The following is a 72,089-nucleotide window of genomic DNA, read 5'->3' on the forward strand; positions in this document are numbered from 1 at the left end:
GAAGTGGATTAAAACCCAAACAGCAACAATTGTATTTTACTCTAAAACAGGATTCCCAGGAGTAGTAATTAGTATCAATGGGACTCATTTTCGCATTATTTCACCTATATTGGCTGCATCCGATCTGCGACCAGCCTCGTCCAACTACGGAATGTCGCTCCATTGAGTAAAAAAATTATTCAATGTAATCCTTCGTTTAAACGATGTTTTTTCCATACAAAATTGTTGTTTATTGTTTGATTAAAAAGGTTTTACTATCGGCTTTCAATTTTGATATGACAGAAATAAAACTGTTAATTTTTGTTTTCTGATTCTTAAATCGGAGGTCGAAACGTGTCTTTTGATACCAACTTTGAAAATTTTTGTTAAAAATTAGGTGGTGAACCGTCTTCTAAAACTTAACATTTTTTCAAAACATCTGCAAAATTGTATGAGACAACTGCTAGTAATCAGTTGTAAGATTTTGACGTCTTTGACAACTACACCAACACAAGGTTGTAAACGGTAATGCCACAAAAAGTTGTTAGACTAGACAACTCAACCGACATTTTTTTGACAGGTTGAGTTGTAATCCGTAATACCAAATTGCGAAATTTCAACCCAATCAGAGTTGAGTTGTAAACGGTAATAGGGGCATAAGTTTCTGTGTGAAAACAGTATAACACATGCTTATGCATTATGAGAAGATTGCACGTATTTTTATGGAGAATGGCAGAGTGAGCGACACTGGCGCCATCTGATATTGAAAAGTAGCCAACTCCCCAATTTTGTTCCAAGCAAATCATAAGAAGAATTTGACATTTGCTTTGGCTAAGGGTGTTGGCACACTTTGCAAGTGAAATTATTTTTCCCACTGGTTGGTAAATTTTCTAACATTATTCACAATTAAAAACTGCAATATATCAATCGAATACGACACAAAATATGTTAGCAAGTATTTGTGTTGTATAGGGAGAATTGTTTACAACAGTGCTTCGCGAAATTTTGTATGTGAATGGGCAAGGCGAACTAAACTTCAATTGCCAAGTCTGAAGTTCCTTCATATTTACAGACGCAACATCTTGGTTGATTGTGGCGATGTTATTGGAATGCATAAGCTTGTGTTAAACGCATCTATATGAAAAATGTAATTGTGCCGCGGTCTTTAATGAGAAAATACTTGCCCTTCAAAAAACGCGAGTACTCCATAAATAGTGTAAGGAGTACTCCTTTAGGAGTATAGGAGTATTCCAAAACTAATCTGTATTCATACAAAAAATGTGCTCCTATTAACATTGCGATGTCCTAGGAGAGGAGTAGGTGATCCCACTCTCGCTTTGTTTGTGAGTATCCATAGAGTACATACGTGAGAGTACTTTCCAAAGTACTTTCACTGTAGTACTCCATGGAGCACCCACAGAGGATCATATGCCAAAGTACTAATTGTGTCGGAAAGAATTATCGAAGTGAATTTAATTTAAATGAAAGTAAATGAAGAGGTCCAATACAACTTTTATATTTTATAATACGAATATTCTTATGTTATTTAGCATTTGCGTGAATAAAGAAACTAATATTCATTGTGAATGATAACTAAGTGTGATATCTTATCTGTCAAATGCCTGACAGGATGTTCAATATGGCTACTTTTTAGCGTTTTGACCGGGTGTTCAATATGGTGGCGCCTATCTTCAGCGGGTGATAGAAAGAGATACAGAATGAGACAGCGATAGTCAAATACAAATCAGGTGATCCAATCACTTTGGAATTTTGACGTCTATGCAGAAGATATCACACTTAGTTATCATTCACAATGCTAATATTTCTCTATAATATAGTCACCCCTATTACGGTTGTCAATATCAAGTCAATAGCCGTGTTTTTTAACACGCGTATATCCGTTTACGCTTAAACTTTATATTGACTGCTAAGAGACAAACTATAAATACACCTCTGAAATTGCTGCGCATAAATTTTGTCCTACTAAATTTCAATACGCATTATACTCAGATGTAACTGAAATATGTGTCTTTGTTTCACCCTGTACACTAATTCTATGTATTATATGTGTGTCCACAATTCATCGCAACTGATTCAGCTATATGTTATACCCTATGGCCATCAGAGCGTTGCGTCTCCGCTTTTCGGTACACCCTGTTGCTGTAGCTAGTTGTTTTCCCACAGCCGCTAGATGGGTCTCCTAAGCATTATCTAAGCGAAGATAGGCGTTTTTTAACACGCGCAAACGAAACGTATACCCGCGTGTTAAAAAACACGGCTAATATTGTCAAAAATAGTGTCGACGCTCATGAAATGGTATCGGCGTTGTCAATGTCGATAACTATTGACAGCTGTTGATGCTTTTTTGGTATTGACTACAACAATATTGATATTCTATTGACGCGTGTCACATTCATAGTGTACAAGTGCAAGTGTGTTGACTTATCTGTCAAGCATTCTGACAGGCACTCGCTGGATTCGGAATGACAGCGAATTCAAAATGGATACCATTACCGAATGCTCCGAATGATTGAAAAATTGAAAAAGTCCATACGATTGGTAGTCAAAAATGTTGTCGTTGAGACCAAAAATGCGACTCTAGACCTGAGATTTCCATCAGGTGAGCGAGGCTGTTTGTAGTTTTGACGTTTATCGCTTAGTGAACACACTTGGTATAGGTACACTATGGTCACATTAAATCTGTCAACACAGTTTTTGGTGACGACAAGCGCTCAATTAAATATTCTGCTGTAAAAATTTGGTAAAATAATTCTGAATTATACCTTTTTACACACTTTATTTGTTTAGCTTTTATTTAATTTAGGAAAATGGATAAAAAAAATGAAAATAACAAACAGCAATCAATTTGCGCAGCTTGTTTTAGAATTAGAAAAAAATTCTGCGCTTGCTAAAGGATTTTCCAAAGGGACAGTTCCCAATAATTTTAAGGCGCAATTGCAGGATATTGCAAGTGTAATCAATGCTCTCGGTCCACCACTCAGGGATGGTGAGGGTTGGCAAAAGGTAAAAAACAACTTATTTTTAAAGTTATGTGGTTTAACATTTTGTAAATTTAAAGGTTTGGAGGGATCTGAAATGCAAGGTCAAAAGAAAACTCGTGCAAAACAAGCAGGAGTGCCGCGCCACAGGAGGAGGAAGATACAGGCAATTGGTGCTGAGCCCAAAAAACATCTTTAAATCTTTAAACAAAACTTAAACACTTTTTATGCACAACAAATTGTAAATAAACAATTGTCAAAAGTATAAGGATCGTAGTTTTGCTTTGAAATTATCGATAACACGTCAACGTCAATACATTGACGAAGTAAATACCAGAATTGTATTGACGCGACGTTGATATTGATACGACGTGATGTTGATATTGATACGAAGAGACAGTGGACGTTGACAACCATAATAGGGGTGAGTATGTATACATAAAACCAGTCGCGGTTGCATTTTATCAAAGTTGCCACAGTAAAATTTTATTATCAGTTATTTGTATGCAATATTTTACTTTTGGCAACTCGTTCGGTCGTCATCGTGTCGTTATCACGGTCGTTAAAAAACGAGCAATGATCGGCTGTTGGTGGTCCGCAAACGCATTGCAAAGGAGTATTATTAGAGTACTCCAACATGAAGAAAATGGAACACGTAATCCAACAATTTTTGCAGGGTAAAATCGATTGCAAGATTTGTACTGAATATACAGATAAACATTCAGCCGACTTAATATAAAGGAAATAGAATGAAACGAGCATTTTTTTTTTTATTTTTAAGCACTATCGACTATGCGCCATTGTATTAAAGAAATAAAAATTATAAAAATGTAGACCTTATTTTCTCTGGCGTTGTGCGAACACTTTAGGAAGATGTCCACAACCATAAAGCATAAGCTGGCGCATCAGGTAGTGATGTGATACATACATGTTTTTTGTTTCCATTATCCAAGTCAGACAAATTTTCACCAGTCTTTAAAAAACAGAAAAAAATCTCAATAATTCGAAAATTCAAAAAAGCGGAAGCTTGTCCCAAGTATCAGCCAAGTAGGATAATTGTGCAAGATTTCATTGGAAAAACACATCGTCGACGTCGCGGTAAAAGCTGCTAACTCAATCCAAAAAAAATTTACAGTTCACCGAAAAAACCTAATTGAATGAAAACGTTACACAACATTTTGAACTTCAAAATGTATCATGGCTCAATTATATGGTTGGCTCATCTCATCAGCTGATTTTATTTATTTTATTGCATGGTCGATGGGATTGTAAAGAGGAGATGGCGAACTCAAAATGAAACCAACACATTGGCAACATTTTCTAGCACATACAAAAACTGCCAAGTTTTATGTATCCATTCCATACCATTCGCACCAACCCCAATACACAGATTTTAACAATTTGAACAGACATATTTTGTTATTGTACAGATGAGCCAACCATGAAATGTATTGAACATTTATGGAGTTATCAACGTTTTATAATATCTTTGGAGTTAGAACTTTTTTATTTTTAGGAATTTTTAGCGATTCTGGACAAAAACACGCACTTTTATTTTTATTCTTCACAATCGATTTTTAGGATAATCGTCTAATTATTATTATTTATTATTACGGCGTTTTAAGCCTAAAATTTAGATTATTACAATTTTTAAGTACATTTTAATAGTAATAGGATTTCAAAAATTTGGGCTGTCGGAATGCATGCGATTCCGATCAGCACGGGAACTGGCGATCCCTACGGGCGAATCCTGGAGTAATCTCATTGGGAGGTTGGAAAGAACATGTTCGCAATCCTGCCCAACTGCAAGACTTATGAATACATAGTTTAATCATTTATGTTGTCGGATTGCAATAGATTCCGATCAACACATATGAATCCGATCTCAGAGTTATAAAGCACTTTTATTGGGAGGTTGGAATGAACGTATGTATTTCCAATCCTGTCCTGTTCCAAAACTTAAGATTACACAGTTTTGTTATTTATGCTCTGGGAATGCATTTGATTCCGATCAACATAAAAGCTAGCAGCTCAGCAGAATGAGCCACTTTTATCGGATGGTTGGAAAGGACGTGTTTCCAATCCTCCCTTCACCAGCTTTTATATAAACATAGCTAATCATGATATATTATTGTTTTATTATTTTTGTTGGAATTGACGTGACTCTCGTGAACCCTCCAACTGTTTGTCTAACACAATGTTTTCGAGAACTCTTCCCCAATTTGATTTCGAGCGATATATTTGACCTGCTGCATAAGGTTCTTCTGTTTCTGTTTGGATTGCTCATGTACGCTCGAGGATCAGTAACATGAAATACATATACTATATATTTTATCTTATTGGAAGGGTTTTGCAATATTCTAATAAAGTTTTTTTGAAAGTGGTTTACGTTTTCACAATTTTTAACATGATTGGGAAGTTCATTAAAACATTTCAGGCCTTTGTAAAATATATTTTGCTTGTCCATTTCTGTTTTGAAAAGAGGTAATCTAAAATTTGTATTTTCCCTGATTATGTAAGAGTGGGTTTCATTCACATACACAAGTTTTTCACTTAGGTAGTCTGGTAATTTACCATGCTTGAAAACAAATACAAATTTCATATTATGGTAATATATCAGCTGTTTCACACTCAACGAATTTAGTGCATTGTGAATGATAACTAAGTGTGATATCTTCTGCATAGACGTCAAAATTCCAAAGTGATTGGCTCACCTGATTTGTAATTGCCTATCGCTGTCTCATTCTGTATCTTTTTCTATCACCCGCTGAAGATAGGCGCCGCCATATCGAACACGCTGTCAAAACGATAAAAAGTAGCAATATTGAACATCCTGTCAGGCGGTTGTCAGATAAGATATCACACTTAGTCATCATTCACAATGGTTTAGTGCATCGATCATACCATTGTTTACTATAAAAAAAAAAAAAATTACTATGGATCATACTCTTTATGGAAGTGTCGTACCTCATTTTCAATATAAATCTCATAGCTCTGTTTGCGTAACTTGTAACCTGTCAACTTGTGTTTCATTGGCAATAAAGAATATTGTAGGGCAATATAAAAATTGCGGTTCTATAATGGATCTATAAACTGTCAACTTATATTTCTTACTAATAAGTTTACATGATCTATTCCAAAATCCAATTTTTTTGCCCATTTTGGCAACAATATAATCAATATGATCCGTAAACCTCAGTTTGTTGTCAATCAGGAAAAAACTTAGTTTTCAGTCGGGAGCCATATACCATACCATATTCTGCGCTTTACTTACTTCTAGCTCTGCAGGAAATCTATGGAAAAAGTCGTAAATTTTATTTATAACGACCACCTTATTGTACAGATGCAAGTAGAGTAGGTATATGAAATCCAAACTTTATGTGTATAAATATTGCATATATTTTTATCGCTTTACAAATATAAGGCAACTAATTTACGGTATTTTTAGAATGGTTAATGAGTATTTTAGGGCTACTGGGAATCTTAGGAATTCAGGTGTAAAAAATACGCTATGTAATGATAAGTAAGAAGGTACATTTTCAAAAACAAAAACTAAATCAAAAGGGTGGTAATGCCCATAAAGTCGATGTTTTATCAGCCGATGTTGATAAAAAGGAAAAATCAGTCGGATGCCAACGTGCTGATATTGCTTTGTCGCTGTGTTGAGCGACTAACACAGATGGGAGGGGTAAAGTCAGATCGCCTTGCAAATCGGTCAGTACAATGTTGTTATCATATCCACATGTAAGTAAATAATAGGCTGATGGAGAAAAACGTATTGATCTGCAATGAATGTAAACAATGAAAGATTATAATGACTAGTCTGTCTAGAATGCCAGATTTAGCAAATTAGAGCAAAGCAACTAACTGCGCAAATGCCTCGCAAACCTTAACTAGTCCCGTAACCTTATATGGAAATCGGGGTTACCTACAAGAGCTACGTCGGTGAAAGGCATTTACGCTTTTAGATGAATACACTCATTATTTCATAATCAGCTCATACCGTATATCAGCTGTGTGTGGTTGGAAGCATTGTATTGGTCTATTTCCGCGTATATCGAATAATACGCAGGCGCTATCCTCATGACCAGATACTAATAAACGACCTGAGGGATCCACGCAAACTGATGCGACGGGTGAACCAAATGTGGATCCTTGCAATGTTATTGGTGCAACTATGTTGACACACTCATTAGTTCGCAAATCCCAAAACCGAACTGTTTTGTCCTAGAAAAATATGACAATTTTGATGTAAAATTAAAATTTAGAATCTGTAAAAATTTATTATTTCTAAAATTTTTATTTTACAGCCCCACACCGCCCAGGGGCTTAAGGAGTCATCTCCGTAATCATTATGAGGAAATACGGCACCTGAGAACACAGCCGTATGAAGCTAAAAAACACAAGCAGGTCCTCAGTGAAATCCACAAGCAGGTGGACCTCTATGCCAGGAATTGCCCGGTGAATCCTGTACTTAAAGAACAATACCCAAAACTAGCAGAGGAGGAACGCTCTCTCCCTAGGGAAACCCGCGTCACTCTAGCTCAACTTCGATTTGGGTACTATAACAGGTTAAACCTAACCAGAATCAACTCCGACATACACAACATATGCCCTGCTTGTAATGTGTCCCTACATGACAGCAACCATCTCTTTAACTGTATTGTGGAACCAACGCCTCTAACACCCCTCTCATTATGGTCCAACCCTGTTCAAACAGCAAGTTTCCTTGAACTCCCGTTAGAGGGCATTGATGACAATTTGTGATCGGTCGCACCTATTGGATGGGGCGAAGCACTGCTACAACAATAACAGGGTGCCCGGCCTTGTGGAGTGTTATCGATGTTAATGGTCCTTTGCCGGATGCAGATCCGGCACGTTCCGGTACCAAGCCCGACCATCTTGGGAACGATTTGTTTTGACCACATGCGACCTTCTAGGCCATCCCGTCCTCCCAGCCCCTAGATCCATGAGGAGTTCGGGGTCGCCAGAGCCTCGGCTGTTAATGAAACAGGATTCGCCACGGATAGGTGAGGTGGACAATTGGGTTTGGAGAAGCTATATATTGCGCTGGCAACCTGAAACGGTTGCGCTACACAACCCCTTGAATCTGGTATTTGAGTCGCCTCTTACTACAGGCATACCTACCGCGGGTATATTCTAACCCCCTAACCAGTGACTGCATGTTCCATTGCTATGTCTCGCAGAGTCCGCTAGTGCAGCAGCTGCAGGAGGAGATTTCAGTTCTGGTGCACGTATTCGTAACAGACTTCTTTTTATAAATGTTTAAATCATTTCTCGAAAACGGCTAGATCGGATCAACATATCAACAGAAAACCTAAGTAGAACTCTTTATTTTATTTTCGAATTGCCGATCATTTAAAAAACAGAGCCCGTCTCGTGTTATACGATCCGTGATGGAAATCAATTTTTTAAATCGCAGTACCTTAGAAATGGTTAGTTGAATAAGGGAAATATCTGAAATGGTGGTAAGGCGAATCCATACAAGGTGATGGCAAAGCGATTTCAACCAATTCACCGTGCAGAAGAATGTCAAGTCAAAGGAAAATGTTCACTGATTTCGATTAACTGACATACGAGCCGGACCCCTGCGTATCTTGCGCAACCAATATAAAAGTCTCTTATCAAATATCAACAGAAATCAGCAGTTCTATCAATCAATTAAAACTTACAGTTGCGCTGCCATCTGGCGGGTGGTAGGAACTGTCGGTAATGCAGTGTAAATATTCACAATAGTGCCATAGTACAAATAGACTTCTTGTGTGCTCACAATCGTTTATTTTTAACAAATTATTTTAATAAAATATGGCTAAACAAAAGCATTACGACAAAAATTGCCCAAAGCTCCCTAATAGCCCGAATCTCCATCTTTACAACCAAAACTTTGTTTATAGATTTGGATTCCAAATAAGAGTGAAAAGGGACCCGTACATAAAAACAGCAATTAGAAATAATATATATAATTCTTGTACAAGGCGTTGTACGGAAAATAATCAAGAAGAAGCAATTAGCTGTTGGTATAACAACACCTGGTACTGAATTCGCCTTAAATGGTAGCTACCAGTACTCATTAGGTCCATAACTTAATACAATTTTTACGAGTCTTTTGACAGATTCATATATATCGTTTGGGTGAAATGCTTTTCGATACGTGATCGTACAACACGTTACGGACCCAGCATTTATAGATATGTATAAATTATAGTTTATTAAATATTTTGGGAAAAATTTATGCAAGGCGATATGAATCCGCACTCCTGGGAGAAAAGGCTTTGAAGAGATTTACAAGGCCTTGTCTGTCCTGATGTTGGGTTGAATCAAAAAATTTAGTAAATTTAAAATTAAAAGTTGCTTTAAAAACGTTTTCATTTATTAAGCAATAGGGCGAACGGACTAGATGGTCCCGTGCCTGAACTTCGAAAAAGATCGTGGGGCTACATTAGAGCCGGAGGGTTTGCACAAGGATGCGGAAAAACTACGCAAGTATATACCGATGGTTACAAATTAATGGAATGGCTGGAGTGTACTGTGTCGATTCAGAAATAAGTAGAATCTACAGGTTGCCAAATCACTGCAGTGTCTTTCAGGCAGAAACAGTAGCCGCGAAGAAAGCAGCAGACATTCTGGAAGATGTCGGGTGAACATATCGTCGGTCCCATGGAAGACTAGCACGTTTAAAATTCCCATGGAAGACTATCTCGGTTCATGTTAGCGTGGAAAACTAGTACGTTTCACTAACAACTGGAACATCCTCAACGTGTTCCCGGTCATAAGGGGAGAGAAAGTAACGAAAAGGTCATTGAGTTGGCAAATGAGGGTGCACCACTCCATGAATGGACGGTAGACATCCCTTTCCGTGGACAGAAGCATAGGGCTGCAAAATTTCTAAGATCATGTGCAAATTCTACGACGTTAGACTCACAAGATGCTCATATCTATAAAGGAAGCAGAAGACTTAAGGCTCACGGTGGGCATACTAACTGGAACGGCCTTCTGGCGTCACATGCTTATTGGTTAGGACTCGTCAGTAGCAGGAGGTGTAGGAAGTGCGAGATGCAGGAAGAAATGGTGGAAAGAGTTCTGTTTTCGTGTCCTGTGCTCGCGAGGTCAAGCTGCTAGAAAACTTCTAATATTTGCCAAGAGGACGGAGTTGTTCTATAACAAAAGTCCCATGCCTAATTGAGCTTTTTCAGTTTGGTCGTCAAACAAATTCTGGCAACACTATGGACACGATTTATTTAATGTGGAGTCTTTATTGATTAGCCAGTTCAACCTAACTATTGCGCTCCCCGCTTGATAAAACCTATATAAATTATAGATGGATTATGTTCGTGAACGATCAGCTTTTCTTGGGGATCAATCATTTGGGCGACAAATGTTGCAGGGTCCGCTTCTCATTCAAATCATTGGATGGTCTAAATAAGCACATACATACCTGTGATCCTGAAACGAACATAACACCGCCCCAGTTATATAAAGATAGTATATGTCCACTGTGGCCGCTTAGCGCTTGATAGGGTGTTGCAGATGCGCAATCAGTAACATAAATTTTACAATTGCCAGCACCACCACTTATAAGCAAGCGAGATTTATTTATCGAATCTTCCAAAAAGCATAAATCTCTAATTGTGCCATCGTGCATTGTTAGATCTATTTCACGTCCTTCCAATTGTGTTTCATCGTTATTAAAATGCATTAACTTCACGGTCTTATCATTGGAACCAGTTGCTATTAGTGCGCCATCTGCCGACCATGAAGTACAATAAATTGAGCCTTTATGATGTTTTGTGCGTTTGAATAAAACAGTCGGCTGCTGGACTTCCTGGAACTTTCTATAAAAAAAAAATGGCATTTTGGTTAAAATAGGTATTAAATGCATACATATGGGGTATTCCATCCCATTTCGACAAATTTTGAACCCGACCCCTTTAGAATTGGCTGAAAGTTTTTCTTCTTTTTCTAGCTTACGAAACACGTTTTTCAGATTTTTTTCGAATTTTTTCATCCAACTCAAAAAAAGTTATGAATTTAAAAAAAAAACACCGTTTTTGTTTTCAAAATGCTATAAACTTTTTCAAAAATTTACCGTTTGGGATCTTTTTTTTTTAATTTGTTTTTAAATTTACTTTTCGGAAAAAATACAAAAAAAATTTTTAAAGTTTTTTTTTTTTTTTAATTTTTCAGTTTTTTGAGATTTTTCGAATTTCGCCATTTTTTTTTCCTCATAAAAAACTTCAATCAATTCTGCAATCATCCCCAGTAATCCCGGAGTGGGCCGATTTTTTTTTATATTTTTTTTTATTTAATTGAAATAAAAATTTTCAAAAATAAAATTTTTTTTTTTTTTATCAATTTTATTTATATAACAAAAAAAATGTAAGAAAATGATTTTTAAGTATTCTTTTCTTTATATATTATGGTAATCTACGATTAAAATGACTCGCTTTCGCTGTCCAGCAACTGCAACTGGTTATTTTAATCGTAGATTACCATAATATATAAAGAAAATAATACTTAAAAATCATTTTCTTACATTTTTTTGTTATATAAATAAAATTGATAAAAAAAAATTTTTATTTTTGAAAATTTTTTTTTTAAAAAAACTTTAAAAATTTTTTTGTATTTTTTCCGAAAAGTACATTTAAAAACAAATATTAAAGAAAAAAAGATCCCAAACGGTCAATTTTTGAAAAAGTTATAGCATTTTGAAAACAAAAACGGTGTTTTTTTAAAAATTCATAACCTTTTTGAGTTGGATGAAAAAATTTAAAAAAATTCTGAAAAATGTCTTTCGTAAGCTATAAAAAGAAGAAAAACTTTCAGCCAATTCTAAAGGGGTCGGGTTCAAAATTGGTCGAAATGGGATGGAATACCCCATATATAGAAGTAGTAAAAAATGCACTTCAAAGAAATTCATTAACGTTATTTCAAAATATTGCTTCTTTTGATAAAAAAGACAGGTATTGTTAAGTAAAAACAATAAAGCGTTTTTAGAGAGTATTGGTACTGACTGGAATTCGCGTTTTTTGATATATGTATGCCGGGGGGTTGATAAAGAACCTGATGTAATTTTTTCAAAATTCATAATAGCGCTTCATTTTTTAAAACTATTTGGGTTCTTGTGAAACTCGGTATCCGCGATCTTATTTTATTTTGCTTATTTAATTTAATTGAATTTAATTATATTATTTTTTATAATAGCCGATGGCCCTGGTCAATTTAAAACTTATTTGAACCATAGGTCTAAAATCCTAAAATTTTTTTAAGCCAAAACCAAAAACTATCAAAACTCTATAAAATAGAAACTTGTATATACGTCTGGTTTTAAAACAAACTCCAAAAGTATTGTGAATTCCTACAAGTAAGAATCTTGAGATACACTACCTGTCAAATAAGGCTGACAGGAAGAATGGCTGTCACGAATAGCCAGATAATGGAAGAAAAGTTTGTTTGCTCTAGGTAATTAAACGGCATTGTGGAAAAACTATTGAGCAAATGATTTAAGTAATCGAACAGCTATTCAACAGACTATCGCCCCCCAATTCCAACCTTCGCTAACGCTAAAACTCCTTTGCCAAAAATATCTATAAAAGTATCAAGTCAGCTGTTTACTACACTGAAAGAAAAAGACTGGTAAAGTCATCCGAAATACGGGTCAATTCAACCTAAATTTCTGTAAATTTTTATCCATCGCAACAAAGTGTTGAATCAACTGCGCACAATTCGTTGATTCGTAATTGACCGTTTTAGTAGTCAAATGAACCAAAAAAGTTGTTGTGACAGCTTTGTACGAAAGTACCTATGTTGCGGCATTTGCAAGGCAGATGAGCTTTCATTGAGATCTTTTCATGGCAGAAATACACTCGGAGTGCTTGCCGAACAGTGCCGAGGGGCGAAAAACATTATTTCTAAAATTTTTATGTTGCTTTGCCCGGGGTGTAAACCCAGGGTCTTCGGTGTGGTAGGCGGAGCACGCTACCATCACACCACGGCGGCCGCCATATGCATACGTAAATATGTGCATACATATAGTACACAGCATACATAAGTACAAAGTGGAGAGCGCAGTGTGCGTAAAATTCTCTTTGATATTTGCTCATGTTGATCGCTGTTGAAATGACCAGTGAGATCAGTTGTGTTAACAAAAAAATCAGTTAGATTGATTAGGAATCTGTCAATTTTACAGAATTTTGTTAACTTAAGAGCGACAATTTCTCTTCTGTTGAAATGACTAAACAAATTTGTTCGCTTGACAAAGAACTCGGTCGAATAAACCATAATTCGATCAATTTCACCGAATCTCCGTTGACAAGAACAACAGAACCGATTTGTTGATTTTACTAGCACCATTTCTTTCAGTGTATTGTGAAAATTTTTTCAAACATTCGCCACTTGTATGAATTCACAATGGCCAAGAGTTTAAGCTTGTTGCTGAATATAACAAAATTTTTATTTTACTTCTGAAAAGTGCTGCAAGTCATACATAGATTCTTTATGGAAACATTTTTATGCATATAATGTATCATAATATGGTTAGTTCAGTAGGTAGAGCAAGCTACTATAATCCGTGGCTCATCGATTCGAAACCAGGCCACCGCCCGTTAGATTTTTTTATAGCTCTGTATATATGTACATATATAACCTACACTGTGCGCGTATTTTCAGAAAGGCCTGTTTAATCTATATTTGAACCCAAATTTGGTTTTGTCATATTTGTAGTACAGAAAAGTTTCATGTTTAGGTTCAAACTTTAAGCCGTGACCCATATGTTGTGATATTTTAATTATTCCTAAGGCCCACTTCCATAACGGCAAGTTATCTTTTCAACTCAGAGTTAACCGACATAAGAGGTTGATATTGTAAGCGCAATATGTCTGTAAAAATTTTATTATGCATTAATTTGTGAAATTTACAATTGTTTTTAATTTATCGGCCTATTGATAAATGATGACGGTTAGAGCTCAAGGCCAGAACAATAATTTTTTTTCTAATGATAATTATTATTTTTATTTTTTATTTTTCTATAATTGAAAAAGTGTATTTTGTTTTTGGAATAGTAAGTAGAAAATTTTTCATACAACCTGCCATGGCTTCGCAGATAGATCCATTTCGAAGGGTGCTAAGTCTTCATCATCATTCCGCTTTAGGCACGCTGCGCTAACCATTTAGTTATACAGCGGTGGTTTGTTTGACTGGCAAATTTGCTACTTCTATTCCTCCTTACCAACTATATTTAATCAGCGTTGCGCCATCTGTTCCAAATCACTGATAATGGTGGATTTGTTTATTGTCAATTACTTTGTTTGACAGGTTTTCTAAAAATTGTCTACTTACTATTCCAAAAACAAAATACAGTTTTTCAATTATAGAAAAATTAAAAAAAAACAATAATTATCATTAGAAAAAAATTATTGTTCTGGCCTTGAGCCGAATCGAACCTTGAATCATTTGTGAAATTTAATTTAAATTGACGTTTAACCGTTTAACGGTTATGGCCGTCAAACAAGACGCGCCAGTCGCTTCTTCGCTATGCTAACTGGCGACAACTGATCACACCAAGGGAATCTAAATATTTTTCCATCTGGTCCTTCAGCGGAGTAGGGGCTGCCCTCTTCCTCTGCTTCCTTAAACAGGTTCCGATAAAAATACTTTCTTAGCCGTAGCGTCATCTTTTATTCACATAACATGGCCTAGCCAGAGTAGCCGCTGCATTCGCTGGACTATGTTGATGTCTGCGTAGAGCTCGTACAGCTCATCATTAAATCTTCTTCAGTACTCGCCATCGACAACGCGTAGAGGTCCGTAAATTTTTCGCAGAACTTTTCTCTTGAATACTCTCTGAGCAACTTCATCTGATGTTGTCATGGTCCATGCTTATTTCCCATATAGCAGGACGGGTACTATAAGTGACTTGTAGAGCATGATTTTTGTTTGCCAAGAGAGAACTTTACTTTTAAATTTTTTTTAAGATCGTTATAACTTTACAACTTCTCCCAATGATAATGAAGCTCAAAACGTCATCTAGCCGCTGGCATCATTAGATGAGGCGGCTTTGTAAGAATTCGAAAGAAAAGTAAGCGTTGTCGACAACGTGTACTAAAGGAGATTTATTTGGGATCCGTAAGATATGTCGAAAAAAATTGTCGAAACACAAAAGGTCGAATCCTTAAAAACCTCCATACAGAAATTTTATTTTATCGAATAAAAAAACGTCGAAAAAAGAAAAATGATCGAAAATAGCCGAAAAAGGTCGAAGTTGGTATACTTAAAGCAAAACTTTAAAAACAAAATTTTAAGACAATGTTTTATTAACGTGGTTGTAAATTATGACAGCATCAAAAAAAAACTATACTTGTACCAGGGATGCACCTTAACGTTAAGCTAATCGTTTATCAAAAAATTTCCACCGTTTCCGTTGAAACACTTCGAAATATTATCGATAAAGAAATTATCAAGATAAATTGTATCTCGTTTTTAACCGAAACGAAAAGCTTTCGTTAACGTTAAAAACGTTAACGAAAACGTGATACTTTATGTTTGAATTATGCTGGCAATGCTAATAGCCATGGTGAAGCCGTAAGGTGGCAACAACGAGCGCACATACACACACAAGCTCTATGTAATTTGTTTGTGTAATTCGTTGGTGGTAATGTCAAAAATACTCTGAGAAATGTTCGTACTGTCAAAATTCATGAGAAAAGTTGCAATCAGCTTGGATAATGCTTTCACCTTTAATGACTCCGCCATCAATCAGCTTTGCCAGCATAGTTTGAAATTAATAATCAACATAAACGATTTGATTTCGTTTTGATATGGCAGAAAACGAAACGAAATCATTTCGTTAATTTGACGATCTTAACGTTAATAAACGAAACGAAATGACTTCGTTTCGTTTATTAACGTTGATTATCGTAACGAAATGATATCGTTTCGTTGGTTAAGCATGCCTGACTTGTACAATGAATCGTGGGAGTGCAGACGGCACCAATATAAGAAATTTAACGTAATTTTTGGAAATAGTATTCATATGAACTATATTAGAGGTTTTTCTATTTAAAAAAATAATATTTAGGAAAGGTTTTGTTTGTATGTATTTAAGGAAATCAACGTGTTGGCCATTTCTGAAATATCCGGGATTTTTGCCTCAAGATCTCGCAGACCATTAAAAAATTTTCAGGAGTAGCTCCTTGCTGAGGGATTGTCCCTCTTTCGCTTACTCCAGAGAGGCTTCGAACCTAACCCCGATTTTTGGAATTGGTACTGCTGCGTCGGCTGAAAAGAAATAGAGATACATAAAATAGTCACACTTTTGTCTGTATATCTCGTGCAATGCGTAGTTTCACCTAGGGTTAACTCCTAATAATCGTCGCGAACACAATTCCTTTAAATCATTTGTGACTCCTTGGCGGCCACGCACAAAGGCGACTTACGGTTGCTATTAATGGTCTTTTAATACTCATGACTCTCGTGATACAGGGCGCCTTCAGTTGTTTCGGCTCTTTTTAAGAGCTATTCCCGATGTGCGAACAGTAGCAATCCCGACCACCAGTCTCTACCACGCCTCCTAACCCTCACACCATATACCAGCACAGAAGCATAGGACTGCGACTTCGAACTCATACCTTCGTCGACGTCACTTTCCTAGAAGCTCTAGGTGTAGCTCCAAAGACTTTCCAACGATGCTTTTGTTGCGCTATGCTGCCGAGCTACACCAGAGAAACACATTGAAACGTTAGGGAGTGACTATTCGGCCAAAGATGCCGCCCTAGAAATCATAAGCAGTCTAAATGGATGGCATTGCGTAATGGGTTGTTGTTGTTGTTGTTGTTGTAGCAATGCTTCGCCCCACCTAACAGCCGCGACCGATCACAAATTGTCATCAATATCCTCTAACGGGAGTCCAAGGAGACTTGCCGTTTCAACAGGGGTGGACCATAAGGAAAGGGGTGTTAGAGGCGTTGGTTCCACATTACAATTAAAGAGATGGTTGGTGTCATGTGGGGACACATTGCAAGCGGGGCATACATTTTGTATGTCGGGGTTGATTCTGGATAGGTAAGAGTTTAACCTGTTACAGTATCGAGAACGAATTTGAGCAAGAGTGACAGGCGTTTCCCTGGGGAGTATGCGTTCCTCTTCCGCGAGTTTTGGATACTTTTCTTTAAGTACTGGATTCACCAGGTAATTCCGGCATAAAGGTCCGACGCCTGTTTATGGAGTTCACCAAGGACCTGCTTGTGTTTTTTCGCTTCATACGGCTGGGTTCTCAGGTGCCGTATTTCCTCAAAATGCTTACGGAGATGACTCCTTAAGCCCCTAGGCGGTGCTGGTTCATCAATCAGATGTCTGTTGGGATGCTCAGGTTTCTGGGTATTCAACAGGAACTGTTTGGTCAGGATCTCATTTCTCTCCCTGATGGGGAGTATTCTCGCCTCATTATGCAGATGGTGTTCTGGAGACAGATGGCGCTTCCCAAGGCAGTCGGTTCTATGTACCGGAGCGACTCGGGATTTTTCCCGACCAAGGAATGTCATTTCAGTGTGACCCCATTTAATTTGTTGCGTCCCTCCCACAAATTGCGTAATGGGTGAAAATCGTATAATCTTCGGCGCATATACATAATTAAAATTTTACAAGGACCCTGGATAAAATTTTTAAAATGTAGACCAAAGTTTGCAGACGTTTGTGTTCCCAACATTGATTTCAATAGTCTTCGTTAAATCAAAACGATATTTTTGAATGAAAGTCGACCGATTTTAAGTTGAAAGATGTTAACTTCTGTTTTCCGGCCTTATGATATAAGAGCTCATTATGGATGACCGCGTAGCTTCAGTTTTCAGACTAGATCGACTGTCCACTACGTTAGGGTAGTAGAACACATGGTCCTTAGTTCGACTGTCTTGGGAAAGCTTTTCCTTCACCACTTTGAGGATTTTTAGGGATGGAAACACATTTAAAAGTATTACGATCACTTCCAAGTGGGACTGTAAAACTTTTCATCAAACCCGAAGCCCATTTGAGTGCGCAAAGTTACGATAGTTCAACTAAATAATGGATAAAAACTCTCCATTTTATGACCGGTTTTTCGATGAAAGTTTCAACTGCAGTTGAATTTGAGGTCAGTTTACTTTAGACGCAATACTAAGATTTACTGCTCATCACAGTTTTACTTTTTTATTTTAATTCGATGCCAAAAGTAATATAAACGCGCACTGGTCCTGTGAAAAAACAGTTTCTGTAATGGCTTTCGTAACAAGGTATCTACTTTTCTACTCCTATTTTTTCGAAGCGGGTACAAATTTTACCCTCTTCTGGCCTTTGAAAATACATCCCTACCATTTCAGATAGCGTGCATCTTCTGTCTTTTTATTTACTTCACCTGGTGATTCCACCATTGGAAGGGACATTGTGGAGACTTATGGGACTTATGGGACTTAAAGGACTTATGGCCCCGTATTAAAGGTTCTGAAATTTGTCTAAATTTATGAGTTTAACCCATGTTACCAGAATACAAGGTGACATATGTGAAATAAACGGTGGTGCAGAAATAAAATTTGTCGAATGCTGAAAAAGCACTGCCACCTCAGCAAAATTATTATTTTTGGACACTATTTCAACTAACGGTATTAGAAGGATAGGTATTTGCTTTTACCTCTTTACAAGAGAATCCAAATTAAACAGCTCTGCTAAGTGCTAAATGCAGCTAACTATAGTGCGATGTTGCTGTTGTTGTTGTAGCGATAAGGTTGCTCCCCGAAGGCTTTGGGGAGTGTTATCGATATGATGGTCCTTTGCCGGATACAGATCCGGTACGCTCCGGTACCATAGCACCATTAAGGTGCTAGTCCGACCATCTTGGGAACGATTTATGTGGCCACATTAAACCTTCAGGCCATTCCCTCCCTCCCCACCCCCATGTTCCATGAGGAGCTTGGGGTCGCCAGAGCCTCATCTGTTAGTGAAACAGGATTCGCCGCGGATAGGTGAGGTTGACAATTGGGTTTGGAGAAGTTATATATTGCGCTGGCAACCTGAAGGGTTGCGCTACACAGCTGCTTGAATCTGGTATTTTAGTCGCCTCTTACGACAGGCATACCTACCGCGGGTATATTCTGATCCCCTAACCCGCTGGGTGGGGGGGGGGGGGTGCGATCGAGGGTGGTCTTGGACTGCTTGACCTCGCTTACGATTGCATCGAACTATTTTATGATTAAGATTATCTGGTATAACCCGGGCAGCTGTCAAGCAGATGCCTTAGCCCGGATCGCTATGACTGAACCGGATGAAGATGGCTTCAGAGTTTTCGGGACTCCGCTGTCCACCTGTGGTCTGCTCCTGCATAGATGGACTTCAATATGCTGGAAAGACCATCCTGCTGCAGCTGTGTGGAGGATAATGAGGTGGAATCATCGAGTCACCGCGAAAGTATTTCGGCCTCGACTGACTTGGATCTCCGGAGGATTTATTCAAAGTTGAGAACGGTCTCATTCCAAACTATACCGTTGCTACGCAATGACACTATAACTAGCTATAACTTACGCCACCGTTATTTTATGTGGTATCACCCCGGGCAACTACTACCTAAGGTTCAGGTAAGAGCCACGTCTGTTGTATTAGAACCACACCGATCCCCCCTTAAAAGTAAAGAACGACGCCACTTCACTGTGGTGGAGCTTGGCCTGTAAGACTCGTCGCAACATTGATTTGCTTGTCCTCGGCCAACATTTCTTCTTTTTTCGCTGAGTATAACATATATTCGGCGTCCTTAATTTTAAGGACTCGAATATGTGGAGCACGTTTCAATCCTTATGTTGTTTTGTTGATTTTCCGACAGGGTGGATAAATGATGTATATTGGAACGATTTTCTGTCATCCCTTGTCAAATTTGGTTTCGAGACAAACCGGTTTCGGCGTTGGGCCATCATCAGTGTCTCTGACGGAAAATCGTTCCAATATACATCATCTTTCAATCCCGTGGCGGTATACTACAGTTATAATGCTAAAACAGATTCAGATAATCGAATTCTGAAAATCGAATATTAGACTATTAGAAAAATTATATTAAACGAATATCACGAGCTCTAGTAACCAACATAGCACTTATTTGTATGTTGAGCTCGTGCCGCGAAGACCGCAGCTGTGTATATCCTCCAAGATGTAGAAGGGTCTATGGGTGCAAACAGCAAGCACCAACATATGTGCATAGTGATCTTTCATGGCATATCGCACAATTTACATATATTTAAAGGAATAAACAGTTAATAAAGCTATATTTATGAACATTTCGTCCATTAGAATGTGCATTTATCAACTTATCTCCATTGTTCGTTCCGCAACATTATGATCCTTCTTCAGCTCTCCAAGTTTCGATGGATATCTTCCCGAAATACCTGTAGTCTATTAGCGCCACTGCCAGGAACTGAGGCACTGTTTCATGACTTCGGTACTAGAACCTTCTGGTACTTGCCCGAGTGCAGCGGGCCAACTTTGTTTGGCCCCTGGGACCTTTGAGATGATAGAGCTGACTTCTCATCCGTTATCCTCTGAACCCAAATTGTAATAAAATTACATTCGAATCGAGTTGTGCTATGAAACCGTTTGTCGCATTCAAAGGGCTATAAGCGTTTCGAACAACTGGCCCTCGATTATTCCAAAATACCATCGAATATGGATTTAACTTCATTCCTAATCAGCTCCTTACAACTCTTGCTGAAATTACTTATTCGCCCTGCAAACTCTGGTTCACAACCAGAAAAAGACTAAAAAACATATGTTAATACCTTTTGCGGATTCAACAAATGAGTTTTGTGCGACCCATAATTTATTATCAGCCCACAAAGGGTTAAAGCGCTTTTGTAAAAATTTTTAATGAAAGAACTTTTACAACAAAATATATAAGTTGTCACTTCTACCTTGTTTGATTTGTCTTGGGTAAGACGCTATATTCAAACCTTTTTCAGTTAAGTGCTGAAAATAAGGTTATTGCAAGGTTGCAATACTTAACTAATTGAGTTGACACATATCAAAACTGCCTAAGTCCCCATATGAGGTTTTTCGAGATTTTTATTGCGGTATATACTGACGGGACAAATCTATATATTGTAACGAATTTAGTGAAATTCCGCTTATTCCAAACCTTCTGCTAATACGGCCCATATATGACACAAAAGCCATGTGCAAATTTAAAACGACGAAATTTGTGCAAATGAGAATCGTATCTAAATGGTTTTGATTTTAGCGCAGTTCTCGGCGCATATAGCGCAACCAGTGAACACACCGGGCGAATCCTTGTGCAAAGGAGACTTGAGCCGTGTATTTGGCGTATAACGTTCGAATCGCTAAACTGTTGAATAAATAACTCCAATATTCAATAATGCAAAATGGTCTTTATTAGACCATTTTGAAAGTACTTCACAATAACACTTTGCAACTAAAAGCGTGTTTAAATAAAACTGATTCTTACTACTCAGCTTTCGCTGTTTTTATACTCTTTGTTGTCTCGTCCACCCATTTCTCCTAAGGTCTAGTAACTTCTCGAAATTCATGCTTGGTTACCAGCCATATATGTACATGTATATTTGTAGTTTATAGTCTCTCGCATAGCCATATGCGTGTGTATATGTGATTACTACTTCGGCGGATAATTACATCTGTGTGTGAGTTATCTCTTCGTTGCCTTGTATGTATTTGGTAAATTATGATTAATTTGTTTATGCAGCTTGCTTTAATGTTTTTGTTATTGTGCATTTATTTAGGGATGTGAAAATTCGCCACAATATTGAAATAAACAAATATGACCAAGTCATATTGATTAGACTAAAAAATGCATTCTAATTTAGCCATTTTTTTTTTTTTCAAAGCTGACTAAGTCCTATCGTACATGTAAATCAAAATTAGTTAAGTCCATTCAGGCAATCGTAGTGCGCTCTCCTAGTGCATTTTGTGACATAATTTACGAATTTTTTAGAGCTGAACCGTTAAAAAGTGAGAGTGTTTAAAGAGAAATGGATGAAAATAGCGAGTTTATTCAAATTTTGCCATCGAATAAAGCAAAAAGGAAGAGAATTAATACGCTAACTTTTAATTAATAATACGCTTTTCAAAATTGCTGAAGTCCAGATCAAATTTCTTTCAAAACCAACTAAGTCCATACGGTTTATTTCAAACACGGTTTAATTTTTCATTGTTTTCTCTTCGCTAAATTATATTTCGCTGAAAGAAAAAACCGTCCGTTTTCCAAAAGTGGCTAACGGTGGACTTAGGCAGGTTTGATATGTATCGACTCAATTAATGGCGTTTTCGTTCCTGAGAAAATTGTTAGCCTCATGTTGCACTTATAGTTTCTAGCTTTTGAAGTAGGTAACTTGGTGTTGTGCAAAATGGCTTTATTTGTAGGCACCTGTGTGAGAACCCTTTTCTTAATGAATGAAACACATTTTGTGAAAGCAACACACAAACTCACGGGAAAACAAGGAACAAACAACAGGGCGATACTATTTTCAGAAAAGAAAACGCCATAAGTGATGTACGCCAAATTGGGTATCAAATGAAAGATATTTCGAATACAAAAATAGTTTCCAACTTATTTTAATCATATATTTATATAGTTGTATTTCAAGAAGCTGTAGCATTTTTGAGGCAAAGGTACTAGAGGTGAAACACATAATTTATACACATGAATGTACTTACTTTAAATCTGATAACTGTGGATATTTACAAATTCGAAAAGTTTTCGAATTTGAGCCGACAACATATAATTTTCCATTTGGATGAAATTCCGCACAACGAACAGCCTGCACATCTGTTAATGTGGTGACAGGTAAAAATCTTGGTCGCTTTGGCTCGATCTAAGTGTAGAAAACAAAAACAAACAAAAACGCACACAATACCATTTAGTTTTTATTAATAAGTGATCATTTAACTTTTCATTGTTAGTAAAACTTTCTCATTATAGCAGTAAACTTGTGTATATAAACAATAGTTTTTTTTGTATTCTAAGTCGTATGTACATTGTGTATAAGTATTCAACATACACACACATATGCATTTATAGTAAGAACACACGTGTATTCAAATTACAAAGCACAAACGTAGCTACGTACATAATACATGACTATATGAATTTAGTATAGTGCATATAACATACATATGAACATAAAAACATATGTATATATGTATGCTCGTGTTATATATGTATGTCTGTATTTACTTACAAGTGCATATTCCCGTATATGCCATACAAGACATTTACAGCGAAAACTATTTATACAGGAGAAATATTTACAAAGCAATCGCAAAAACTTTGAATTTATACGAATAAAAACTTACATCGTTAGTTGATTTAGTTTTCCCAGAAATCATTTGCAATAAATATATGAAACTACTTCAGTTTATTTATTAAAAATAATCTATTTAAACACTGGCACAATTTGTTTTCACTCCCAAAGCTCGATTATGACGTGCTAAACTAAAAGGTAACATATTACCCGTATTAAATCCAGTTTGGAGAAACTTTGTGGTAGTTGAACCATGCTCTCCTATTGTTGTGTGGGAAAGTATTCACTTGGCAGTAGTTTGAGTTTCCGCACACTCTGTATAATACGAGCGACTGTGCAGTAACTTTAATAACCAAAATGACTGCTACGAAAAGTGGCAACAATATGTTGAAATCAAAATGGAACTAGGATTTTGAATAACATCATCACCTATAAGGAAAATAATTTAAAACAAAGTAAAGGTGTCTAAGTTCGGGTGTAAGCGAACATTATATACTCAGCGTGAGCTTCAATTGTACATTTCATTTGAGATAAATTACTTTTCTACAAAACACGTGGCACCGCCTGTTAAAAAAAAAAAATGTCCCCATTTCCTCGTGCAATAAAACTTGATAAGTGATAAGTATTGTAGTCTACGACCCTTTTAAACTTGTTATACTCAGTTGAGCAGAAATCACAGAGTATATTAACTTTGATTGGATAACGCTTGGTTGTACAGGTATAAAGGAATCGAGATAGATATAGACTTCCATATATCAAAATCATCAGTATGAAAAAAAATTTGATTAAGCCATGTCCGTCCGTCCGTCTGTCCGTTAACACGATAAATTGAGTAAATTTTGAGCTATCTTGATGAAATTTGGTATGTAGGTTCCTGGGCACTCATCTCACATCGCTATTTAAAATGAACGATATCGGACACGCCCACTTTTTCGATATCAAAAATTTCTAAAAACCGAAAAAGCGCGATAATTCATTACCAAAGTCGGATAAAGCGATAAAACTTGGTAGGCGGGTTGAACTTATGACGCATAATCGAAAATTAGTAAGTAATTTTGGACAATGGGCGTGGCACCGCCCACTTTTAAAAGAAGGTAATTTCAAAGTTTTGCAAGCTGTAATTTGGCAGTCGTTGAAGATATCATGATGAAATTTGGCAGGAACATTACTCCTATAACCATATGTGTGCTTAATAAAAATTAGCAAAATGTGATGAAGAACACGCCCACTTTTTAAAAAAAAAATTTTTTAAGTCAAATTTTAAGAAAAAATTCAATATCTTTACAGTATATAAGTAAATTATGTCAACATTCAACTCCAGTAATGATATGGCGCAACAAAATACAAAAAAAAAAGAAATTTTCAAAATGGGTGTGGCTCCGCGCTTTTTCATTTAATTTGTCTAGAATACTTTTAATGCCATAAGTCGAACAAAAATTTATCAATCCTTGTGTAATTTGGTAAGCGCAAAGCTTCTATGATGATAACAGTTTTATGTGAAAATGGGCGAAATCGGTTGAAGCCACGCCCAGTTTTTATACACAGTCGACCGTCAGACCTTCCGCTCGGCCGTTAATAATATAACTTGAGCAATAACCCGTATATATCTTTACTTAACTTAGTTCACGTACTTATCTGAACTCACTTTATCTTGGTGTTAAAAATGGGCGAAATCCGACTATGACCACGCCCACTTCTTCGATATCGAAAATTTCGAAAAATGAAAAAAAATACCATAATTCTATACCAAATACGAAAAAAGGGATGAAACATGGTGATGGGATTGATTTATTGACGCAAAGTATAACTTTAGAAAAACTTTGTAAAATGGGTATGACACCTACCATAGTAAGTAGAAGAAAATGAAAAAGTTCTGCAGGGCGAAATCAAAAGTCCCTGGAATCTTCGCAGGAACAGTGTCGTGGTATTACATATATAAATAAATTAGCGGTACCCGAAAGATGATGTTCTGGATCACCCTGGTCCACATTTTGGTCGATGTCTCGAAAACGCCTTCACACATACAACTAAGGGGCACTCCCTTTTAAACCCCTCATTAGTACCTTTAATTTGATACCCATATCATACGAACACGTTATAGAGTCACCTCTGGCCCACCTTTATGGCGATATCTCGAAAAGGCTTCCATCTATAGAACTAAGGCCCACTCCCTTTTAAATAATCATTAGCACCTTTCATTTGGTACCCATATCGTACAAACGCATTTTAGAGTCACCCCTGGTCTACTTTTATATCGATATCTCGAAAAGGCGACCACCTATAGAACTAAGGCCCGCTCCCTTTTAAAATACTCATTAACACCTTTCATTTGATACCCATATCGTACAAACAAATTCTAGAGTCACCCCTGGTCCACCTTTATGGCATTATCTCGAAAAGGCGTCCACTTATAGAACTAAGGCCCACTCCCTCTTAAAATACTCATTAACACCTTTCATTTGATACCCATATCGTACAGACAAATTCTAGAGTCACCCCTGGTCCACCTTTATGGCGATATCTCGAAAAGGCGTCCACCCATAGAACTAAGGCCCACTCGCTTTTAAAATACTTATTAACTCCTGTCATTTGATACCCATATCGTACAAATACATTCTAGAGTCACTCCTGGTCCACCCTTATGGCAATATCTCGAAAAGGCATCCACCTATAGAACTAAGGCCCACTCCCTTTTCAAATACTCATTAACACCTTTCATTTGATACCCATATCGTACAAACGCATTCTAGAGTCACCCCTGGTCCACCTTTATGACGACATCCCGAAATGGCGTACACCTATAGAATTATGGCCCACTCCCTTTTAAAATACTATTTAATACCTTCCATTTGATACCCATGTCATACAAACACATTCCAGGGTTACCCTAGGTTCACTTTCCTACATGGTGATTTTCCCTTATTTTGTCTCCAAAGCTCTCAGTTGAGTATGTAATGTTCGGTTAAACCCGAACTTAGCCTTCCTTACTTGTTTTATATCTAAGTTGCCGTGGTCTTTAACCGATTCCGTCCATTTTTACTAGAAATATTTTCTGCTATAAGGAAAATATGTGTACACAATTTCATTGCGATATGTTATTTTTCTTCGAGTTATGGCTCCCGAAACATAGATAATTACTTAGTCATAAAAGGGGCGGTGCCACACCCATTTTCAAAAATTTTAGTTTTTTCTAATTTAATGTTATAATTCAATTTAGAAAGTAAAATTCTATTGATACAAAGCTCTTTTTCGCTAAGATATAGCTTATTATTTTCGTCTACGACCCTTTTAAAAATCTTTTATATAAAACTGGGCGTGGTCTTTAATGGATCTCTGGAAAATCTGTGTACCTTATTTATTTACGATCCGTTAATTTTTCTTCGAGTTATGGCTCCCGAAACATAGAAAATGTTTAGTCATAAAAGGGGCGGAGCCACGCCCATTTTTTTAAATTTAAAGTATTCCTATTTATTGTTATAAATCTTCTTGGGAAATGAAATACCATTGATATAAAGCTCTTTTTTGTAAAGATATATCTTATTTTATTCGTCCACGACCCTTTTAAAAATATTTTATATAAAAGTGGGCGTGGTCCTTAACAGCTTTCGTTAATATTTCTTCAAAGCATTCCTTATAGTAAAGGCAACCTCTCTGCCGAATTTTGTTACGATAGGTTTAGCGATTTTTGATTTATGTTTAATAATATCTGTAAAATTGATTTTAACAAAAGTGTGCGGTGCCACGCCCATTAAAAAATTTTTTTTTTTTAATTTTTATCAAGAGTCTCAATATCAGTCAACATGTCAAATTTCAATATTCTATGTGTATTATTTACTAAATAATCATGTTTTTTGTGTTTTCCAAAATGTTATATATATAAAAAGTTGGCGTGGTTATAATCCGATTTCGTTCATTTTCAATACCAATCTATTCTGGTTCCAGACAAGCTCGTGTATCGTGTTAACGTACGGACGGACGGGCATGGCTCAATCAAATTTTTTTCCATACTGATGATTTTGATATATGGAAGTCTATATCTATCTCGATTCCTTTATACCTGTACAACCAACCGTTATCCAATCAAAGATATACCCTGTGTGCAAAGCACGCTGAGTATAATTATTGTATAGGAACGAGGAAAGTACTGATTCGAAGAACATCCTATTTCGATTCCTGAATGGGGATTCTGTTTTGTTCTGCAAAAGTACCTTCGATTTCGTTACTACAAAAGTTATGTAGGTTTCGATTTTGATCTCTTTAAAATTTGTTTCGACTTCACGGATTTTGTTCGGATTCCTGTTTTGGAGCTAAAATAAGGAACATTTTACGAAAATTTGTTACATCAATTGCATTGTTTGACTGTGAAAATATTGTAACGAATTCTGCGGATTTCTGATATTTATGCACCTTCTGCTAACGTTCGAATCGCTAAACTGTTGAATAAATAACTCCAATATTCAGTATTGCAAACTGGTCTTTATTTGGAATACTTTGGGAGTAGTACTTCACAATTATACTTCACAACAAATAGCGTGTTTAAATCAAAACTGATTAATCATTCCTCAGCTTGCGCTGCTTTTATACTCTCTGTTGCCTCGTCCGCATATTTCTACTAAGGTCTAGACGTTTCGCCTTCTAGAACTCTTGTATCTCCTGCCTGGTAATTGAGCTATATGCGTGTGTATGTGTGAGTAACAACTTCGGTTGATGACTACATGTGTGTGAGTGAGTTATCTCTTCGTGGCCTTCTATGTATGTGTTGCTACCCAGCAAAATGCCTAACGCATTCACGTATACAAATGCAGTCTTCAGCTGTCATCTCTTCTACAACAAAAAAAAGTTTGTTCTGGCTATGGCGGAACTATACAAGGTGGTAGCACGGCGACAGCAGATTGTTCTTTTTTTATATGATTTGATACATCAACTTCCGGCGCATTAGGATATTGATTCATCCATCTATTTACAAAATCAAAGTACGTGGAACTTTTATTTATGTTTGTAGCTGTGTCACTATGCTGCCACTTTGTATGGTTCCGCCATGGTTCTGGCTGAATGTCAGAGAGGGAAGGGGAGATATCATGTTTGCATTATTGTCTATTGTCTGCATTCTCACTCATTTGTTTTGCTTTCTCGACAGATTGCGGGTGTCTTTGCACATAAAAAAAAGATAAATTAAGAACTATTAAAAGCAATCAATTTAAATAAAAGTTTAAAATAAATTTTGTTGTGTATAATAAAATTGAAGGCCGATATGCCCTGGCCGCAGCTGCTGAAAATGTTATTATTTAGGATTTGAGCTAAGTGGTGGACTGCAATTTATTTAATTCAACTGAAACTGATTTTGCGTTTACTTTAGATTGGGTGAACGTGCATTGACGCTGCGTCGCGGTAAGCAGGAAGTTACCGCACTATGTGCCTCGCCCAATCGCATACACATTGCCGTAGGCTAGATTGACGGAGTTGGTGAGCTTTTTGCCTCCCGAACAATCTGTATGGACATTGGCATTGCATAAGAGTGTGGTGTGTGTACTACGTTTTTGGTACTCTGTTTTAAGCGCGCGTGCGACACTTCCTTACTGTTGGACCATCGAAATCAAACTAAAACAGCTGCCGTTGATTTTGACGAAGTGGCCGTTATGCTCTCGATTGTCGTATACATATATGGTCGCTTAGCAGGTGCTAAGCTCACGCCCACCCCGGGGCATAGGATTAGTGAGCGGCAGCCTTGATACCGAATTAATTGTGGTGGATATTGTCAACGTCTCATTGGTCATAATGCGCCCATAACAGACGCACATTTCTTACAACATTTTGCTGCAGAACAAAACATCATTGTTAGCTGTTCAAAGGACACTCAGATAAAATTATGAAATTTAGAAACGAAATTCTGCTTCAAAATTATTGTAGGCAACCAGACAGAGGTTTGGGCATTAGCATTGGTGGGTGAATTTATGATTGCCGGTTGTGGAGAGAGTGCAATGAATGTCTATCGACCACAATTGTGCCAGGCGATCGCTATGCGCTTTTGGGCATGAAAGGGAATAATGGGTAATTGCAGTACTGCCCGATTTTTTGAAGCCTTTACCTTAGACTATTTATTATTAATTAATTACTTGTTTAACTTTATTATTTTAGTACTAATATTACCTGTTATACTTTTAATAGCTTTAATAATACATTTGTTTATTGAATGAATTAATTAATTTATAACCCATTTTATCAGTGATAACTGTTTACTAACTATATAATTAATTTCTTCATAACTAATAGATTATTTATGAACTTCAATAATTTATTTATTAAGTTTTAAATATTAAACTTAATTTATTTTACTATAATATCAAATTTTGTTAATTTTATAATTCATTTTAATAAAAATTTTATGAAAAAATTTAAGTCTTATTTTTTTCATTATAAATGCGTTAGGATTATGGGATGAGTATAACAGCTAGATAATATGTTATCAACGCTAATGCATAGCTTTATGACATTCGTTGCTGTATAAATCATGTTATATATGGCATATGAATAGCATATTGAAAAGTGAAAAATATATGAAAGCTTAATAGCAAAATTTAGTGAACATAAAAGAGAAGGCTGCTCTCATGTATAGAAAAATATACGTGAGGATTTGTCACTCTGTCTTAACAAACTGATGTAAACTTTTTGAATTTCTCACGCATAGTTTTTGTAGCACTACGGATAGTTTAATGCATTATATAACAAGTAACGTTCTAACTGGGTAGCTTTAATGTGTACATGTACATAACAGTGGCTGCTTAATGGTTTTGTTGTTACTAACAGCTTAGGAATGTCAACATTCGCCACACTGCCCTCTACCTAAGTCTGATCGTCCCGATTTTAAAAGGGGGTGGGCCTTAGTTCTAAAGGTGGACGTCTTTTCGAGATATCGCCATAAAGGTGGACCAGGGGTGACTCTAGAATTTGTTTGTACGATATGGGTACCAAATGAAAGGTGTTAATGAGTATTTTAAAAGGGAGTGGACCTTAGTTCTATAGGTGGTCGCTTTTTCGAGATATCGACATAAAAGTAGACTAGGGGTGACTCTAGAATGCGTTTGTACGATATGGGTACCAAATGAAAGGTGCTAATGATTATTTAAAAGGGAGTGGGCCTTAGTTCTATAGATGGAAGCCTTTTCGAGATATCGCCATAAAGGTGGACCAGGGGTGACTCTATTACGTGTTTGTACGATATGGGTATCAAATTAAAGGTACTAATGAGGGTTTTAAAAGGGAGTGCCCCTTAGTTGTATGTGTGAAGGCGCTTTCGAGATATCGACCAAAATGTGGACCAGGGTGACCCAGAACATCATCTTTCGGGTACCGCTAATTTATTTATATATGTAATACCACGATACTGTTCCTGCCAAGATTCCGAGGACTTTTGATTTCGCCCTGCAGAACTTTTTCATTTTCTTCTACTTAATATGGTAGGTGTCACACCCATTTTACAAAGTTTTTTTCTAAAGTTATATTTTGCGTCAATAAACCAATCCCATCACCATGTTTCATCCTTTTTTTCGTATTTGGTATAGAATTATGGTATTTTTTTAATTTTTCGAAATTTTCGATATCGAAGAAGTGGGCGTGGTAATAGTCGGATTTCGCCCTTTTTTAACACCAAGATGAAGTGAGTTCAGATAAGTACGTGAACTACGTTAAGTAAAGATATATCGGTTTTTGCTCAAGTTATCTTATTAACCGATTTCGCCCATTTTCACAGAAAACTGTTATCATCATAGCAGGTTTGCCCTTACCAAATTAATAATAATAAGGATAATATTGTAACGAATTTGCTGCAAATCCTCTTATTTGCCCCTTTTGCTAGGTTCGTATCGCTAAACTGTTGAATAAATAACTCCAATATTGAATAATGGAAAAATGGCCTTTATTAAAATACTTCACAATAACACTCAAACTGTGCAACGAATAGCTTAATAACCAAACTGATATCTTAAAGGAAACTGATTTTCAAAATAATAGTGCTATTACTCGCTAGATATCGTCTTACTCGTAACTGCTTGACAATTCAAATCAAACTGAAACTTCTTACTCGCCTGCACCGCTTTTATAGTTTACGCTGCATACTTCTAGGCTCTTCGATTTCCAGAAGTTACTAGTTGTTTCGGCTACAAAATCGCCAGCCACAACTACGTGCACAAATTATTGCCCTCTCTTGTGACCACTCAGATAAGATATATGCATGTGTTTGTAGTTTACAGTCTCCCGCACACACATAAGCGTATAAGTAAATTCATCGGTGTGTGACATCTCATCTCTCGCTGCCTTGTATGTAAATGTTGCTCGTCGGAATGTGTACATATGTGTAGACGCAATTATTGATTCGTTTATGTAGATACATAATGATTGAATTATTGATGTGAATTCACGTCACTGCTTAGCATCGGCCTGGAGATGGCAGCACTCCTCAGTTTTGTTAATATTCGTAACACTGCCCTCCACCTAAGTCTGATCGTCCCGATCAGACAAATCTCCCAATCTAAACGCCGCTAGCATCTCCAAATGTACCACTCTTCTAATCCGTGGTTTCCCAGTGGTTTGTATGCGGTAGATGGTATCACTGATCTTCTTCACAACTTTGTACGGGCCTTCCCAACTGCACCGAAATTTGGCTGGAACACCTTTCCGCCGGTGAGGGTTGTTTAACAGTACCAAATCTCCCGCCAAGAAACCTTCCGAATTAGAGTTCTTGTCATGCCAGTGTTTCATCTTACTACTCATTACCCTGGGCCGTTCCTTCACACTCTGTTGTTTGGTCAATGAACCACTTCGTAGAGCTTGCGCTGGACGGATTTGCTTTGCATAATCGGTATCGTTCCCACATTTCACAAGAGTAGTGCGCTCCGGCTTGAAACTACCCTCGCATTCTTTCTCGGAAATTCGTTGCTTCGTTTTCCTGCGTCTTTTAGGTTTTGTCAATGCCAGTGTTTCTCTCGCAGGTACTTTTGATTTTGATTTATTTGGCCCATTCGATCTATCAACCTTTGCCTTTGACTTTCGTGGTCTTTGTCGAGTCTTTTCCACCAGTACCCGATTACTGCTGAACCCTTTTTCCAAACTAAAGTTAAGTGGTATGTCCTGGTTCTTATAGCGCATAATTTTCCCCCGCATATCGATCCTGACGTCATGGTCAACCAAGAAGTCCACTCCCAATATGACTTCATCAACGATCTCAGCCACAACGAATTTGTGTAGAACCATGACTTTTCCAATTAATACCTCACATACCACTTCGCCTTGGACTTGATTATATTCGCCTGTTACCGTACGCAACCTTGCTCCAGGTAATGACTTCACTCTCCTGTAGACCAAATCAGATCGAATCAAGGAATGAGATGCCCCCGTATCTGCAGTCAGTACACGCTCTTTACCATCCACATTCCCTCTGACGGTAAGACTGCTTGATTTCCTTCCGATTTGCGACACAGATATCACAGGACATTCAACAGCCGGGGCAAGTTTTCGTTCTTTACATTCGACACGCTCTTGCTCATTTCCGCCAGCTTTGCGTTTACGGCCACCCACATTGTTGGAACTGTTAGGGTTGGTGTTGCAATAACGCGCAATATGCCCTGGCTTTCCACACTTAAAGCATTTGACTGCATCATTATTCTTCTGCTGCGTACCCTTCAATGCTTCCAAAATTGCGTCTACCCAGTCTGGCTTTTCCACTTCCACGCTATGAGCTTTGTACGCTGGCTTACTCAAAAGTGAGGCTGTTTCCTGAGTCAGTGCATGCGATACCGTTTCAGCAAACGTTAGTTTTGGATTCGCATATGTAGCCCGCTTCGTTTCCACATCTCGTATGCCATTTATGAAGCTCTGGATTTTTACCCTTTCAGTGTATTCCACGGGTGCGTCTGCATTTGCAAGATGAGCCAATCTTTCAATATCTGAGGCAAACTCCTGCAAAGTCTCATTCGCTCTTTGGTGACGGTTTTGCAACTCAATTTGGAATATCTGTTTCCTATGCTCGCTTCCATAACGCCGTTCTATAGCAGCCATCAATGTTTCATAACTGTTCCGTTCATACTCTGGAATCGTCTGTAAGATTTCCGCTGCAGGCCCTTTCAATGCCACGAACAGTGCAGCAACTTTATCTTCGGCATTCCAGTTGTTCACTGCTGCGGTCTTCTCAAACTGTAACTTGAAGACCTGGAAAGGAACAGAACCGTCAAATGATGGTGTTTTTACCTTTGGATTGCTTGCTGAAACAGCTGGGCGGTTTAGTTGTAACTGCTCCATACGACCTTTTAACGCTTCTATTTCGGCATCAATTTTGTCCTCGAGTTGTAAAATTTTTGCATCCTGCTCTTCCAGTTTCACAAAGAGCTGCGATGATACCTGTTCCGAAATTAGTGCCGACATTTCAGATATACGTGCCTCTTGCGCTTCCAGTTGAGATGCCAAATATGTCTTCTGTTCTTCCAATTGTGATGTTATACGGGTTTCCTGCGATTCCATCTTCGATGTTATGCGTGTCTCCTGCGCTTCCAGTTGGGATGCCAGTTGCGACGACATTGATGCTACTGTCGATGTTTGTGCAGATATTGCAGCCAATATCATGTTCAAGTCTGTGCTGGTAACCGTCTGCGATGTTTCGTTTTTCTCTTCAATTTTTGTTGTTGTTTCGTCCCCATCAGGATAAAAGACAAACTCGTCCACATCAATTCCTTGCGACTCCATTACCTCTCGTAGCCGTGCTTGAAGTTCGATCTTATTGCCGGTTGTATTTAATCCACGGTTCTCCAACTCCGTTTTCAGTTGCTGGATCTTCAATTCGCTGAACTTTGCCATGTCCAAGTTGTATTCCCAATCTTCGGAATTTATTCAACAATCCCACTTCTGACACCAATTGTAACGAATTTGCTGCAAATCCTCTTATTTGCCCCTTTTGCTAGGTTCGTATCGCTAAACTGTTGAATAAATAACTCCAATATTGAATAATGGAAAAATGGCCTTTATTAAAATACTTCACAATAACACTCAAACTGTGCAACGAATAGCTTAATAACCAAACTGATATCTTAAAGGAAACTGATTTTCAAAATAATAGTGCTATTACTCGCTAGATATCGTCTTACTCGTAACTGCTTGACAATTCAAATCAAACTGAAACTTCTTACTCGCCTGCACCGCTTTTATAGTTTACGCTGCATACTTCTAGGCTCTTCGATTTCCAGAAGTTACTAGTTGTTTCGGCTACAAAATCGCCAGCCACAACTACGTGCACAAATTATTGCCCTCTCTTGTGACCACTCAGATAAGATATATGCATGTGTTTGTAGTTTACAGTCTCCCGCACACACATAAGCGTATAAGTAAATTCATCGGTGTGTGACATCTCATCTCTCGCTGTCTTGTATGTAAATGTTGCTCGTCGGAATGTGTACATATGTGTAGACGCAATTATTGATTCGTTTATGTAGATACATAATGATTGAATTATTGATGTGAATTCACGTCACTGCTTAGCATCGGCCTGGAGATGGCAGCACTCCTCAGTTTTGTTAATATTCGTAACAATATTGATACATTTTTTTTCGACTTATGGCATTAAAATTATTCTAGACAAATTAAATGAAAAAGCGCGGAGCCACGCCCATTTTGAAAATTTCTTTTATTTTTGTATTTTGTTGTACCATATCATTACCGGAGTTGAATGCTGACATAATTTACTTATATACTGTAATTGGTTTTGTTTTTTAAAAGTGGACGTGTTCATCATCCGATTTTGCTCATTTTTAATAAGCACACATATAGTAATAGGAGTAATGTTCCTGCCAAATTTCATCATGATATCTTCAAGGACTGCCAAATTACAGCTTGCAAAACTTTGAAATTACCTTCTTTTAAAAGTGGGCGGTGCCACGCCCATTGTCCAAAATTTTACTAATTTTCGATTCTGCGTCATAAGTTCAACCCGCATACCAAGTTTTATCGCTTTATCCGACTTTGGTAATGAATTATCGCGCTTTTTCGATTTTTCGAAATATTCGATATCGAAAAAGTTGGCGTGGTTATAGTGCGATATCGTTCAATTTCAATAGCGATCTGAGATGAGTGCCCAGGAACATACATACCAAATTTCATCGAGATAGCTCAAAATTTACTCAAGTTATCGTGTTAACGGACCGACGGACGGACGGACGGACATGGCTCAATCAAATTTTTTTTCGATACTGATGATTTTGATATATGGAAGTCTATATCTATCTCGATTCCTTTATACCTGTACAACCAACCGTTATCCAATCAAATTTAATATACTCTGTGAGCTCTGCTCAACTGAGTATGAAAAGCTGAAAAAGGGGAGAAAAAAAGAAAAGACGCCCGGTGCTTAACCCACCCTCAAAACCATGGCCACCGACGCACCTATATTTCGGTGGCCCCTTACCTGGAATACCTAGGTGCCTTCGACATTTGTCAGACCTTATGAATGTCAAACCTCTAAAATAAATTGCTAGTCCACCGAAGTATGGATTTAGTCAGAAACAAGTGGACAAAGATTCAACTGAAATTCAAATTTGATTTGTACTCTGAAGATTTGACTGAAGCTATGTATCGTATATACAAATTTTTCTCACGACTTTTGGATGATGCAAGAAGTCTTAACCGTATATTATAATTTATTATGGAAAAACTACATTCAATTCGGATTGTAACATGGATGTGTTAATCGTGTATTATTTTACTCTTGTGCTTAGAAACAAGCGAATTTCCCCTTATTCTTATCGTTCTAATGAGTTTTGATCGTGATTCGGAGCTCATGAGCGATGGCTCAAAGGAACGCTGCTAATATTCGCTCAGTCTGCTGCTTATGTTTCCTTTAATGCAGGTTTAAAAGCGTGCGAACATAATAGCAGTTTGGAAACAAATAAAACTAATTACGCTTTGTTCTTTTCGTAAAAATATTAAGCTAATATAATAAGAAATTTCTATAGAAATGTTATTTTAAAAAACTGTCTAAATATTTTGTATTTTTCATAATTAAGTCCATTGAAATTTTAATTAGTTCGAGGAAAAAAATTACTTTGTATAAATAGCTTTAACTTAAACTCTTAATTATTGTTCAAATTCTTGAAATGTAGAAGGAAACGTTGTTACCTATTCTTTATTCACACGACCCATTTATGTATAAATAGCGCCCACAAAACTGATATCGGTGTAGTATATACTTAAAAAGCGGTGGAAATAGTAATAAAACAAAATGAATTTACGCCATTACTTCGCCCTCCTGTTTTTGATATTTAGCTACATTTCGACTTATAAGAGTTCGGAATTTCGCATTGTAGGGGGACTTGCTTGGCCCAGAGAGTTAGCCCCACATTTGGTATCAATACACTATTTGCGAATAAATCGTTGCGTTGGTTCATTGGTCACCTTTGAAGAAGGTGGTTTCAGCTGCGAGTTGCGTGGCAAGTTTAGTAAATTTACAAGAGAGCGAGTTAATTGTTGCAGCTGTTGTAACGGATTTATGTGATATACCCTCAGCTGGACAAACTAGCAGTGTGGCCAATATATATGTTCCATGTGATTATAATCGTTTGTAGAGAGTGATGCAGTACAAACAATACAATTTTACGAAACTGAGTTAAAAAGGGGCATGGATATGCGAGTTAGTGGATGGGGTTGGAAAACTCCAAAAAATGGGCAGACTTCGAATACACTCCAAACTACTGTCTTGACCATAATTTCACACACCACATGTAAGAATCGTTATAAGATGGCACAGAGAAAAATAACAGCATCAATGGTTTGTGCTGCGGAAGATAGATCTGATGCGTGCTATGAAGATTTTGGGGCACCGGGCGTTGTGAATGGCGAACTTTGTGCAGTGGTATCACATAATCTGGGTTGTTCGCACCCCTACTATCCGACTGTTTTTACAACTATAAATAATATAAGAGTTGACAAATTTTTAAAAGAAGCAATGGTGTTACAATTGCAAGACGTTGTTATCACTCGACTCCCGATAAATAAATGATTATAATTGCGGTTTACAAGAAAAAAAAAAACGTTTTTTATTTTATGCAAAGAAAGTGTAAATAAGGAAATCAGCATTCCCATTTATAGTACAGTATTTATTTATAAGTCATTGAATTGAAGAAATAATACAAGGTTTATGTTGTTACATGGTCTAAGCTAAGAGCCAAAAGAAATGAAAGCAAAAAAGACTTAAAGATTACCAATTCTTCTTCTTTTTAAGTTCTGTTAGTATTTAGGGGTATGTATGTATACTAAATCTTTTATTTATGCATTTCATTTATTCATTCTTTTATAAGTGGCCTTTTTTATTGGTTATTAGTTTTTCATATTTATTTATTTAGTTTAATGTTGCTTATTGTATTTCCTTTTATTTTATTTTATTCTTATTAATATTATTTATAATCGTTATTATTTTATAAAATTTTATTTTGTTATAGTTTAAACGGCCAGCAATTAACCCTGTCATCGAGTACCGAGTGTCTGGGACTAACAATTGACTGCAAGTTGAATTGGAAAGTATGCATCGAAGAGCGGGTACAGAAGGCCTGCATCGCCTTCTATGCCTGCAAATTAATATTTGGTAAGAAATGGGGACTCAAGCCAAGCATGGTACTTTGGATGTAAGAGGCGGTGGTGCGACCGGTGCTTACCTATGGTTCCATAGTCTGGTGGGAATCTCTAAGTAAGAGCTACAATCTCACCAGCCTGCAAAAAGTCCAGCGCACTGCGTGTGTTGGTGCCATAGGAGCCGGACGCACTTGCCCCACAGCTGCTTTAGATCCCATTTTGCACCTGCTTCCGATCGACTTGCATATACTTTGTACATCGCCACAAACCGCACTGAGACTCAGGGAGTCTGGGTGTTAGGAGGATACTCAGCAAGGGCATAGTAGTATCCTAAATAAACTTCCGGATGGTACATGTAGTACCAATACAGATTACTACCCTTGCAAACTGAAGTTTGAGTACGGTTGTAATACCGCCATTCCATGCAGGAACGAGTGGAAGAGAAACCCGGGCATAAGGGACGACATCCAAATTTACACTGACGGCTCCAAGATGGAATCGGAAGTGGGGGTCGGAGTCTTCTCTGAGTCCCTAGATTTGTCTGCATCATTCAGACTCCCATCGCACTACAGCGTGTTTCAAGCAGAAATCCTCACGATTTGGCAAGCCTGCAAATCACTGGAGGGCTTGAATGTAGTTGGTAAAGTTTGCATCCTGTCGGATAGCCAAGCAGCGATAAAAGCGCTTTCCTCGCCACACATTAACTCAAAATAAGTGTGGGCTTGTAAGCGACTCATATCCCAGTTATCCACCAATCTAGAACTACGCCTTATCTGGGTCCCGCGTCATAGGGGGATTGAGGGTAACAAGAAGGTCGACGAGCTAGCACGCAGGGGCTCATCGGAGATGAAGGAGGAAATAACCAGTGTCGAAATAGCCATACCCTTAGCAGTAGCCAAGGGGAATATCCAAAGCTTCTACTTGAAGAAAGCACAAACAATTGAAGAAAGCACAAACAAAGTGGAATAACATCACCACCTGTGCATTTGGCAAAACTATGATGGAAAGAGAACGAGAAGTCTTCTGAACAAATCAAGGGCTAACACACGCAAACTGATAGCAGTCTGCACCGATCATTGGGCAGTAGGTACGCATGCGGAAAGATGGGCATTCCGTATAACGAATACTGCAGAAGCTGCAAAGTTCCAAATGCCAGGGAGACAGTAGAACACTTTATGTGTAAATGCCCGGCTCTAGCTAGAGCCCGGCTCAGGTTCCTTGGAACCCCGTTTCTAGAAGACCTCAGAGGGTTATCTGAGATAGCAATCCCGAATATTCTTAATTTTATCAACAACTCTGGCTGGTTGTAATACATTGACCGTAACATTCTCTAGGTTTTTAAACGAGTTACATGGCATCAAAACGGCTTTAAATAGCTACTTGGGCATTCAGTGTCGCAGCCATTTCACCTACTTACCTACCTACCTATAGTTTATTTTAGTTTACTTTAGTTTAATTTTATTTATTTTATTTTAATTAATTTATTTACTGATTTTATCTATATACGAATTTGTATAGTGTGCTGGTTTATTTCAGTTTAATTGTATTTTATCTTAGTTTAATTTTAATTAGTTTAGCATTACTTTTCGGTTAGGTTAGGTTAGGTTAGGTTAGAGTGGCCACCGGTGCGAGCACCAGTGCACTTAGGCCCAAAAGGTCCCAATGTGATATCACGTGGATTTCTCCCCTACTCAAACCAACAGGTTGATTCAGCAAATGTCAGGAATTTCTTAGGTTCCAACTTAGCCAGATCACAAATATCGTCAAAGAAGGGAGATCCGAGAGATTCCTTCCTCTTGCGCCAAGGCGCAGGGCAGTCGCACAGAAAATGTTTTCTATCTCCTCTTCGTCTTTGCAGCTCCTGCAGTAATCATTAGAAGGAGCACCCAGCCGTTGTGCATGCTTCCCGATTGCTATGTGGCCGGTTATAAGTCCAACCACCAGAGATATGTACCCCCTTCTAAGAAGAAGGAGACTTCTTGTACGTCTCGCGTCCCATTCAGGCCACACGAGCTTAGTGTGGTAGAAGGATACGAGGTTGCTCCATCTCACACCCGCTTCCCTAAGGAAAATTCCTTTCAAAGTGAGCTTACATGTAGCGAGCGGCGTGCTCAATCCCTTCCAGGACGACGAAAGCGGAACGGATGTGCCCCCTCTTGCAAGTTCGTCAGGCACCCGTACCAGACTGAGGGAAGTTTGCTTAGAGATCTCGTTGAAAGATTTGCGGCACTTCTCCACTGTCCTGGACTTACATGTGACCGATCCAAGCGCTTTTAGTGCAGCCTGGCTGTCGGAGTGAATACAAATTTTATTACAGAACAGCATTCCTCAGGTGATCGGGTAGGCTAAAGGATATGTTCCACCCTAGTTGAGGTGCAAATACCCCGCTGCCCACCTTTTTATCCAGTTTGGAGCCGTCAGAATAAATATGCAGCCTATGGCTCAGGTCCGGTGGCTACTTCTACCAATAATCCCTATCCGGGATAATAACCTCGTACTTCATATATAAAAATGCAGTTGGAGCGCAATAGTCCGACGAAGGCGAATGCAGATTCTTAAGGATGGATGCATGGCCAACCACATTATCTCTCTAGCCGGATAACTCCCGCAGCCGCAGAGCAGAAAAGGTCGTACATTGCTTGGCCATTAAATCTATTGGCAACACATTAAAAAGAGTATCCAGCGCCTCCGCAGGGGTGGTGCGTAGAGCGCCCGCCACGCAGACTAGAGCACTTATTTGTACCTTCTGGAATACTCGGTTCGATTTTGTATCTAAGCTCTTCCACCAGACCAAAGCCCCGTATAGAAGGATTGGTCTAACCACAGCAGTGTAGAGCCACAGGGTAATATCCGGCGATAGTCCCCATCTTCGTGCAACAGCTCCCCTACAGCTGTACAGTGCCACCGTTGCTTTCCTCACACGCTCCTGAGCGTTTCCCTCCAGGATATTTTCCTATCCAAAATTACTGCTAGGTATTTGGCAGAGTCCCTAAGCGTCAGTGTCGTACGCGCTAGCACCGACAGCTGCAACACAGGAATCTTATATTTCCTAGTGAACAAAACTAGTTCAGTTTTGGCTGAATTGACCGATAGACCTTTACTCCTGGTCCAGTCCTCCACCAGGACCAGCTTAGTTTGCATTAGATCGCATAACGTCTGCGGAAACTTCCCGTTAACTAACAGCGCGAGGTCATCTGCATATGCGATTACCTTGCTGCAACCGTCCTTCTCAAGATGAACCAAGAACTCATTAAGTGTGGCAACCCATAGAAATGGAGAAAGTACCCTCCCCTGCGGGGTGCCTCTCCGTATGTGTTTGACCACCGTTGAACCAGCTAGGTCGGCATGAACCTTTCTTCGCAACAGCAACTGCTGAACATGTTTCACTAGACCCGAATCGGCCCCAAGCCGGTTAGTGCATCAGTTATCGCAGAGGGCGTAACGTTGTTAAAAGCTTCCTCAATGTCAAGGAAAGCTATGAGTGTGAATTCCTTGAACGCTAAGGATTTCTCGATCTGAGAGACAACTGCATTCAAAGCTGTCTCCGTGGACTTCCCTTTCATATACGCATGCCGAGATGTAGACAACTTTCCCTCCAAGGATTCCCTTAATGTGGAGTCCATTAACCTCTCGAGTGTCTTCAGCTGGAAGGATGTCAGACAAATCGGTCTGAAATCCTTAGGGGCCGCGTGACCAGTCCTTCCAGCTTTTGGTATAAAGGTGACCCTTGAATCGTTCCAACCCCGTGGCTAAGAGCACAAACTCCTTTGAAGATGTTATACAACCACAAAGAGATCAGCTCGATTGTTTGCTGGAGTTGTACCGGGGCCAATCCATCCGGCCCTGGTGCTTTGAAGGGCTTGAACGACATTATAGCCCATTTAACTTTACCCATAGTATTGAACTTCCCCTCAAACGGTTCGCCAGTATGAGTTTCCAGTTCATTTCTTCATCAATAGCGCCCGGAAAATGCGTACTCAGGAGCAGGCGTAGGCTGCTCTCTGCCGAATCCGTCAATGTCCCATCAGATCCTTGCAGGCATCCAGGGACACTTTTTGGATCACCAGAGAGCACCTTTCTGAGCCTGGATACCTCAGACACCGTCTCAATTTCGCTACAAAACTTCTGCCAAAAGGTCCTATTCGACGACCTTAGCAGTTTCTTATAATCCCCGAGCATCATTTTGTATACATCCCATTTTTCAGCCTCCCTCGGGGCTTTAGCAAGATTGAATGCTTTCCGACAAGCCTTGCGTCTAGGTCTGCGTTCCACCATGGTGGTTTGGTTTTACCCCTAGATTTCTTCCTAGGGCAGGCCTTATTAAGAGCCTCCCCACAAGCCTTCGTATACAAGTGTACCATATTATCGAGTTCGGCAGAGTTCTGGGGAATATGAACACTAGATCCTGAGAGCCTCTTTTGAAGCTCCTCACAATAGATACGCCAATTGGCGTTTTTTTAGGTTTCTGTGCCAGCCAGTTCCGAGTGCCACCCCGCCAAGGTCGAAGCGAACAAATCTATGATCCGAAAAGGAGTGGTCTTCACGCACCATCCAGTCCTTTATCAAGGATTCCCCGCTGCCCGAGATCAGGGTGACGTCCAGAACTTCCTGTCTGCACCTAGTAACAAACGTGGGTACCGAATCTCTTAAAGTTATGATAGATTACAAAATCAACGAGCGACTTACCCCTCCCATTCGTGTCTCCGCTGCCCCACACTTCGTGGTGCGCATTGGCATCTCCCGCTAGCAGACTAGCTCCGTTGAAGCCGACACCTCATGGGGGAAGTAGAAAGATGTCAGTGTAACATTCCTACCACCGACCGTCAACATCAAAGTTGTAGCATCCTCGTTGCTAAACTGGGGAAGGAAAAGAAAATGTATATTAGATCTTACCAAGATGCAAGCTCTCGGCTTCCCACGTGTAGCATTACTTTTAATTCTATATAGTTTTCTTCTCCTCCTCCTTGTTTTTTTTCCTTTAAAAATATTTCTGTGTTTTCGTATTTTAAGATGTTTTAAGTTATTTTAAGATGTTTTAAGTGCTGGGGTTTTAGTCACAAAGCTGCAGTATGTAAAGAAAAGGACCAAATATGTGCTAAGTGTGGTGAAAAGGGCCATACGCATCGTCAGTGTACAAATAATGTGTTGAGATGTGTTAATTGTGTGAAGGCAAAACAAAGGTTTAATCTAAGTAGCTTGTGCATAAATCATGACTGCAGAGATACTTGTTGTCAATCGTTACAAAAAAAATTAAAAATTGAATCTGAAAGGATTCAGTATTAGCAATTAACGTCTAATATAAAATGTTTGTATTTGAACATTGGCGGTATCAGGGCGCATTTCAATCTACTCGCAGCCATCTCAGTTGAAAAGCAATTTGATTTTATTTGCGTAACCGAATCCCATCTTACAAATAACATACAAAACAATGAAATAGAACTCAGTGACTATAAATTAGTGAGATGTGATAGTATATCGAATTATACAGGAGGCGTACTTTTTTATGTAAGCACGCAGTGGCAATTTTAAATGATAGAAGAAATTGCAATCGAAAAAAGTATATGGTGTCTAACTATAAAACTAACACGTAAAAATACAAATTTAACTTTGGTTAGACTGTATAGGTCGCTAGACAGGCAAAACTGTCCAGAAAGGGTATTTTGTGACTTTTTCAAAGAAAGAATAGATCAATTGAGTGATGTTGCTAGTGAAACGCTAATAATGGGTGATTTTAATATAGATTGGCTAGTAAACAGCGCATACAAGCAGCAAATTTTTCAAGCAATCTCAGACAATGCGTTTACGCAAGTTGTTTCAGAACCAACAAGAGTTAAGAATACTAGCGCTACATTGATTGATTATGTAGTGACTAATATGCCTGATATTGAAGCTAAGGTAAACATGAACTATAAAATAAGTGATCACGAATCAATTGAGATACATCTAAAAAACCGGCAAATTAACCGTGATAAAATAAAAATTACTGTTCAAAAATTCAAATTTGATAAGGATCTTTTGATAAGACAACTGCAAGATACAAATTTTGAAAATATTATGAGGAGCAATAGCGGTCTAAGCGACATGGCTAGTATTTTAAGTAATAAACTAAAAGAGTCCATTGATAAGATGATCACTACTAAAATGGTTACAAAAAAGAAAAAGTTTGATGGGTGGTTTGGGAACAATCTACGCAAAATGAAGCATACTAAAATACAATTATACAAGTTAGCCAGGTGGAACAATTCGTCTGCGGATTGGCAAAATTATAAAGAGTATAGAAACTACTATACTAAGGAGATCCAAAGTGCGCGAAACAAATATATATCTAATAAAAATGATACTTCAAAAGACCAACTGGCAATGTGGAGAACAATAAAGCAACTCGTATTAAACGAAGAAAGAACTGAAATAGGCAAAATAATTGTGAAAGGCCATGCACTAAAAAATAAAGTGGAAATAGCTAATGAGCTTTATACATTTTTTATCGAAAGTGTTGAAGAGCTCAACAGAGATATTCCCCAAGTGTCATATACTAACTATGTTAAGCCATGTGGAAAGCAATTTAAATTTAAAACATTGGACTTAAACGATCTCTTTAGCGTTATTAAAGTCATGAACAATAAAAAAGATTACAACCGCGTCTCGACAAAAATTATACTGTGCGCCTTCGAAATAATAGGACCAACCCTCCTGAAAATTATTAATAATTCACTAAAGGGTGGTGAATTTCCCAGCAACTGGAAAATATCCATGGTGGTACCAGTGGAAAAAGTAAAAAACGCGGTGAATCCAGAAGAGTTTCGACCAATTAATATTGTCACGGATATTAGCATCACTAAGTTATCCCATCACTAAGGCGATGCTAAGGCCATGCCAAGCAGTATTTACGTTAATAATCAAATCAAGTATACACATATATAAAGCAGCCCAGAGAGATGTCACACACAGATGCATTTACTTATACGCCTATGTGCGCACGATAGACTGTAAACTACAAACATTCACATCAATAATTCAATCTTTATGTATCTACATAAACGAATAAATAATTGCGTCTACACATATGTACCATGTACGAATACGAGCAGCGGAGAGTCAATGCGCAAACACATGCATATATCTGAGAAGTTTGAGAGCTACTGGACTAGTAGATTCTGGAAGCGCCTAAAAGATATATAAAATTGTGCAATTTTAGTTATAGCTGAGAAGTTTGAGAGCTCATGGACAATGCTAGTACATTCTGGAAAATGCGAACGAGGAAACCAAAGGCCAAAGGGTATAAAAGGCAACAGATGAAGAGGCGATGTAATTCAGTTCGAGTTGAGCAATCAATCAGTTATTGATTAAGCACGCGATCTGGCGGCCAATAGTAGAGTTTAGTTTGAGTTATCAATCAGTTTGGTTATTAAGCCAGCGAGTAGCAAAGTATAAGTGTTATTGTGAAGTACTTTAATAAAGGCCATTTTTCCATTATTCAATATTGGAGTTATTTATTCAACAGTTTAGTGATTCGAACTTAGCAGAGGATTGCAAATAAGAGGATTTGAAAGTAAAATCGTTGCAATTGGTGTCAGAAGAGGAATTGTTGAATAAATTCCGAAGATTGGGAATACAACTTGGACATGGCAAAGTTCAGTGAATTGAAGATCCAGCAACTGAAAAAGGAGTTGGAGAACCGTGGATTAAATACAACCGGCAATAAGATCGAACTTCAAGCACGGCTACGAGAGGTAATGGAGTCGCAAGGAATTGATGTGGACGAGTTTGTCTTTTATCCTGATGGGGACGAAACAACAACAAAAATTGAAGAGAAAAGGGAAACATCGCAGACAGTTACAAACACAGACTTGAACATGATATTGCCTGCAATATCGGCACAAATGTCCGAAATGTCATCACAAATATCCACCAACATGTCATCACAACTGGAAGAACAAAATACAAATATAACATCCCAACTGGAAGAACAAAAGACAAATATAACATCCCAACTGGAGTCACAGAAGACATATATGTCATCCCAACTGGAATCACAGGAGGCACGTATTTCAGAAATGACGTCGCAAGTGTCATCTCAACTGGAAGACCAAAAGACATATATGTCATCTCAATTGGAAGCGCAAGAGGCACGTATATCTGAAATGTCGGCAGAAATTTTGGAACAGGTATCATCAAAACTGGAAGCGCAGGATGCAAAAATGGCTCAATTTCAGGCAGAAGTAGATGATTTAAAAGGTCGTATGGAGCAGTTACAACTAAATCGCCCAGCTGTTCCAGCGAGTAATCCAAAGGTAAAGACACCATCCTTTGACGGTTCTGTTCCTTTTCAGGTCTTTAAGCTACAGTTTGAGAAGACCGCAGCAGTGAACAACTGGAATGCGGAAGATAAAGTTGCTGCACTGTTCATGGCGTTGAAAGGGCCTGCAGCTGAGATTTTACAAACCATTCCAGAGGGCGAACGGAACTGTTATGAAGCATTGATGGGCGCTCTAGAGAAACGATACGGAACTGAGCATAGGAGACAGATATACCAAATGGAGTTGCTGAACCGCTTCCAGAGGCCTGGTGAAACATTGCAAGAGTTTGCGTCGGATATTGAAAGGCTAGCACATTTAGCGAATGCGGACGCACCCGTGGAATACACTGAAAGGGTAAAAATCCTGAGCTTCATAAATGGCATACGAGATGTGGAAACGAAGCGGGCTACATACGCAAACCCAAAGCCAACATTCGCAGAAACGGTGTCACAAGCTCTGATTCAGGAAACAGCTTCGCTTCTGTGTAAGCCAGTTTTCAAAGCACGCCGTGTGGAAGTAGAAAGGCCAGAGTGGATAGACGCAATATTGGAGGCGCTGAAAGGATCGCAAAAGCGGAGTGAAAAAGTTATCAAATGCGGGAAGTCCGGTCACATTGCACGTCACTGCGATCTTGGTCCTAATAATTCCAACAATGTGGGTGGCCGTAAACGCAAAGCTGGAGAGATCGAGAGCTAGATCCAGCTATTGAATGCCCTGTGATATCTGTGTTGCAAATTGGTAGAAAATCGAGCAGTCTTACCGTCAGAGGGAATGTCGATGGCAAGGAGCGTGTACTGACTGTAGATACGGGTGCATCTCATTCCTTGATTCGATCTGAATTAGTCAACAGGAGAGTAAAACCGTTACCTGGAGCAAGGTTGCGTACGGTCACAGGCGAGTATAACTATGTCCAGGGAGAAGTGATATGTGAAGTACTGATTGGGAAAGTCATGGTTTTACACAAATTCGTTGTGGCGGAGATCGTTGATGAAGTCATATTGGGAGTGGACTTCTTGGTTGACCATGACATCAAGATCGATATGCAGAAAAGGGTGATGCATTATAAGAACCAGGATGTGCCAATTAACTTCAGTTTGGAAAAAGGTTTCAGCAGTAATCGAGTACTGGTGGAGAAAATTCGACAAAGGCCACGAAAGTCAAAGGTAAAGGTTGATGAAACGAATGGGCCAAACAAAGCGAAATCAAAAGTACCTGCGAGAAAAACACCGGCATTGACAAACCCTAATGGACGCACTAAAACGACTGCAAGAATTTTGCAGGAAGCATGCAAGGGTGGTTTCAAGCCATCGCGCACTTCTGTTGGGAAACGGCGGAACGATACTGTCAAGCCAATCCGTCAAGCGCAAGCTCTGCGAAGTAGTTCATTGGTCAAACAACAGAGTGCGAAGGAACGACTAAGGATAATGAGTAGTAAGATCAAACGCAGGTACAATGAGAACAATAATTCGGAAGGGTTCTTGGAGGGAGATTTGGTACTGTTAAACAACCCTCACCGGCGGAAAGGTGTTCCAGCCAAATTTTGGTGCATTTGGGAAGGCCCGTACAAGGTTGTGAAGAAGATCAGTAATTCCATCTACCGCATACAAACCATTGGGAAACCACGAAATAGAAAGGTGGTTCATTTGGAGATGCTAGCGGCGTTTAGATCGAGAGATTTGTCTGATCGGGACGATCAGACTTAGGTGGAGGGCAGTGTCACGGATATTAGCGTCACTAAGTTATCCAAGCAGTATTTACGTTAATAATCAAATTAAGTATACACATATATAAGGCAGCCCAGAGAGATGTCACACACAGATGCATTTACTTATACGCCTATGTGCGCGCGAGAGACTGTAAACTACAAACAATCACATCAATAATTCAATCTTTATGTATCTACATAAACGAATAAATAATTGCGTCTACACATATGTACCATGTTCGAATACGAGCAGCGGAGAATCAATGCGCAAACACATGCATATATCTGAGAAGTTTGAGAGCTACTGGACTAGTAGATTCTGGAAGCGCCTAAAAGATGTATAAAATTGTGCAATTTTAGTTATAGCTGAGAAGTTTGAGAGCTCATGGACAATGCTAGTACATTCTGGAAAAATGCGAACGAGGGAACGAAAGGGTATAAAAGGCAACAGATGAAGAGGCGCTGTAATTCAGTTTGAGTTGAGCAATCAATCAGTTATTGATTAAGAACGCGATCTGGCGGCCAATAGTAGAGTTTAATTTGAGTTATCAATCAGTTTGGTTATTAAGCCAGCGAGTAGCAAAGTATAAGTGTTATTGTGAAGTACTTTAATAAAGGCCATTTTTCCATTATTCAATATTGGAGTTATTTATTCAACAGTTTAGTGATTCGAACTTAGCAGAGGATTGCAAATAAGAGGATTTGCAAGTAAAATCGTTACAATATGTTAATGACCGAGAGTAAAATACTTGAGAAAGTGGTACACAAGCAACTGGAAGCCTATATGGAGAAGAATCAACTGATATCCGAAAACCAATCAGGATTCCAGCAGCGACATAGCTGTGAGACAGCGTTAAATTTAGTAATTTCTCACTGGAAATCAGAAATGAATGAGGGAAAATGCATAGCTGCTGTATTTCTGGACTTCAAGCGAGCATTCGAAACAATTGACAGGTCTATTTTGGTAGAGAAAATGAGAAGGTATGGAATTGATGGAGTCGAAAATCAGTGGTTCGAAAGCTACTTGAGTAACAGATGGCAACGCACGAAAGTCGCAGAAGGCATCTCGGAGCCTGCACAAATAACACTAGGCGTACCACAAGGTGCAGTGCTTGGTATTCTTCTGTTCCTAATATATATTAATGATATGGAAAATATACTGCAAGGAGTTGAAATATGTCAATTTGCAGATGAGACACTACTATATACTACCGGAAATTCATATCAGGAGTGTATTGCTAGGCTGAACTATAACTTAAAATTTATCTATAACTATATAGATATGAACAAGCTAAAACTCAACGTTAAAAAAACGAAAGCAATTGTAATCAACGGCGAATCGGAAGATAATATTATAGTTAATGATGAAATAATAGATAAAGTTAACGAAATTAAATATCTCGGCATTGTCATCGACAAAAAATTAAATTTCGATAAACATATAGATTATATCTGCAGTAAAATCTCGAAAAAAATTGGATTATTCCGAAGAATTCGCAAAAATATACCTATCAACAGCGCAGTAAAGGTATTTAATGTAATGATCAAGCCACATTTTGAATACTGTTCGACCATTTTATTCCTGGGATCAGGCATGCTTAACCAACGAAACGATATCATTTCGTTACGATAATCAACGTTAATAAACGAAACGAAGTCATTTCGTTTCGTTTATTAACGTTAAGATCGTCAAATTAACGAAATGATTTCGTTTCGTTTTCTGCCATATCAAAACGAAATCAAATCGTTTATGTTGATTATTAATTTCAAACTATGCTGGCAAAGCTGATTGATGGCGGAGTCATTAAAGGTGAAAGCATTATCCAAGCTGATTGCAACTTTTCTCATGAATTTTGACAGTACGAACATTTCTCAGAGTATTTTTGACATTACCACCAACGAATTACACAAACAAATTACATAGAGTTTGTGTGTGTATGTGCGCTCGTTGTTGCCACCTTACGGCTTCACCATGGCTATAGCATTGCCAGCACAATTCAAACATAAAGTATCACGTTTTCGTTAACGTTTTTAACGTTAACGAAAGCTTTTCGTTTCGGTTAAAAACGAGATACAATTTATCTTGATAATTTCTTTATCGATAATATTTCGAAGTGTTTCAACGGAAACGGTGGAAATTTTTTGATAAACGATTAGCTTAACGTTAAGGTGCATCCCTGCCTGGGATCCACACAGATGAAAAACAGGCTGTAAAAACTACAAAACAAAGGAATGCGGTGCATACTATTATGTAATAGGCTGACACCAATCACATATATGTTAGAAACTCTGAAATGGTTAAATATCAATCAAAGAACAATTATGAACGTACTTCTTTTTGTGTTTAAAATGAAATATCACCTACTACCAAAGTACTTAATGAGCCAAATAGCATATGTAGGAGATGTGCAACCCTACGGCTTAAGGAACAAGAATGATTTTAGAATTAAATTTTATAAATCCAATAAGGCACAAAATGTTTTAATGTATTAAGGCCTAACACTTTTTAATGAATTGCCAAGCAATATAAAAAACGAAAGAAATATTAATGTATTTAAAAGACTGATAATATATCATATTAGAGAACATTATAGCTCACAATGAGCCAATTAGCTATTGCTAAGATTACCGATTTTGTATTACTAACCTGTATCTGAAAGTTTTAAATAGCTACGGCTAAATAAAGAAGCTAATAAAAATAATAAAAATAATAATAATAATGATATTAATAATACTGTTACGATGCTAAGCAGTGACTTAATGCACATCAATAATTCAATCATCATGGCTACACATATGTACGTACACGCAGGGAGAAGCAACGCACAAACACATGCAGATATCTTATCTGAGATATGCAATATAATTGTGGAAGTGTCGCTCACAAACACACTCGCGCATGAGCTGTGAGAGAAGCTATAAAAATTGTGCATCTGTAGTTATAGCTGAGAAAGTTATAGCAGATAACCAACTAGTATATTCTAGAACAGAACCGCCTAGAAATGTCAACGAGTAAACAAAACAGTATAAAAGGCGACACCAGTAGAGGCACAATAATCAGTTTCGATTAAGCACGCTATCTGTCGAGCAATAGCAGTATTATTTTGAAAAACAGTTGTAGTGTTATTGTAAAGAACTTTAATAAAGGCCATTTTACATTATTAAATATTGGAGTTATTTATTCAACAGTTTAGTGACTCGAACTTAGCAGAAGGTTGCAAATAAGAGGATTTGCAGTAAATTCGTTACAATACTAAAGAATTATAAAATTTTTCTTTTATAATTAATCAATTGTTTTATTTATAAGAGATATTAATAAGAAACGCATTTTCATAGGAATAATACAATGAAAAAAAATATGAGCCGTGTGTATTAAGTGTTACTAATAGCGTTTTCTTTTCTGAAATAAATTGTTGCCTAAGTAAATGGTAAAGCCTTAATAGAGTTACTCCTACCCCAGAAAATTTTCAACATTTATAGTGCATACAAAGAACATTTCAACTCACCATATTCACTCATAACATGATGGAATAATAGAAGGTTGCGCATTGCGCATGTAAACATTAGTTCAGATGTTTTTTATGAGAAATTATTACGTCATTTTCCTTTAGCTCTTGTTTTTTCTCTCTTTCTCGAACAATTGCCTAACAACAACGTTGCCTGCATTGTAAAGGTCTACAAGTGGAATATGTAGCAGCACGCACATACACAGCCACGCTCACCCGATAAAATGCTTGTTCTTGTTCGTTTTTTTTGTGGATGCTATTTGGCAGTGTTGTACTTCTTGGGTCCAAGAAAAGTGTAGTAGGTGCTAACGAAGACTGCGTAAAATTTTTATTGTAAAATTACAAAGAAATATCCTTATTTACTTTCAAACGAGCACTTAATTACATCTTTCCTTAAAATCCATATGTTTAGGACAATTTTAATTAACAAATTGTGATACTTTATTACCGGGGACGATTGCTAAAACACGACCAAAACCGTAGAGTGAGGTATTAATAGACGCGCTTTGCCTCGCTTCCAATAATTCGAATACTTTTTCGCCTTTGGACTATTAATAGCAGGACAAAACGCGTCTTTTCATTTCTCTTTCAACATTTTTGGACGGGTTATTGCAGTCGACCTCGGTTTCTCGGAGAACTTTTGAACGGGTAGAAAAACTTAGCACCCGTATTTGTATTCTTAATGCTGGAATAACTACGCGTCCTCAGATACCCCAATTCAAGACTTTTGTAGAAAATTGTATAATAATAGGACCCATATAGGTGCACTACATTTTCATACTAAATTCGTAAAAAAAAATTTACCATCACGGAATCTCTGTGATTCCGCTCCTCTTTTTGTTTCCCTGCGTCGCTTTCCGCGACAGCAACCCCGGTAATTTTGACACTTCGTTCAGTGTCAAACGCATGTTCCACGCAGGTTCCACTGAGTTCCACAATAGTTTGACACTGACCGAAATGTCAAACGGCAGTGTGTTAGAAAGAGAGAGGAATTGTTTCCTTCTCATACATATCATACTTGTAAAGCCGGAGTCATTGGTGCCGTATGTCGTATCGCTGTATCCGTATCCCTAACGTAATCAGCTGTTTATCGTTACGACGGCAAACCAAAACCCAATTGGTTGGCTACGATATGGTTACGACCTTAGCGGCACCAATAATCGATTGTATTGAATCTCATAAGTTTGGTCGAATCAGCTGTTATAAGGTTACCGATACGGTTACCAATAAAGCACCAATGTCTCCAGCTTAAACCTGTACTATGGTTGCCTGTTTTTTAGAATAGAACAACAACCCTTGCGCGGCGTACAAAAAGCATAACACTTTAGCCAGAAAAGAAAACGCTATAATTTACAATTCATTATGATCAATGCGTGTGTTGATATTGTTGCTGCAAATATGCATGCAATCACCAAAAAAATATATATACATATTGTTACGAATATTAGCAAAACTGAGGAGTGCTGCCATCTCCAGGCCGATGCTAAGCAGTGACGTGAATTCACATCAATAATTCAATCATTATGTATCTACATAAACGAATCAATAATTGCGTCTACACATATGTACACATTCCGACGAGCAACATTTACATACAAGGCAGCGAGAGATGAGATGTCACACACAGATGAATTTACTTATACGCTTATGTGTGTGCGGGAGACTGTAAACTACAGACTCACATATGTACATCTGAGAAGCGCTAAAAAGTAGACAATTGTAAACAAGTAGAAACTATATGAGAACTATACACACACAAATATAGTTGGTAAGTTCTGGAAATGGAAGATCCTAGAAGTATGCAGCGTAAACTATAAAAGCGGGGCAGGCGAGTAAGAAGTAATTCAGTTTGATTTGAGTTGTCAAGCAGTTGCGACTAAGACGATATCTAGCGAGCAATAGCAGTATTACTTTGAATAGTAGAGTTTCATTGAGCTATCAATCAGTGTGGTTATTAAGCAAGCTATTCGTTGCACAGTTTGTTATTGTGAAGTACTTTAATAAAGGCCATTTTGCATTATTACAAATTTGGGTTATTTATTCAACAGTTTAGTGATTCGAACTTAGCAGAGGATTGCAAATAAGAGGATTTGCAGTAAATTCGTTACAATTGGTGTCAGAAGAGGAATTGTTGAATAAATTCCAGAGGACAACAAGGACATGGCAAAGTTCAGTGAATTGAAGATCCAGCAACTAAAGAAGGAGTTGGAGAGCCGTGGATTGAATACAAGCGGCGTTAAACTCGAACTTCAGGCACGGCTACGAGAGGCAATGGAAGCAGAAGGAATTGATGTGGACGAGTATGTCTTTTATCCTGATGAGGACAAGACAACAGCAAAAATTGAAGAGAAAAATGAAACACCACAGACAATGGCGAACACAGACCTAAACATGATGTTGGCTGCAATATCGGCACAAATGTCCGAAATGTCATCACAAATATCTACCAACATGTCGTCACAATTGGCATCCCAACTGGAATCGCAAAAGACAGAAATAACATCTCAACTGTCATCACAGATGGAATCCCAAGAGACACGTATAACATCAAAGATGTCGTCTCAGCTGGAATCGCAGGAGAACCGTATAACAACGAAGATTGAAGCACAAGAGGCACGGATATCCGAAATGTCGGCGCAAATTTCAGCACAGATATCATCGCAGATCTCTGCTCAACTGGAAGAGCAAGAAGAACGTATTTCCTCGAAGTTGGAGGCGCAAGATACAAAAATTTTACAGTTTGAAAAAAAAATCGAGGCCGAGCTGGATGCTTTGAGAGGACGTATCGAGCAGTTGCAACTAAATCGCCCAGCAGTTTCAACGAGTAATCCAAAGGTAAAAACACCATCCTTTGACGGTTCTGTTCCTTTCCAGGTCTTTAAGCTACAGTTTGAGAAGACCGCAGCAGTGAACAACTGGAATGTGGAAGATAAAGTTGCCGCACTCTTCGTAGCATTGAAAGGACCAGCTTCCGAAATCTTACAGACTATTCCAGAGTACGAACGGAACAGTTATGACGCATTGATGGCCGCTGTAGAACGGCGATACGGAAGCGAACACAGGAAACAGATATTTCAAATAGAATTGCAAAACCGCTACCAAAAAGCTAACGAGACTTTGCAGGAGTTTGCTTCGAACATTGAAAGATTGGCTCATCTTGCAAATGCGGATGCACCCGTGGAATACACTGAAAGGGTAAAAATTCAGAGCTTTATAAATGGCATACGGGACGCCGAAACAAAGCGAGCTACATACGCAAACCCAAAGCCAACATTTGCAGAAACGGTGTCACAAGCTCTGATTCAGGAAACAGCGTCGCTTCTGTGTAAGCCAGTTTTCAAAGCACGCCGTGTGGAAGTAGAAAGGCCAGAGTGGGTAGACGCAATATTGGAGGTGCTGAAAGGATCGCAAAAGCGGAGTGAAAAAGTTATCAAATGTTTCAAATGCGGGAAGTCCGGTCACATTGCACGTCATTGCGATCTTGGTCCTAATAGTTCCAACAATGTGGGTGGCCGTAAACGCAAAGCTGGAGGAGATGAGCAAGAGCGAGTCAGAGATAAAGAACGAAAACTTGCCCCGGCTATTGAATGTCCTGTGATATCTGTGTCGCAAATTGGAAGGAAATCAAGCAGTCTTACCGTCAGAGGGAATGTGGATGGCAAGGAGCGTGTACTGACTGTAGATACGGGCGCATCTCATTCCTTGATTCGATCTGATTTGGTCTACAAGAGAGTAAAGTCATTACCTGGAGCGAGGTTGCGTACGGTGACAGGCGAATATAACCAAGTCCAGGGAGAAGTAATGTGTGAAGTCCTAATTGGGAAGGTCATGGTTCTACACAAATTCGTTGTGGCGGAGATCGTTGATGAAGTTATATTGGGAGTGGATTTCTTGGTTGACCATGACATCAAGATCGATATGCAGAGAAGGGTGATGCATTATGAGAACCAAGATGTGCCACTTAACTTCAGTTTAGAAAAAGGGTTCAGCAGTAAGCGAGTGCTGGTGGAGGAGATTCGACATAGACCACGAAAGTCAAGGAAAGTAGATCGAGCAAAGGTTGATGGATCGAATGTGCCAAATAAAGCGAAATTAAAAGTACCTGCGAGGAAAAGACCAGCATCAACAAACCCTAATGGACGCACTAAAATGACTGAAAGAATTTTTCAGAAAGAATGCAAGGATGGTTTCAAGCCAGCGCGCACTTTTGTTGGGAAACGTCGGAACGATACTGAGTATGTGAAGCCAATCCGTCAAGAACAAGCTCTACAAAGTAGTTCTTCATTGGCCAAGCAACAGAGTGCGAGAGAACGATCCAGAATAATGAGTAGTAAGATTGAACACAGGTACGACAGGGAAAATAATTCGGAAGATTTCCGGAATGGAGATTTGGTACTGTTAAACAACCCTCACCGGCGGAAAGGTGTTCCAGCCCAATTTCGGTGCAGTTGGGGAGGCCCGTACAAAGTTGTGAAGAAGATCAGTGATACCATCTACCGCATACAAACCACTGGGAAACCACGGATTAGAAGGGTGATACGTTTTGAGATGCTAGCGGCGTTTAGATTGGGAGATTTGTCTGATCGGGACGATCAGACTTAGGTGGAGGGCAGTGTTACGAATATTAGCAAAACTGAGGAGTGCTGCCATCTCCAGGCCGATGCTAAGCAGTGACGTGAATTCACATCAATAATTCAATCATTATGTATCTACATAAACGAATCAATAATTGCGTCTACACATATGTACACATTCCGACGAGCAACATTTACATACAAGGCAGCGAGAGATGAGATGTCACACACAGATGAATTTACTTATACGCTTATGTGTGTGCGGGAGACTGTAAACTACAAACTCACATATGTACATCTGAGAAGCGCTAAAAAGTAGACAATTGTAAACAAGTAGAAACTATATGAGAACTATACACACACAAATATAGTTGGTAAGTTCTGGAAATGGAAGATCCTAGAAGCATGCAGCGTAAACTATAAAAGCGGGGCAGGCGAGTAAGAAGTAATTCAGTTTGATTTGAGTTGTCAAGCAGTTGCGACTAAGACGATATCTAGCGAGCAATAGCAGTATTACTTTGAATAGTAGAGTTTCATTGAGCTATCAATCAGTGTGGTTATTAAGCAAGCTATTCGTTGCACAGTTTGTTATTGTGAAGTACTTTAATAAAGGCCATTTTGCATTATTACAAATTTGGGTTATTTATTCAACAGTTTAGTGATTCGAACTTAGCAGAGGATTGCAAATAAGAGGATTTGCAGTAAATTCGTTACAATATATATGAATTCAAATACATGTATTCATGTAACTGAGCTGGGCATAGATTAGATTGATACGAATCTTTTGTTTACGCTCTCATATTTCCGCTCTCACGAGGGATTTATCTTCTAGTTGTTGCTGGCAACAATCACAGATAAATCCCTCGCGCCAGCTGAAGCGGGTGCCAGAACAAAAAATGTGCCAGCCAAAACGAAAAACGTGCCACAAATTTTGGTAAACTTTAGTTTGACCTACAACTGTAGAATAGCGTTCAAAAATTATGGGAAAAAGGATAAAAATACTTGTATTAGTGTAAGTATTATTATTTCGAAGGTGGAGGGTAAATATTATTTCCCATTCAAAAGTTATCACTAAAAACAGGTTTTGTAAATATGAACTCCCGATGCAACCAGTCCATTTTGATCACAGAACCAGGAACGCCAGACATGTAGGATAAGCCCTATCCATTAAATAATGTTAACTATTATAGCATAGGTCCGATTTACTGAAATTTCAAAAGAATATATGGTTTTCACTGCGAGTTAAATGCGTTACAATATTTGACTAATTAATTTAATCGAAATGTTAGTTCTACTTAGATTTGTTTATATTTAACTCTAACTAGTCGTATTATTGTAAAATAACTTTAAGGAAATAAATATTTTACGACTATCATTTTATTAAATGATTGAAACTATAATCGCCGAAATGTGTGTCTAAAATCCCCATATTCAGATCCATTCATTTTTGTTTGGAGTGGCATCATTGACAAATGTTATAAAAAATGTGCATTTTGACAGCGCTCTCTCGAAACAAAGAGTTGCAAATCCATTCATCTATGGAGCTGGGCATATATTGAAGACAATAGAAGGAGAATAATTGTATGTATAGAGTTAACTCTCACAAAAAACACGTTAATAAAATGAAAGATTGAAAGTTCACCGAATTTAAAATTTTACGTTTAGGTGCGCATGTATGTAACTGCCACGCCTAATGATATGTATGTTAATTAATAAATGTTCAGTACGGTGGTAAGAACATACTAGATAAAGTAGTGATGAAATAGAAAATGCAGATTGGTCTAGTAAAGTAAATTTAACATAAGTCTTAAAGTCATCATCACTGTCGTCTTCAACGCCCTCGTTGCCTAACAACAACGTAAGCCCAGCTATAACTTCTCTGAAAACACCTACGATCGCAACAGGTTTAGCGGGTTTATTACTATGTACTTGCAACATTTACTTTCTATCGCATTTACTTTCTATTCGAATAACCGGATACCTAAGCAAAAAATCCGGCTGTCCGGATTCATAAATGGGAAATCTGCTGTTCGGCTATCCGGATACGTAAACGGAAAATCCGGATATACGTATGTCCGGATACTGGAATATAAATATCAAGAGTTGGGATTCTACCGGGTATTTACCATTTTTATGGGTAAATACTCGGAATATTCCTTTTTTGTATCTTTTTTTTGGGTATTTAAAAATCATTTCAATCGAGGCTGCTTGGAATTACAATTCAGCAATTAAATTTATACGTCATTTGAAATTAAAGCATTTTCGTTTTGATTTTAAACAAACAATCCAGCAAACACTCGGAGTCAACAATCAGTCTGAAAGGAGTCCAAACTTTGGATCGTTTGCACTCGTTTTGAACTTATTTAGGAGCCTGAAGCGAATGCTATATGCTCATATTTTGCCTCTAACATAAGTCTTATACAGGCCTCCTTCCGATATCATATATGAGCCTATTGGCGTCATATACTGCTAATTTTTAGTATTTTAATGACACTACTTCAGCGCTTTTAGGAAGAATTAGGGGAGAAAATTGTCCGGAGCTGCATAGTTTACTGATTTTAATATTTTTCGTTTGGTCATAATTTTATCAAATTGGAGTCATAAAAGACTCTTAGGTGATAGTGTTTTTGAGGCTGATATTTTTCGGACCCCTATTGAACTCCAGAACTTGTTATTGTCCACTTGGGAGATTCAACCTTGGAACGTACCAGTTGGCTAGTGATAGGGAAAAAGGTAGGATTCACCCTCACTCACGTCTGCCTGGGGTGGTTAAAACAACATTTTGGTTAGTTTCGTGCGGGTGGCATCGCCGAAAATTCCCATGGCATTGACGAATTTTCAATAACACCTGGCTCAATTGTGTAGGTGGCTCATCTTATCAGCTGATTTTATTCGTTTCATTGTACTTGCCTAGAGATTGTCAAAAGGAGACGGCGAACGCAAAATGCAACCGATGCATTAGCAATTATGAACTCCCGTGGGGGTAAAGTTTTACCTAATTTAGCGCACAACGTTCCCACAGGACACAAAAGTTGCAAAGTTTTACGCTTCCTCCACGTTTCATTCACCTAACATCAACACAAAGGGTTGACAGCCGGAACGCGACATGTATAATGCTGTAGGGATGAGTTAACCATAACAACGAACCAATCGATAATCGCCGCCACAGTTAGATAACTGCATTCTTCCATCGCTGAATGGAAGAGAAAAAATTTTGCTACAAGACGATTGCGTATGCGGCCATTTTTAGAAGGAAGGAAAAAAATCTGAAGAACCGATAAAAAGGGCTGTCCGCAATTTTTCTTAGAGAAAAGAGCTCACATAGTCCATTAAGACAGTGAAAAAGTGTAACGAGTTGCATAAAGATTCCCTTTCATATATTTCGTGAACTTTAGTTAATTTTCTTAACGAAAACGCATTTAAAATGCGTGTAGAAACACACGAAAAATTGGGTTAATGCAGTGAAAAATTGCGAGCAAAAATTTTAACGAAAAGAAAAAAAGAAAGTGCGTTGAATGTTCTCGGCGGTGTGCAGGTGGATGGTTTTTTTTGTCCAGAGCTTCTCATTAATGTTCAGCTAATGTGTCAAGCGAAATAAAATTGGTGGTGATAGCAGCTCAGATTAAGTAGAATTACGTGAATGGTAATTTTGATTTTACGCGAGTAATTGCGCAGTAAAGCAGCAATCAAACACCTCCGAAGATCACGCTGAGGAGGCTAAACAATTTTGCAAAGCTGGCGGATTTGATCAAGGCATTTATGGTGCCCTTTTATGGTCATGTAGATTTGTACGAACAAGTGGCATGCAACTACAATTTTTTTTATGTGACTCACTTATTCCGCTACGAGCTGATATGACAACGTGTACAGCTTCGAATCTCAGTTTCTTATATTATTAGCTTATTTTGATTAAAATCGGATAAAACAACATTTTGCTCGACTTGTGCAAGGTCGATCGCACAGCAGATGATATTTTCGGTGATTATTTAAGTAACCTTAATCGGCAACAAGGACATGTGACCAGATTACTAAAGGAATTCTTCAAGCATGTTAGATGCATACGAGCTACCCAAACTGCTTCTAAGTTGCTCATTTATCAATTGGGATTCGTCATATAGAAAAACCAACCCAAGCTTATGCTGGCTATCAAAACCAATACGATTTAATCATTGCTGCTAACGCCCAAACTGCCATAATCGCCGGCCTACGACCTTGCGCAACCACCAACGCCGCACGCCCGTCCGCGCGATATCCTCAACGGAACCGCGCGCAACCACCACCAATAGCGCCAACGAAACCGCGCGCTGCCACCACCATCGCGTGTAACACCGCGCGCAACCACCAGCATAAAGCCAGTCAACCAAACGCGCAACTACTACTACCAGCGCCAAGCACGAGCGCAATTACCACCAATAGCGCCAACGAAACCGCGCGCTGCCACCATCATCGCGTGCAACACCGCGCGCAACCACTACTACCGGCGCCAAGCACGAGCGCAACTACCACTAATAGCGCCAACCAAACCGCGCGCAACCACCAGCATAGCGCCAGTCAACCAGCTACAACAACAACAGCAGGGCCGACTGGCATAGGCCTGCTGCAACCCCCCCCCCCCCCCCCCCCCTCTAAAGCAACTACCAGCAGCAACAACAACAGCAGGGCCGACTGACATAGGCCTGATGCAAATCCCGACTACGACAACCAACAAATACATTTAAAGCGGTGAGTTCTTTCCGGATACGGACAAATATAAGTGTTTGTACTCTTAATTTTTCTTCACTTTTGACTCTGTAACAACATAGAAATATTAATATGCAAACATATTTAAACTTAAAGCTACAACACAATTAGACAATTTTCACTTAAACATAATGCATTTGTAATTTAATTTAATTGCTCTATTGAGATGTTAGCAACCTTTCATTAGACAAGTATTTCCTTAAATCCGCACCGAGCTCTCAAGTTTAATTTCTTATTTTTAACTACAAAAAAAAAACGGGTTTTTTTCGCACTCAAAATTATTATGTCATTAGTATAGTGCCGCTATTTGTAATTCATTGGCAATAAATTGGCCTATACCAGACGTATGCATTCAATGGAATCTTTTGTTTTACCTTTTTGGAAAAGGTTATGTGCATACGATTTAGTATATACATTGTGATGCGCACTTTAATTAAAAAGAAAATTCTTTTTTTTTTCAATACAATTCTTAAGACCCTTTATACTTATACTTGTCTAAAGTTAGCGAACTACAGATTTACATGACTTCAGATTAAAATATGTCATCATTTTTTTCTTTTAATCAGTTTTTTTTTTAAATTTTTTATACAATTCAGAGCTGGGACCTATGCCGTTTTCATACAGGAACTTAATCGAATCACAATTCTAATTAATGAAATAATTAAGTTTCCCTTTTCATACAGGACCTTTTGCTTCATGAAGCGAACAGAAGGAAAAATATTTGGTTTTTACCAGAAATAGTTAAAATGGAAAGCAGCGTTTCTTTCTTAACTATAAATACATCAAGAGAAAATGCATGCGCAACTAACCATAGGTGTTGCACCTAACCAAGTATGTGCTTATTTTCGAGAAAGCCATATTATCTTTGGCAGCGAATGCAGCGAAAATTAAAATTTGATTTTTCTCGCGGCTTCTATTTTCGTAAATTATTGCAACCAATTTAATCGTGATTGTTATTTCTTACATTGTCATTTCTTACATTACATAATATTCGAAGCACCGAGTTTTGTATGGAAGATTTAACGCGATTAGGGCTCTAATGTAGATACTGGACTAATTATTTCATTAAGCCTCTGTGTGAGATTGGCATTAGTAAGCCCTTAAATAAGATAACTATTTAACGTACGCGGTAGGATAGATATAACATACCATATAAGTAGTGTCATAGTTCTGCGACACAGTTAAGACTTAAAACAAAATTAAAGAAAAGAATAAGGGAGGGAGCAGCGAATTTTTTTTGGGTCGCGCAATCTAATGTACAGCTATAAAAGAAGCTAACGGAAGCACTGAATTGGTCAAATTTAGGTGGATTTACCCACCTTACATACACATTCGTAGTGACAACACCGATACATGCATTGATTTTATTTAATTAGTAGCATTTAATACATGAATACTAATACATAACCATAAATACTAACAACTACCCCTAAAGTACTAATAATCCAACAAGTAGAAAATTTTTTTCCTCCGTTCATTGGTTTAATGTAGTTGGGTACGAGTATCCGTACTTTCAAATTAGTCGAAGCGAATTTGATCGAATAGTTCGAACAATCCTACTAATTAGAGTAATTTAAATTTTGATTAGATTAATTTTAATTTAAATTTGAAATTTTGGGTGATTATTTGCACTTAAGTTTTATAGGAATAACAGGAATTTTTCTAAGTTTTTGCGGGAACACGCCAAAATAAAATGATAAGTACCAAGAAAATTTAATTGGTTTAAGTTTTTGATAATAAAACATTTATTATAACATTCTAGCTTTGTTTAAAACACAAAGAAAAATTTCGCTTAATGAACAATTAAATAATTGAAGAGGTTTAGTTAAAATGATTAAGAACTATTATTAAAATTAAATTTAAGATAAGCATAGAAAACTACGAAAATTGTAGTATTATTATTTTCCAAACTGCAGAAAGGGTTTTCTCTAAGAAGGTGAGAAAAGTCAAAATAATAGAATCTTAAAAATCAAAAGAAAAGTAAAATCTTGTTTTAGCTTAAAGTAAGCGTAAGTTGAATTTCTATTCTCTTTTATATACATAAGATGTATTATAAATAAATTTGTTATTAAAATGGGAATGCTGATGGTTCTATTCATTTAGAAGGCACCTAGGGTATACAGGTAAGGGGCCACCGAAAAATTAGGTGCGTCGGTGGCCATGGATTTGCGGGTGGGACAAGCACCGGGCGTCGCAACAACACCCGCGGCGCCCCCTATGTATATTCGGCCCTTTTTGTTTTCCCCCTTTCTTGTTTTTCCACTTTTCAGTTTGTTTTGATTTTGAGCGTTTGGTAACCGGTCATGTCCGGTTCGGTAAATTTTTTTTTTGCGTTTATTTTTTTTTTGAATTTGAATTTGAATGTTTTAACGGTCTGTCCGTGACATCCGGTTCGGCCGGATGTTGTTTTAGTCCATTTGGGCGTTTGGAGTCGTCTCTGCGCTATTTTGTCAGTTGATTTGAATAGGCATGATAGGAACTTTTTTTCTGTTTATGGCGCAGGAACAGTAAGGTTGGCAAGGACCCCGCCCAGCCGATATGATTAGCCACAGAGCACCCCCAGATCATGCCGACTGCCTTCCTTGCTGTACAATTAAAAATGCGTAAACCATAACAGATGGCGCCCAATGTGGCAACCGAGGCGCTGGTCTCGGTGGTCAGTCGGGCAACGTGTGAAGTTGACCATTCCACCAGTCCGAGGTGAGCAGCCGCAGGAGCAGCCACCTGCATTGCGGTGGAATGGTTGACGGATCAGGTTGTCCGGACTGGTCATCGGGGGCAGTGGCCGAAGGAGCCACGAGACTGAACGTCAAGTCCTCCGGATTTTTATATTCACCCGATGAGGCAGTGCTGAACACACTTAGTTTTTTTGTAGATTTGGGGTTTTTGTTACCGGAAGTTGTCCGTTAGTCGGCTTGGAAATATATACGTCCGCTAATTGGTTTTTTTTTTTATAATGTAAAATATTTTTTTTAGCTTTCCCCCTTAGCCGAATTTGTAGTGTCTAGTATGAGTGTGTGAGTGTGTGAGTTGTATGACCCCAGCTCATCCCACGTCTCAGGTGGCAACACATAGTGCCACCTGGATTGTGACGGGTTGAGCTGCGATTCAGAGCTTCACCTCTTCCTGTCCCATCAGTCTGGGGAGCGGACCTTGAAGCCGCTCCACCCATAGCGGCGGAGGCAGGAGGGGTGTCCAGGGTGAATGGACGGTAGGCCTCAACACCCCCAGCCAGTCCCACTAGCGAGTCCCTAGAGACCGCCTCTGCGTTGCGGCTGTATGTGTTGGGACCAACCTGTGTGTGTAGGAAATTGACTCTAGTGGCCCCAACCAGTCCCAGAGGCAGGTCCTCAAGACCCCCTTATGCGTTGCGGTTGGGAGCACTAGGGACAGGTATGAATGGATTCATGTATTTTCTTTGTTTTCCTGTAGCCTGAGTGTCTTCTGGGGGATGGGATGTCAGCATTCCCATTGATTACTTACACTATATATTTAACTTAACTAATAATTTCTTTTCAGCTGATTTTTTTTATTTACTGCAGTTATTCTCGCGAGTTTTTTTTTCCTCGTGCAACTTTTTTTTTAAGATATATACATTTTTTTTATTATACCAACCATCGTTTAGGGTATAGGGTGAAGGGGTGTGAATTCTGACCTTTTTCCCTAACCCCTAACTGCCTTACGTTTTACTTTAGGCAAACGTTCCTTTTCATACCAAACCTACTATTTGACCAATTATTTTTACTCCTGATTATAATGTCGCGTGAGCAGTCCTTCGGGCAACCGGGCCGGAATACTCCGTTCGGTAGTGCGGGAAATTTTCGAGGTAACCAGCACCGGGGTGGAAATAATAGGGGGGCTTTTTCAAAAACTAAGCGTCCCCTGGTGATGCATACTCCAATAGGTGGCCAGTATGATGATCCCGCTAGGACGAATGCAGGCTCGGACCTAAACGAACCCCGCGAAAAATTGGATAGACCGGGAAGCACCAGTAATTTGAACGCGCCGCTACTAAACGCGCATGATATCTCGGGGCTAATGGCCAATGTGTCGACCTACGCACTGGAGGGAGCTGGTGCTTTACCACCAAATCATGGAATCGGAAATTTTAGAGAAGCTGTAAGCGACAGGGCGAATACCCCAGGGATCCATAACGAAGGTCCTCGTGGGTGGAAGTGTTACACCAGCTGTTCAGGACCTCGCAAGAAGAGATGCGGAGGGAGATTAGGAAGATCCGAAGCAATATGGACCAGCTCAACGCCGCTCTTGAATCAGCGCAGCAATCCATGTATTTGAACTGGAACGCGAATAGAACGGAACGTAACCCACTTCCAGCAGTAGTACCACCAATGAACCCTGCTCCGAGCAGCATAGTAGTGAAACCTCAAGAGTGGAAGATATCGTTCGACGGCTCTGGAAGCGTGGCGGATTTTCTGTTTAAGCTAAATACCCTGTGTCAACGTACACAATGCACCGGCAACCAGATAATGGCTAGCTTCCACCTATTCCTTTCTGGGCGGGCCGAAGAGTGGTACTGGCTGTTCACGTAACAAAACCCAAATGCGACATATGCCTTTTTGTGCTATTCCCTAAAAAGAGAGTTCGGTACTTTAAAAAATGACCACGAGATCATGATGGAGATCTCCATGCGGAAGCAGAAGCTGAGAGAGTGCTATGACGTGTTCAACACGGATATAATCTCCTTAAACGCCCGTTTAAGAGAACCCATGTCAGAGGTTTTGCTGATTGACTTCATAAAAAGAAACGTCAACAGTAGCCTGAAGCTGATGCTCTTCAACGCAGATGTAAGAACCCTTCATGACCTACGCGATGTAGCACGCAGAGGTGAACAAGTGCTAAAAGAAAGCAAGCTGTTGGGAGCCACTTACCCAGGACGGCATGTGAACGAAACCCGTGCGATAACCCCGGACATGAGGATGGAAGGCGAGGACTGCGAAGCTGATCCGCAGATAGAGGCGTTGGAGTATCGAGGCAACAGGAAACTAGACTATTCAGGAATCCAATGCTGGAATTGCCAGGCAATGGGCCACTCATATATATACTGTGAGGAACCCATTAGGAGTTCTTTTTGTTTTAAATGTGGCCATAGGGGATTATTAACTCCAAAATGCCCTAGGGACCATCGCAGGCAGGGAAACCAGTACCCGAGCGAGAAGGCGGGAACCTCGTTCGGCATCATAACTCCCACACCAGCCAGTGCTCGAGGCGCCGTCCCATGCACTGAACCAGAGGGTAGATCTCTCGCAGGTACCGAGCTGCATGGAGGTGGTGAGCTTCCGAGGTGCAGTAGTACCCTGGCGAAGGAATACCCACATGTAATAATAACCTTCCCAGACAGCACGGACAATTCCAATAGTTCTGAGTCCGATAGTCAAATGTCCTCATTCGCGATGGGCGAACCGACCAGAATTCTGCGACGCCAGCATAGGGATGTCGCTTGCCAGATACATTTTTCGCCAAGTCTAGAAGAAAGAGAACATAGATACGAACAAATAAGAAATGGCATTTTTGAACAATACCCGGTATCAGAAAATATTTTGAAGTCCAGGAAAAGATACCACAGGAGAGTACAGGAGCGTAGACTGCTGCCAGCCACCACTTTAACGCTTACGGAGGATGAAAGGCCTCTCGTAAAGGCAAAAATTAAGGATAGTTTTATTTTAGGGTTGTTTGACTCGGGAGCCAACGTCTCCATATTGGGGAAGAATGGTGTAGAATTCCTGAAAGATAACGGCTTCGATTATCTCCCGAAATATTCCCAAGCGTAGAGTGCATAGAGGTTAGACTTGAAAAGGAAGAAGAACTTAACCTCCATGATTTGTCACCAACCCGGAAAATAGAATTGCAAAGGGTCATAGAGACGTTTCCTTCGTACGAAAAGTTAGGCCTGGGGCAAACTAAATTAGTGGAGCATCACATTGACACAGGTGACGCCGTTCCTATAAAAAGCAAGCATTTCCCTCTTTCGCCACCGAGGCAAGCCGAAGCTTTTAGCGAATTAGACAGGTTACTCGAACTGGGAGTTATAGAAGAATCAAACTCTCCATGGTGCAGTCCTGTGGTACTGGTCCGGAAACCAGGTAAAGTTAGGCTATGCATAGATTCCAGGAAGGTCAACGCGGTGACTAAGAAAGACTCATACCCCCTGCCTCATATTAACGGCTTATTGAGCAGACTGAAAGATACGCACTTTATTAGTGGCATTGACCTGAAGGACGCGTTCTGTCAGATCAAATTGACGGAGTCCTCCAAGGAAAAAACAGCATTCGCGGTTCCGGGGAGGCTCCTATATCACTTCAAAGTAATTCCCTTTGGTCTGTGCAATGGACCGCAGACTATGAGCAGGCTGATGGACAAGGCAATCCCTTCGCGTCTGCGGGAGAATGTCTTCGTCTACCTGGACGACCTGATGGTATGTAGTACAAATTTTGAAGACCACCTGAAATTGCTGGCGGAAGTGGCAAAATGTTTGACAGACGCATGTCTGACAATAAACGTAAACAAAAGCAAATTTTGTCAGAAGGAAATTCGTTATTTAGGGTACTTGATAGGCAGCGGGTGTTTGAAAGTGAATCCAGGGAAAATAGAAGCGATGCAAAACTTCCCGATCCCTAAATCCCCTCGGCAGGTGCGTAGGTTTGTGGGCATGGCGAATTGGTACAGGGCATTTATTACCAATTTTGCTGACTTAGCAGGTCCCTTGACCGACTGTCTCCGTAAGTCATCAGGCCCGTTCAAGCTTGCCTCTGAAGCTATAGAGGCATTCGAAAAACTAAAAGTAGCTTTGAGTTCCGCTCCTGTCTTGGCCCAACCTGATTTTTTCAAAGAATTCGTAATCCAATGCGACGCGTCCAAAATAGGTGTTGGCGGAGTGTTGTTCCAGGTAGATTTAATCTCTCCCGAATTTAGCAGTAACGAATATCTAGATTTGATTCGGACCGTCACCGAAAACGAGGAATCGCTTCCGGAATTATGAGTGGTAGACGGTGTAATTTTCAAAAGAGTTAAATTTCGTAAGGGGGTGGAAGGGGAAGAAGACCCGCTGTGGCGTTTATGGTTGCCGAAAGTGTTGACTGAGGAAGCAGTGAGATTAGCACATGACGCTAACCCGAGCTACCATGGCGGGTAGCAGAAAACTTTAAACGTGTTAGGCAAAAGTACTTCTAGCCACAGCAATCTAAGGACGTCAGGGACTACGTCTAGCGTTGTGACCCTTGCAAAGCAGTAAAACCCACTAATCAGCAGTCGAGACCGCCTATAGAGAATACCTTTGCATCCGAGAGGCCATTTCAGCGATTATATTGCGACTTTCAAGGGCCTTATCCGAGATCTAAGAGACGAAATCAATATCTTTTTATAGTATTAGACCATCTTTCAAAATACGTTTGGCTAAAGCTCATGCAGAGAGCCACCACTGTTAACGCTATAAATTACTTCGCTCCAGAAATTTTTCCAGCTGTAGGGGTTCCGGAGTTTATTCAAAGTGACAATAGTAAACAGTTTATCTCGAAGGAAATGAACCAATTTTTAGGAAATTATGTGGTGACACACGTGAGGACGGGGCTATATTCTCCTCAAGCGAACACCTCAGAAGGAGTTAATAGAGAAATTGTGTCTAAAATAAGAATTTTCCTGAAGGATAAATCCGACCATACCGATTGGGATAAACATATACCCGAGATTCTATCAGTTTTGAGAAGTGATTTTCATACGGCGATTCAGTGCTCTCCATATTTTGCATTATATGGCCAAAACATGGTCCAACATGCCTCAGCGTACAATATTTTAGAGAAACTCTACAGCCTTCGGGAAGACCAGGTTACGATAGTGAGCAGGGCTGACAAGTTGACTAATATTCGCGAGCTAATTCGTAATAATTTAGATCAGACAAAGGATAGGGGAATAAACACCTATAACAAGCGCTCTAGGCAAGTCAACTACAAGGAAGGTCAGGAAGTTTTCCGGAAAAACTTTGCTTTAAGTAACTTCAAACAGAGCATTAACGCCAAATTCCTGCCAAAATATCTTAAGTGTCGAGTGCTCCGAAAAATAGGCAATGCATTGTATGATCTCGAGGACCTAAACGGGAAATTGATAGGTCGCTTCCATACTTCGGATATTCGTCCACAATAAACCAACCAGAACGCTTTGCTAAATTTACAAATTGATTTTTTAACCTTAATTTTTTTTTACCTGTCTGGGCGTTTTGGCGGTCGGGGACATCTCGCCCAGTATTCTCCCCGAGCAATGATATCATAGGTTGTTCACGCGCGTACTCACCGAGAACCGTGAACAGCCTGGCAGTCCACGCTTGGATTGGACTAGCCTTACGGAGTTTGGACGAGTTCTCCTTTATCAAAATGTCTACACACATATATTTTTTTTTTTGCCTTTCTGCGGGGGCGATAACCACTACAACCTTACGGAGTTTGGACGAGTTCTCCTTATCAAAATGTCTACACCCATATTTTTTTTGCCTTTCGGTGGGAGCGATAAACACTAGAACCATACGGAGTTTTAACGAGTTCTCCATAACAAATGTCTAATTGCCGCAACGCCTTTTAAACTAAGAAACAAAATTAATTCACAAATTGACTTAACTTTTTTTTGATGGACCTTGTTGCCCGGCTAGCTTCGCGGTAGAACTTTGAGACTCTTATCTTAGGGGTGAGTCGTGCCCCACGTTGCTGGCATCGAGGTTCCTGGTAGTGGCTTCCCACAGATGAACCGGGTTCCTGTTCGCTTTATCGTCAGGTCTTCAAAGCGAAGCAGGTTTGTTATGGTCCACTTGGGAGATTCAACCTTGGAACGTACCAGTTGGCTAGTGATAGGGAAAAAGGTAGGATTCACCCTCACTCATGTCTGCCTGGGGTGGTTAAAACAACGTTTTGGTTAGTTTCGTGCGGGTGGCATCGCCGAAAATTCCCATGGCATTGACGAATTTTCAATAACACCTGGCTCAATTGTGTAGGTGGATCATCTCATCAGCTGATTTTATTCGTTTCATTGTACTGGCCTAGAGATTGTCAAAACGAGATGGCGAACGCAAAATACAACCGATGCATTAGCAATTATGCACTCCCGTGGGGGTAAAGTTTTACCTAATTTAGCGCACAACGTTCCCACACGACACAAACGTTGCAAAGTTTTACGCTTCCTCCACGTTTCATTCACCTAACATCAACACAAAGGGTTGACAGCCGGAACGCGACATGTATAATGCTGTAGGGATGAGTTAACCATAACAACGAACCAATCGATAATCGCCGCCACAGTTAGATAACTGCGTTCTTCCATCGCTGAATGGAAGAGAAAAAATTTTGCTACAAGACGATTGCGTGTGCGGCCATTTTTAGAAGGAAGGAAAAAAATCTGAAGAACAGACAAAAAGGGCTGTCCGCAATTTTTCTTAGGGAAAAGAGTTCACATAGTCCATTAAGACAGTGAAAAAGTGTAACGAGTTGCATAAAGATCCCCTTTCATATATTTCGTGAAATTTAGTTAATTTTCTTAACGAAAACGCATTTAAAATGCGTGTAGAAACACACGAAAAATTGGGTTAATGCAGTGAAAAATGGCGAGCAAAAATTTTAACGAAAAGAAAAAAAAAGTGCGTTGAATGTTCTCGGCGGTGTGCAGGTGGATGGTTTTTTTGTCCAGGGCTTCTCATTAATGTTCAGTTAATGTGTCAAGCGAATTAAAAATTGGTGGTGATAGCAGCTCAGATTAAGTAGAATTACGTGAATGGTAATTTTGATTTTACGCGAGTAATTGCGCAGTAAAGCAGCAATCAAACACCTCCGAAGATCACGCTGAGGAGGCTAAACAATTTTGCAAAGCTGGCGGATTTGACCAAGGCATTGATGGTGCCCTTCTATGGTCATGTAGATTTGTACGAACAAGTGGCATGCAACAACAATTTTTTTTATGTGACTCACTTATTCCGCTACGAGTTGATACAACGTGTGCAACTTCGAATCTCAGTTTCTTATATTATTAGCTTATGCGGCAGTTACTCACGAACGTACGTACCAAAAACGTGTCAGCTGACATGACCTATCTTATGAGTGTGCAATGTAAACGAAAACTCACCGACGTGCAACGTAGCCCGGAACGTAGAAATCAAAACAATTTTGATTTTTTCCGTAAGAACGTGTCAGCTGATCGCTCTCTCACTAGACAGAGTTGCCTAGTAAACTTTTGTGCGCTAATTTTTGACCGTTTGCAGTTTATGCAAAAACACCTAATTAAAGTTTGAAAAATTGTGAAAATAATTCGAAATAATTATGTAAAAGTGCAGATTATAAATATGTGATCTATTTATATTTATTTAATATTAATTCCAGCCTTTTACAACATCAAAAATTAAATTGGAAAAAGTTGATGTTTCCATAAGCATGCATGCAAATTGGTCAATTGCAACAGTGCTTATTTGTAAACAATACACACACAAATATGTTATGTACATGTATTCAGACGCACACATTGATTCCTACGGGCTTGAGGGTTCGCTCAAACGTGTTTCGTACGACAAACGTCCGTACGTACGGCACACGTCGGTGGGTAATTGCCACTTTATTTTGATTAAAATCGGATAAAAGAACATTTTGCCCGACTTGTGCAAGGTCGATCGCACAGCAGATGATATTTCGGTGATGTGACCAGATTACTAAAGGAATTCTTCAAGCATGTTAGATGCATACGAGCTACCCAAACTGCATCTAAGTTGCTCATTTATCAATTGGGATTCGACCCATAGAACAACCAACCCAAGCTCGTGCTGGCTATCAAAACCAATACGATTTAATCATTGCTGTTAACGCCCCAAACTGCCATAATCGTCGCCCCAGACCTTGCGCAACCACCAACGCCGCACGCCCGCCCGCGCGATACACCGCGCGCAACCACCAGCATAGCGCCAGTCAACCAAACGCGCAACTACTACTACCCACGCCAAGCACGAGCGCAACTACCACCAATAGCGCCAACGAAACCGCGCGCTGCCACCATCATCGCGTGCAACACCGCGCGCAACCACCAGCATAGCGCCAGTCAACCGAACGCGCAACTACTACTAAGCGCCAAGCACGAGCGCAACTACCACCAATAGCGCCAACGAGACCGCGCGCAACCACCAGCATAGCGCCAGTCAACCAGCTACAACAACAACAACAGGGCCGACTGACATCGGCCTGATGCAAATCCCGACTACGACAACCAACAACTACATTTAAAGCGGTGAGTTCGTTCCGGATACGGACAAATATACGTGTTTGTACTCTTAATTTTTCTTCACTTTCGACTCTGCAACAACAAAGAAATATTAATATGCAAACATATTTAAACTTAAAGCTACAATACAATTAGACA

At 39.0% G+C, this 72,089-nt stretch overlaps 1 protein-coding gene and 1 long non-coding RNA gene across 4 annotated transcripts; one reads left to right on the forward strand and one right to left on the reverse strand.

Moving 5' to 3' along the window:
* The first annotated feature begins 2,408 nt into the window (after positions 1 to 2,408).
* LOC137246469 (uncharacterized) lies at positions 2,409 to 3,246 on the forward strand. The gene is made up of 3 exons (XR_010951510.1): positions 2,409 to 2,740; positions 2,804 to 3,003; positions 3,059 to 3,246. It is a non-coding gene; the product is annotated as an uncharacterized lncRNA (long non-coding RNA).
* Positions 3,247 to 6,353: 3,107 nt separating this feature from the next.
* LOC137244008 (WD repeat-containing protein 47) lies at positions 6,354 to 42,690 on the reverse strand. Of its 3 annotated transcripts, none has more exons than XM_067772414.1 (5): positions 42,563 to 42,690; positions 22,689 to 22,846; positions 10,435 to 10,831; positions 6,982 to 7,205; positions 6,354 to 6,761 (listed from the first exon to the last, which is right to left on the reverse strand). In XM_067772414.1, exons 1-5 carry the CDS (start codon positions 42,611 to 42,613, stop codon positions 6,536 to 6,538), a joined length of 1,056 nt encoding a protein of 351 aa, XP_067628515.1. In that variant the 5' UTR covers positions 42,614 to 42,690; the 3' UTR covers positions 6,354 to 6,535. The 3 variants fall into 3 exon arrangements, with proteins under 3 accessions (XP_067628515.1, XP_067628516.1, XP_067628517.1); XM_067772415.1 differs by lacking the exon at positions 42,563 to 42,690 and adding an exon at positions 23,486 to 23,699; XM_067772416.1 differs by lacking the exon at positions 42,563 to 42,690 and adding an exon at positions 23,328 to 23,479.
* Between the last annotated feature and the right edge of the window lie 29,399 nt (positions 42,691 to 72,089).

This window comes from Eurosta solidaginis, chromosome 3 (assembly GCF_040869045.1).
Source record: "Eurosta solidaginis isolate ZX-2024a chromosome 3, ASM4086904v1, whole genome shotgun sequence".
NCBI classification, from domain to species: Eukaryota; Metazoa; Arthropoda; class Insecta; order Diptera; family Tephritidae; genus Eurosta; species Eurosta solidaginis.

Excerpts from the sequence above, each read along its gene's own strand:
- LOC137244008 (XM_067772414.1), bottom strand. The coding sequence starts at position 42,613 with ATGCCAATGCGCACCACGAAGTGTGGGGCAGCGGAGACACGAATGGGA. Across the intron at positions 22,847-42,562 it reads CGGAGACACGAATGGGAGGG|ATCGAGCCAAAGCGACCAAG; the intron begins GTAAGTCGCTCG and ends TTCTACACTTAG. Across the intron at positions 10,832-22,688 it reads CCACAGTTATCAGATTTAAA|AAAGTTCCAGGAAGTCCAGC; the intron begins GTAAGTACATTC and ends TTTTTTTTATAG.